The sequence below is a fragment of the Anarhichas minor genome, unplaced genomic scaffold (genome assembly GCF_050575085.1).
Source record: "Anarhichas minor isolate MPS153535 unplaced genomic scaffold, ASM5057508v1 ptg000025l, whole genome shotgun sequence".
Lineage (NCBI taxonomy): Eukaryota > Metazoa > Chordata > Actinopteri > Perciformes > Anarhichadidae > Anarhichas > Anarhichas minor.
This window is the reverse complement of record NW_027466471.1, coordinates 3150125-3217500: the sequence shown is the minus strand read 5'-3', so window position 1 is coordinate 3217500 and position 67376 is coordinate 3150125. Positions and strand designations below refer to the sequence as shown.

General features: G+C 40.4%; 11 non-coding genes across 11 annotated transcripts; all 11 read left to right on the top strand.

The window, feature by feature from the left end:
* The first annotated feature begins 25316 nt into the window (after window positions 1–25316).
* On the top strand, window positions 25317–25388 carry trnap-ugg (transfer RNA proline (anticodon UGG)). Its single transcript has one exon. It is a non-coding gene; the product is annotated as a tRNA-Pro (tRNA).
* A 566-nt stretch (window positions 25389–25954) lies between these two features.
* Window positions 25955–26026, top strand: trnap-agg (transfer RNA proline (anticodon AGG)). Its single transcript has one exon. It is a non-coding gene; the product is annotated as a tRNA-Pro (tRNA).
* Window positions 26027–29311: 3285 nt separating this feature from the next.
* trnap-ugg (transfer RNA proline (anticodon UGG)) lies at window positions 29312–29383 on the top strand. Its single transcript has one exon. It is a non-coding gene; the product is annotated as a tRNA-Pro (tRNA).
* A 576-nt stretch (window positions 29384–29959) lies between these two features.
* Window positions 29960–30031, top strand: trnap-agg (transfer RNA proline (anticodon AGG)). Its single transcript has one exon. It is a non-coding gene; the product is annotated as a tRNA-Pro (tRNA).
* Window positions 30032–30278: 247 nt separating this feature from the next.
* trnap-ugg (transfer RNA proline (anticodon UGG)) lies at window positions 30279–30350 on the top strand. Its single transcript has one exon. It is a non-coding gene; the product is annotated as a tRNA-Pro (tRNA).
* Window positions 30351–32865: 2515 nt separating this feature from the next.
* trnap-ugg (transfer RNA proline (anticodon UGG)) lies at window positions 32866–32937 on the top strand. Its single transcript has one exon. It is a non-coding gene; the product is annotated as a tRNA-Pro (tRNA).
* Window positions 32938–33841: 904 nt separating this feature from the next.
* On the top strand, window positions 33842–33913 carry trnap-agg (transfer RNA proline (anticodon AGG)). Its single transcript has one exon. It is a non-coding gene; the product is annotated as a tRNA-Pro (tRNA).
* An 894-nt stretch (window positions 33914–34807) lies between these two features.
* trnap-agg (transfer RNA proline (anticodon AGG)) lies at window positions 34808–34879 on the top strand. Its single transcript has one exon. It is a non-coding gene; the product is annotated as a tRNA-Pro (tRNA).
* A 3478-nt stretch (window positions 34880–38357) lies between these two features.
* On the top strand, window positions 38358–38429 carry trnap-ugg (transfer RNA proline (anticodon UGG)). Its single transcript has one exon. It is a non-coding gene; the product is annotated as a tRNA-Pro (tRNA).
* Window positions 38430–39333: 904 nt separating this feature from the next.
* Window positions 39334–39405, top strand: trnap-agg (transfer RNA proline (anticodon AGG)). The gene has a single exon. It is a non-coding gene; the product is annotated as a tRNA-Pro (tRNA).
* An 894-nt stretch (window positions 39406–40299) lies between these two features.
* On the top strand, window positions 40300–40371 carry trnap-agg (transfer RNA proline (anticodon AGG)). Its single transcript has one exon. It is a non-coding gene; the product is annotated as a tRNA-Pro (tRNA).
* The last annotated feature ends 27005 nt before the right edge of the window (window positions 40372–67376 follow it).

Genomic DNA, 67376 nt, shown 5'->3' with positions numbered 1-67376 from the left:
GCAGCACACATTTTCCACATAAACGTCAGTCGATCGTGTTCATTTGATTGGGGGGAGTCAAAATTGTGATGACAATTAATTGTGTAGATCTAATAGTTCATAGTTCACAATTTTTTATTAAGTTCCAGTCCATAGTCTTGTGTATTTTGTATTAAGAATCTGGCGTGTACACGTGATGGAAGCGCACAGAACAGCAGAAAAGCGTCCTTTGAGTGGGAGCTTTTCTGCTCCTTGTGCACAAATGCGGTCCAGCACAAGCTTCTCAAAGTTCACTCGTCATGTTGACTCTGGAGACTCTGGATCTACTGACAGTGGCTGATGGCTCTCATTTTATATTGGTACTGATTGTACTTGGTTGGTAGTCTGTTTCACCTTTTAGCAGCAGATAACATTAGCTTGTTTGTATGCGTGCCATGCTCTCCTGGATTTTTACACTGCTGTCACATAACATTCATCCTTCAGTTGGCTGCGCTTGGTATTAAGCCTGTTAGCAGGTTTTCTGCTGGAAAAGTTGTTCCACCCGGCAGTCCATGTGTCTTTTTTTTGTACACACGCCACACTGCTACGTTCACAGCTATAAGTTACTGCTACTTCTAACTTCATACTCATTGTAAGTCACACACACGCTCTCTCTCTCTCTCAACTACACACCGGCACTCGCTAATGTTTCCCCAACACTGCCTGTATGACATTTCAAACAACTCGTCACCTAATCTGTCTCGGTAAGGGCAGCTCTTGATCGGTGAACTTGGAACTTAGAGCGAGATAGCTTTTGAAATATCGCCCGCGATGATAAAAAAAACACTGATTGCCAGATACAAGCAAATACGCCCCATGTTCCCAAGGGCTCGGCGCAGAGTCTAACACTGCCACAAATTAAACGGAGTAACCACATCACAGGTCCCGAACTTGTGGTATTCATGCTTGGCACAAGTTTTTTTAACCTCTTATCACTCCTGTAAAATTTGCCTAAAACGCCTGTCCAAGGCGTACCCAAAGTAAACTGACAGCTTTTATTGAACCATTGGGAGTACATGTATGGTTTTAGTCTCCATTGAAAGGTAACACTCTGAAGTTTCTCCGCAACCAGTCAGAATCACTGTAAGTGCTCACTAGCATTGAGCTAATGAAGCTACAACACACTGAAACAAGATTTTTATTTCCGCCTGGATTTTCTTTGGCCAACAAATGCCTGCAGTTAACTATGGCTGGGACTTATTAGCTGGAAAACACAATGGTACCATAGCATGAAGGCATAGTACCTGGTCAAAGTTCAAATTTGATAACAATACGACAGAAAATGAATATTTTACACATAGTTTACTAAGGGTAAAAGCACTTTTGGATACTCGTAGTCACCAGGCAAAATGCCTAGCCTACGATAAACTACGTGTTCGTTTTTCGAACGGCAGCTTATTCATGTCGATATATGGTTATCTACAACGTATTTAACCTTTGTCAACTTTCACAGATTCTTGAAAATAGTCAGTAACCTGACTTTGGTATTCAAGATCGGTAACAAGTACCTCACTGACGGTGCGACATTTGAGTTCGCAAACATTTACCCAGCTTACTTTGCGTGAATCTGCATATCGTTCTCTTCGTAATTTCATTGGCTATAACGAAGCTGAGTTTGAACAAGACCTGTTGCAATTGGCTTGAGCTTTACCCAAAGAAGAGAGGCGGGCATTGTCTTTCAAAGCGGACTCTCGTTGGCTGTTCCAGAATGTGATCAGGCTATGGAAGCTCCTATTGGGTCAAATGAGGTGTCAATCTAACCGGCGGAATGCAGCCTCCATTTTGAGACACAGAGACCGGCAATGTTTACATGTTAACGGGCGATATGATTAAAAATACATAGAAAATATCAATATCTGCTGGATAATTTGAAATGATGCAACAGCCCTCCGTGGGTATTGATGGACGTACTAATGTGTTTTGGACTAAATCTTTTACTGGATTGGATCGTGTGGACCCTTAGCGATCTAGCAAGACCGTTTTTGGTGGAGTATCATGCATGAGGGACACGCTATGAATCATAATCGGTGAGTCACGGCGATATTTGATCGGCTATTTTTGGAGTGTTTGGTTGACAGAGACGTTAATTGTACCTGCAGTTGTGATTGTATCTTCAAATGGTTTGCATAAATCGAATTACAAGAACCGTAGCTTTCTAATGAGATATGGCATCAGTACCGGTCTTGACAGATCAGTTGTGTACATGACACAACTGGACAGGTTTTAAACAAGATTGTTTTATTGTGTGCATCCACAAAGTTCCAATGCAAAAATATAGATTTCCGCCTTTTAATTTAATTTCATAAAAACCCCTTCATAGTGTAATGTCTCCTCATTTTCACACCACCCATAGATCCTTCTTGATTTCAGAAAGATCCCTAACAAAAGGAATCGTCCTCTCTGCAGTGAGAAATTAGCGCATCTTTGGAGGCGGCACCGCCGCCAGATGTGCGGCGCGGCGATGCCGGTAACAGATGTAAGAGGGACGCGACAATCCAAGCTGCTAACACACTGGCAAAGCAGCCTCACTCTGGGAGCTACGGCGGAGCTGGCTGGTAATCTACTTCAAAAGGGACTTACACCGGGAAGAGAGCCACGCAGAGTTAAAAGCATGAACAAATCCCCCCCCCCCCCCCCCCCCCCCGTCCAAAGTGTGCACCTCTGTTCCTTCCCCGTGACTGACAGTTGTTGCGGTGAAATACTGGGCTCCAGGCACTGCCAGGAGGAATAAAACCTCCACTGATTCTGATCCAATTTGTGGGAGCCGGGGTTACAGACTTCATTGAAAAAGACAAGAGTTTTCGGAATTGACATCCAGCAAGGTGCTCTCGAGCTGTGCAGGCTGGCAGTGTTGCATTTGGGGGATCGATGGTGCTTCCTGGAAAAAACACTTGTCAGTCGACAGCTCTCGACGCCATGCAGGCTGATGGTGGACCCTGTGCCCGAAGATGAAACCCAGCACTCTAATTCAGCAATCCACTGTAAAGCCACTCCCCCCCCAATGGCTCTGCTTTCACATGTCAGCGGCCGTTACATGCGCCTGTGGTAATTGGGATGGAGAGAGAGAGAGAGAGCTCTGGATGGGTGGTGGTTTGTGTTAGACTGCTGGTTGAAAATAATTTGCTGTTTCCACTGCGAACAAGAATAGAGTGATGTAACTTCCTCATTCCATCATATGACTTCCTCCCTGACTGTAATTATTGCAAAAATGATGCAACTCACAAATAATAGTAGCTTCTTTATGCAGCGAACAGGAGCCTTTGGACATATATTTATGTTGTATGGTGGTGTATAACGGGAACACATGCTTTTCTAAACTTTCTGCTTGTTACAAATGTGCTCCGGGAGACGTGTTCATCAAGGTTTCTCTTACCGGTTGAGCAGCTGTTCACTGAATCCATCTTACGCTGCTGTTTTGCTGTACAAAAATTGGCTTATATAGTTAGTTTTACTGCAGCAGCCCCACAAGCTAACACTAACCCACGGCCAACAAGCGGCCTTTTGCTGAGTAATCACAGTCGTGTCCTTCCAGTGCATCTAAAAGTGCAGTTCAAACATATTGAAAAACCACAAAAATCATCAGGTTTGATAAAAACATTATGCAAATCCTTTTTTTTTTTCTTCAATCCTGTCTTGTCGTGACTTACTGAAGACACCCCTCTCCAGAGGCTGTGCTAAGAAAAAAACAATTATTTGTGAGAGATTAGTATCCAGTTCAGGAACATATGGACCAATATCAGAGGCAAATGTCATTCAGAACTAGAAAATGCATTTCCTGCTGAAAATGCGTTGGAATGCTGAAAGCTGAAATGAATCTCAAAAACATTGCTGAAAATAGATATCCAATTTAAAAAAAATTGCAAAAAGCTTAATAATTCAAAAAGTTGAAAGATTACAAATATGAAGTCATATGTAGCTGAAAGTATGAGAATAAGGCTTTGAAAGTTGAAGAAGTTTAACAGGATTTGAAGATTTTCTCCATAGAGATCCCATTCAAATGAAAATTGCAAATAGCTTAATATTTCAAAAAGTTAAAAGATTACAAATATGAAAAGTCAAAGCACCCCTCTCCTGAAAGAGCTGAACATTTTGATATTCGAACGGTTTCTGTGGCTTAAAAAATGTCAGCAGTAGTGATATTTGTAGTAGAAGTTGTAGTTGTAGTAGAAGTATCATTAGTAGTAGAAGTATTAGTATTTAGAAGAAGTAGTAGAAGTAGTAGTAGTAATAGCTGTAGTAGTGGTCGTAGTATATAATATAACAGTAGTAGTAGTAGTAATAGTAATGTCAGTATTTGAAAAAGTCTAATTTTGAGCTTAATGTTTACATACAGTTAATCCATGGGGCTTTTATTTTGAAAGGGTGGGGCTGGGTGGGGGGTAGAGGAGACATAATCATAATGTTTGACACACAAACAGAGGTTATTAAATGCCAGGCTTCATCACAAGCATTTCAGTTAGAATTCACTCTTTGGGGGTTGTATTTTGAAATGGGGTGTGTGTGTGTGTGTGTGTGGGGGGGGGGGGGGGGGTCCTCTAAAAGTCTCCAAGACCTGAATAACTGTATGAGAGAGAGACACACAGAGAGAGAGACAGACAGAGAGAGCCTGCGTGCGTGTAACTGGTTGCCATGGTGAGGACGCACCTGTTGGAGAGTCTGTGTTTATCAACATCACTAATGAACTTAATCAGAAACACCTGTGTCCTAGCAGCCTTTTCATGGAGATTAAACAGGGAAACACCTCTCAAACAAATCCGCAAAACTCCCATAACCGTAGCTCCTATTGCTCCGATATTAATAAATGAGAGGAAGGATGAGTTGAAGAACATATCCTGTAAAAATGATGTCTGTAGTGTAAAAAATGTGGCTGAACTGGCGATCTAGAAATGGGGGTACCGTGTTCTGTGGAAGATGTTTTTGAAGCAAAATTTAACATTGGTCTCTATGGAGCAGAAAGTTGGGTTTCCACTCAATTACAGGCTTCTGTGCCAAATGTGTAAATCTGTGGGATTCCACAGTCATTTGTCTACGACAAGGACAATATTAGCTACGTTTAAATCCAGAAATTATGCATGAAGAGTGAAGATTGTGGACACAGTGGCAAAACACAAATCAAATCATTTTTTCACAAGAATCTCAAGCTGCTCTTCACTCTAGCGGTGACATCACGCACTCTAAACTGCGCAATACACACCCATTATAAAGTCAGGAAAGGAGTGAGAAAATCATAAAAGTTAAAATGGGACAGTTCAAAAAGTATAAAAGATATCAAAAAGCTGAATAATGCGGCAATAGATCAGGATTTTCTCAACATTTTAAAGTTGAAATGGTGTCTGTAGCTGAAAGTATGAGGAAGTAGAAGGATTTGAAAGTTGAAGATGATTTGAACATTTTCTCCATAGGAACCCATTCAAAAAAAAAATTGCAAAAAGCTTAATAATTCATGAAGTTTAAAGGTTAGAAATATGAAAAGTCATAGCACACGTGTCCTTAATGAGCTGAACATTTTGATATTTGAACGGTTTCTGTAGCTTAAAAAATGTGGAAGGAGATTAGCAAAAAACGTACGGAAGAAATACAAGAAGTTGAAGAAGTTGAACTAGAAAATGCATTTCCTGCTGAAAATGCGTTGGAATGCTGAAAGCTGAAATGAATCTCAAAAACATTGCTGAAAATAGATATCCAATTTAAAAAAAATTGCAAAAAGCTTAATAATTCAAAAAGTTGAAAGATTACAAATATGAAGTCATATGTAGCTGAAAGTATGAGAAGAAGGCTTTGAAAGTTGAAGAAGTTTAACAAGATTTGAAGATTTTCTCCATAGTCAAAAGAAAATTGCAAATAGCTTAATATTTCAAAGAATTTAATGATTACAAATATGAAAAGTCAAAGCACCCCTCTCCTGAAAGAGCTGAACATTTTGAAAGGGAAAAGTCCTGTAGTGATATTTGTAGTAGTAGAAGTTGTAGTAGAAATATTAGTAGTAGCAGAAGTATTAGTAATTAGAAGAAGTAGTAGAAGTAGTAGTATCAGTAGTCGTAGTAATAGCTGTAGTATTGGTCGTAGTATTTAATATAACAGTAGTAGTAGTAGAAGTAGTTATAGTAGTAATAGTAATGGCAGTAGAAGAAGTAGCAGTAGTAGTAGTACTAGTAGCAGTTGTACTAATAGCTGTAGTAGTAATACTACTTGTAGTAGCATGAATAGCAGTAGTAGTAGTAGCAGTTGTAGTATAAGTAATAGCAGTGGTGGTAGTAATAATATTGATGGTAGCAGTAATAGTAGTAGTAGTAATACTATATTAGCAGCAGCAGTAGTAGTTGTCGCAGTATTAGTCAGAGCATTAAGTTTTTCAACAAAAAAGCCTAATTTTGAGCTTAATGTTTAAATACAGTTAATCCATGAGGCTTTTATTTTGAAAGGGTGGGACTGGGTGGGGGAGAGAGGGGGAGAGGAGACATAATCTTAATGTTTGACACACATAAACAGAGTTTATTAAATGACAGGCTTCATCACAAGCATTTCAGTTAGAATTCACTCTTTGGGGCTTTTATTTTGAAATGGGGTGTGGGCGGGGGGGGGGGAGAGGAGACATAATCATAATGTTAGATAAACAAACAGGTTATTAAATGACAGGCTTCATCACAAGCATTTAAGTTAGAATTCATTTTGTGGGGCCTTTACTTTAAAATGGGGTGTGTGTGGGGGGGGGGGGGGAGTCCTCTTAAAATCTCTAAGACCTGAATGACTGTATGAGAGAGAGACACAGACAGAGAGAGAGAGAGAGAGAGAGTGTGAGTGAGAGAGAGAGAGAGAGAGACTCTGATCTCTCTGGCAATCTTTCTCATTTGGAGATTGTCCTATGTTTTATCATTTACAGCTTACATGACTATTGTCCTGCTCTGCCATGTCTTTCCTCGTCTCTCCCTCTTGTGTCGCGGTGTGTGTAAATGTCACTCGAATCAGGAAACTTATCAGAATACCCATATTTGATTGGCTGAACTGCATCACGTATATCTCTAAATCATGTGTGTGCGGCTTTTATTTTAAAATGGGGGGGTCCTCTAAAAGTCTCTAAGACCTGAATGACTGTATGAGAGACACACGCAGAGAGAGAGAGAGAGAGAGAGAGAGAGAGACACAGAGAGAGATAGAGGAGCACGTGTGTGTCTGTGAGTCTGTGTTTATCAACATCACTAATGAGCTTAATCAGAAACACCTGTGTCCTTGCAGCCTTTTCATGGAGATTAAACAGGGAAACACCTCTCAAACAAATCCTCAAAACTCCCATAACCGTAGCTCCTATTGCTCCGATATTAATAAATGAGAGGAAGGATGAGTTGAAGAACAGATCCTGTAAAAATTGTGTCTGTAGTGTAAAAAATGTGGCTGAACTGGCGATTTAGAAATGGGGGTACCGTGTTCTGTGGAAGATGTTTTTGAAGCAAAATTTAACATTGGTCTCTATGGAGCAGATAGTTGGTTTTCCTCTCAATTACAGGCTTCTGTGTCAAATGTGTACATCTGTGGGATTCCACAGTCATTTGTCTACGACAAGGACAAGATTAGCTACTTCTACATCCAGAAATTATGCATGAAGAGTGAAGATTGTGGACACAGTGGCAAAAGACAAATGTTTTTTTCACAAGAATCTCATGCTGCTCTTCACTCTAGCGGTGACATCACGCACTCTAAGCTGCGCAATACACACCCATTATAAAAGCAGAAAAGGAGTGAAAAAATCATAAAAGTTAAAATGGGACAGTTCAAAACGTATAAAAGATATCAAAAAGCTGAATAATGCGGCAATAGATCAGGGTTTTCTCAACATTTTAAAGTTAAAATGGTGTCTGTAGCTGAAAGTATGAGGAAGTAGAAGGATTTGAAAGTTGAAGAGGATTTGAACATTTTCTCCATTGAAACCCATTCAAAAAAAAAATTGCAAAAAGCTTAATAATTCATAAAGTTTAAAGGTTAGAAATATGAAAAGTCATAGCACCCCTCTGCTGAAAGAGCTGAACATTTTGATAGTTGAACGGTTTCTGTAGCTTAAAATATGAAGGAGCAGAAGAGTTTCAAAAAGTGTACGGAAGAAATATAACTAGAAAATGCATTTCCTGCTGAAAATGCGTTGGAATGCTGAAAGCTGAAATGAATCTCAAAAACATTGCTGAAAATAGCTATCCAATTTTTAAAAAATTGCAAAAAGCTTAATGATTCAAAAAGTTGAAAGATTACAAATATGAAGTCGTATGTAGCTGAAAGTATGAGAAGAAGAAGGCTTTGAAAGTTGAAGAAGTTTAACAGGATTTGAAGATTTTCTCCATAGAGATCCCATTCAAAAGAAAATTGCAAATAGCTTAATAATTCAAAGAATTTAAAGATTACAAATATGAAAAGTCATATCACCCCTCTCCTGAAAGAGCTGAACATTTTGATATTCGAATGGTTTCTGTGGCTTAAAAAATGTCAGCAGTAGTGATATTTGTAGTAGTAGTAGTAGAAGTTGTAGTTGTAGTAGAAGTATTATTAGCAGTAGAAGTATTAGTAGCATTTGAATAAGTACTAGTTGTAGCAGTAGTGATATTTGTAGTAGCAGTAGTAGTAGAAGTTGTAGTCGAAGTATTAGTAATTAGAAGAAGTAGTAGTATCAGTAGTCGTAGTATTTAATATAACAGTAGTAGTAGTAGAAGAAGTAGTAGCAGTAGTAGTAGTACTAGTAGCAGTCGTACTAATAGCTGTAGTAGTATTAGTACTGGTAGTAGCAGGAATAGCAGTAGTAGCAGTTGTGGTATATGTAATAATAGTAGTGGTAGTGGTAGTAATATCAGTAGTGGTAGTAATAATATTGATGTATCAGTAATAGCAGTAGTAGTAGTAGCAGTAATGGTAGCAACAGCAAAAGTTGCAGTAGAAGTAGTAGCAGTAGTAGTAGTAGTGATACTAGAAATATTAGTAGCAGTAGTAGTAGTTGTCGCAGTATTAGTAAGAGCATTCATTATTTCAACAAAAAAGCCTAATTTTGAGCTTAACGTTTAAATACAGTTAATCCATGAGGCTTTTATTTTGAAAGGGTGGGACTGGGTGGGGGGAGAGAGGGGGAGAGGAGACATAATCTTAATGTTTGACACACATAAACAGAGTTTATTAAATGACAGGCTTCATCACAAGCATTTCAGTTAGAATTCATTCTGTGGGGCTTTTATTTTGAAATGGGGTGTGGGGGGGGGGGAGATAAGGGGAGAGGAGATGGACTCATAATGTTAGATAAACATAAACAGGTTATTAAATGTCAGGCTTCATCATAAGCATTTCAGTTAGAATTCATTCTGTGGGGCTTTTATTTTAAAATGGGGTGTGTGTGTGTGGGGGGGGATCCTCTAAAGATCTCTAAGAACCTGAATGACTGTATGAGAGAGAGACACAGAGAGAGAGAGAGAGAGAGAGACACAGAGAGAGAGAGATAGAGAGGAGTGCGTGTGTCTGTGAGTCTGTGTGTTTATCAACATCACTAATGAGCTTAATCAGAAACACCTGTGTCCTTGCAGCCTTTTCATGGAGATTAAACAGGGAAACACCTCTCAAACAAATCCTCAAAACTCCCATAACCGTAGCTCCTATTGCTCCGATATTAATAAATGAGAGGAAGGATGAGTTGAAGAACAGATCCTGTAAAAATTGTGTCTGTAGTGTAAAAAATGTGGCTGAACTGGCGATCTAGAAATGGGGGTACCGTGTTCTGTGGAAGATGTTTTTGAAGCAAAATTTAACATTGGTCTCTATGGAGCAGAAAGTTGGTTTTCCTCTCAATTACAGGCTTCTGTGTCAAATGTGTAAATCTGTGGGATTCCACAGTCATTTGTCTACGACAAGGACAAGATTAGCTACTTCTACATCCAGAAATGATGCATGAAGAGTGAAGATTGTGGACACAGTGGCAAAAGACAAATGTTTTTTTCACAAGAATCTCAAGCTGCTCTTCACTCTAGCGGTGACATCACGCACTCTAAGCTGCGCAATACACACCCATTATAAAAGCAGAAAAGGAGTGAAAAAATCATAAAAGTTAAACTGCTGCAGTTCAAAAAGTATAAAAGATATCAAAAAGCTGAATAAGGTGGCAATAGATCAGGGTTTTCTCAACATTTTAAAGTTTAAATGGTGTCTGTAGCTGAAAGTATGAGGAAGTAGAAGGATTTGAAAGTTGAAGAGGATTTGAACATTTTCTCCATAGAAACCCATTCAAAAAAAAAAATGCAAAAAGCTTAATAATTCATAAAGTTTAAAGGTTATGAATATGAAAAGTCATAGCACACATGAGCTGAAAGAGCTGAACATTTTGATATTTGAACGGTTTCTGTAGCTTAAAAAATGTGGAAGGAGATAGATAGCAAAATACGTACGGAAGAAATAGTTGAACTAGAAAATGCATTTCCTGCTGAAAATGCGTTGGAATGCTGAAAGCTGAAATGAATCTCAAAAACATTGCTGAAAATAGATATCCAATTTTAAAAAAAATTGCAAAAAGCTTAATAATTCAAAAAGTTGAAAGATTACAAACATGAAGTCATATGTAGCTGAAAGTATGAGAAGAAGAAGGCTTTGAAAGTTGAAGAAGTTTAACAGGATTTGAAGATTTTCTCCAGAGATCCCATTCAAAAGAAAATTGCAAATAGCTTAATAATTCAAAAAGTTGAAAGATTACAAATATGAAGTCATATGTAGCTGAAAGTATGAGAAGAAGGCTTTGAAAGTTGAAGTTTAACAGGATTTGAAGATTTTCTCCATAGAGATCCCATTCAAAAGAAAATTGCAAATAGCTTAATAATTCAAAGAATTTAAAGATTACAAATATGAAAAGTAATATCACCCCTCTCCTGAAAGAGCTGAACATTTTGATATTCGAATGGTTTCTGTGGCTTAAAAAATGTCAGCAGTAGTGATATTTGTAGTAGTAGTAGTAGAAGTTGTAGTTGTAGTAGAAGTATCATTAGTAGTAGAAGTATTAGTATTTAGAAGAAGTAGTAGAAGTAGTCGTAGTAATAGCTGTAGTAGTGGTCATAGTATATAATATAACAGTAGTAGTAGTAGTAATAGTAATGGCAGTATTTGAAAAAGTCAAATTTTGAGCTTAATGTTTACATACAGTTAATCCATGGGGCTTTTATTTTGAAAGGGTGGGGCTGGGTGGGGAAGGGGAGAGGAGATGGACTCATATTGTTAGATTAACACAAACAGGTTATTAAATGACAGGCTTCATCACAAGCATTTCAGTTAGAATTCACTCTGTGGGGCTTTTATTTTGAAATGGGGTGTGGGGGGGGGGGAGAAGAGATGGACTCATAATGTTAGATAAACACAAACAGGTTATTAAATGTCAGGCTTCATCATAAGCATTTCAGTTAGAATTGATTCTGTGGGGCTTTTATTTTAAAATGGGGTGTGTGTGTGTGGGGGGGGGGATCCTCTAAAGATCTCTAAGAACCTGAATGACTGTATGAGAGAGACACAGAGAGAGAGAGAGACACACACACAGAGAGAGAGAGAGAGAGAGAGAGAGAGAGAGAGAGAGAGAGAGAGAGAGAGAGAGAGAGAGAGAGAGAGAGAGAGAGAGAGAGAGAGAGGAGTGCGTGTGTGTCCGTGAGTCTGTGTTTATCAACATCACTAATGAGCTTAATCAGAAACACCTGTGTCCTTGCAGCCTTTTCATGGAGATTAAACAGGGAAACACCTCTCAAACAAATCCTCAAAACTCCCATAACCGTAGCTCCTATTGCTCCGATATTAATAAATGAGAGGAAGGATGAGTTGAAGAACAGATCCTGTAAAAATTGTGTCTGTAGTGTAAAAAATGTGGCTGAACTGGCGATTTAGAAATGGGGTCCCGTGTTCTGTGGAAGATGTTTTTGAAGCAAAATTTAACATTGGTCTCTATGGAGCAGAAAGTTGGTTTTCCTCTCAATTACAGGCTTCTGTGTCAAATGTGTAAATCTGTGGGATTCCACAGTCATTTGTCTACGACAAGGACAAGATTAGCTACTTCTACATCCAGAAATTATGCATGAAGAGTGAAGATTGTGGACACAGTGGCAAAAGACAAATCTTTTTTTCACAAGAATCTCAAGCTGCTCTTCACTCTAGCGGTGACATCACGCACTCTAAGCTGCGCAATACACACCCATTATAAAAGCAGAAAAGGGCTGAAAAAATCATAAAAGTTAAACTGCTGCAGTTCAAAAAGTATAAAAGATATCAAAAAGCTGAATAATGCGTCAATAGATCAGGATCTTCTCAACATTTTAAAGTTTAAATGGTGTCTGTAGCTGAAAGTATGAGGAAGTAGAAGGATTTGAAAGTTGAAGAGGATTTGAACATTTTCTCCATAGAAACCCATTCAAAAAAAAAATTACAAAAAGCTTAATAATTCATAAAGTTTAAAGGTTAGAAATATGAAAAGTCATAGCACCCCTCTGCTGAAAGAGCTGAACATTTTGATAGTTGAACGGTTTCTGTAGCTTAAAATATGAAGGAGCAGAAGAGTTTCAAAAAGCGTACGGAAGAAATATAATTATAAAAAAAATAAAATAAAGAAGAACTAGAAAATGCATTTCCTGCTGAAAATGCGTTGGAATGCTGAAAGCTGAAATGAATCTCAAAAACATTGCTGAAAATAGATATCCAATTTAAAAAAAATTGCAAAAAGCTCAATAATTCAAAAAGTTGAAAGATTACAAATATGAAGTCATATGTAGCTGAAAGTATGAGAAGAAGAAGGCTTTGAAAGTTGAAGAAGTTTAACAGGATTTGAAGATTTTCTCCATAGAGATCCCATTCAAAAGAAAATTGCAAATAGCTTAATATTTCAAAAAGTTAAAAGATTACAAATATGAAAAGTCATATCACCCCTCTCCTGAAAGAGCTGAACATTTTGATATTCGAACGGTTTCTGTGGCTTAAAAAATGTCAGCAGTAGTGATATTTGTAGTAGTAGTACTAGAAGTTGTAGTTGTAGTAGAAGTATTATTAGTAGTAGAAGTATTAGTAGCATTATAATAAGTAGTAGCAGTAGTGATATTTGTAATAGTAGTAGTAGAAGTTGTAGTTGTAGTAGAAGTATCATTAGTAGTAGAAGTATTAGTATTTAGAAGAAGTAGTAGAAGTAGTCGTAGTAATAGCTGTAGTAGTGGTCATAGTATATAATATAACAGTAGTAGTAGTAGTAATAGTAATGGCAGTATTTGAAAAAGTCAAATTTTGAGCTTAATGTTTACATACAGTTAATCCATGGGGCTTTTATTTTGAAAGGGTGGGGCTGGGTGGGGAAGGGGAGAGGAGATGGACTCATATTGTTAGATTAACACAAACAGGTTATTAAATGACAGGCTTCATCACAAGCATTTCAGTTAGAATTCACTCTGTGGGGCTTTTATTTTGAAATGGGGTGTGGGGGGGGGGGAGAAGAGATGGACTCATAATGTTAGATAAACACAAACAGGTTATTAAATGTCAGGCTTCATCATAAGCATTTCAGTTAGAATTGATTCTGTGGGGCTTTTATTTTAAAATGGGGTGTGTGTGTGTGGGGGGGGGGATCCTCTAAAGATCTCTAAGAACCTGAATGACTGTATGAGAGAGACACAGAGAGAGAGAGAGACACACACAGAGAGAGAGAGAGAGAGAGAGAGAGAGAGAGAGAGAGAGAGAGAGAGAGAGAGAGAGAGAGAGAGAGAGAGAGAGAGAGAGAGAGGAGTGCGTGTGTGTCCGTGAGTCTGTGTTTATCAACATCACTAATGAGCTTAATCAGAAACACCTGTGTCCTTGCAGCCTTTTCATGGAGATTAAACAGGGAAACACCTCTCAAACAAATCCTCAAAACTCCCATAACCGTAGCTCCTATTGCTCCGATATTAATAAATGAGAGGAAGGATGAGTTGAAGAACAGATCCTGTAAAAATTGTGTCTGTAGTGTAAAAAATGTGGCTGAACTGGCGATTTAGAAATGGGGTCCCGTGTTCTGTGGAAGATGTTTTTGAAGCAAAATTTAACATTGGTCTCTATGGAGCAGAAAGTTGGTTTTCCTCTCAATTACAGGCTTCTGTGTCAAATGTGTAAATCTGTGGGATTCCACAGTCATTTGTCTACGACAAGGACAAGATTAGCTACTTCTACATCCAGAAATTATGCATGAAGAGTGAAGATTGTGGACACAGTGGCAAAAGACAAATCTTTTTTTCACAAGAATCTCAAGCTGCTCTTCACTCTAGCGGTGACATCACGCACTCTAAGCTGCGCAATACACACCCATTATAAAAGCAGAAAAGGGCTGAAAAAATCATAAAAGTTAAACTGCTGCAGTTCAAAAAGTATAAAAGATATCAAAAAGCTGAATAATGCGTCAATAGATCAGGATCTTCTCAACATTTTAAAGTTTAAATGGTGTCTGTAGCTGAAAGTATGAGGAAGTAGAAGGATTTGAAAGTTGAAGAGGATTTGAACATTTTCTCCATAGAAACCCATTCAAAAAAAAAATTACAAAAAGCTTAATAATTCATAAAGTTTAAAGGTTAGAAATATGAAAAGTCATAGCACCCCTCTGCTGAAAGAGCTGAACATTTTGATAGTTGAACGGTTTCTGTAGCTTAAAATATGAAGGAGCAGAAGAGTTTCAAAAAGTGTACGGAAGAAATATAATTATAAAAAAAATAAAATAAAGAAGAACTAGAAAATGCATTTCCTGCTGAAAATGCGTTGGAATGCTGAAAGCTGAAATGAATCTCAAAAACATTGCTGAAAATAGATATCCAATTTAAAAAAAATTGCAAAAAGCTCAATAATTCAAAAAGTTGAAAGATTACAAATATGAAGTCATATGTAGCTGAAAGTATGAGAAGAAGAAGGCTTTGAAAGTTGAAGAAGTTTAACAGGATTTGAAGATTTTCTCCATAGAGATCCCATTCAAAAGAAAATTGCAAATAGCTTAATATTTCAAAAAGTTAAAAGATTACAAATATGAAAAGTCATATCACCCCTCTCCTGAAAGAGCTGAACATTTTGATATTCGAACGGTTTCTTAAAAAATGTCAGCAGTAGTGATATTTGTAGTAGTAGTACTAGAAGTTGTAGTTGTAGTAGAAGTATTATTAGTAGTAGAAGTATTAGTAGCATTATAATAAGTAGTAGCAGTAGTGATATTTGTAATAGTAGTAGTAGAAGTTGTAGTTGTAGTAGAAGTATCATTAGTAGTAGAAGTATTAGTATTTAGAAGAAGTAGTATAAGTAATAGCTGTAGTAGTGGTCGTAGTATATAATATAACAGTAGTAGTAATAGTAATGGCAGTATTTGAAAAAGTCTAATTTTGAGCTTAATGTTTACATACAGTTAATCCATGGGGCTTTTATTTTGAAAGGGTGGGGCTGGGTGGGGAGAGGAGACATAATCATAATGTTTGACACATAAACAGAGGTTATTAAATGACAGGCTTCATCAAACATTTCAGTTATATTTCACTCTGTGGGGCTTTTATTTTGAAATGGGGTGTGTGTGTGGGGGGGGGGGGATCCTCTAAAGATCTCTAAGAACCTGAATGACTGTATGAGAGAGAGACATACAGAGAGAGAGAGAGAGAGAGAGAGAGGAGTGCGTGTGTCTGTGAGTCTGTGTGTTTATCAACATCACTAATGAGCTTAATCAGAAACACCTGTGTCCTTGCAGCCTTTTCATGGAGATTAAACAGGGAAACACCTCTCAAACAAATCCTCAAAACTCCCATAACCGTAGCTCCTATTGCTCCGATATTAATAAATGAGAGGAAGGATGAGTTGAAGAACAGATCCTGTAAAAATTGTGTCTGTAGTGTAAAAAATGTGGCTGAACTGGCGATTTAGAAATGGGGTACCGTGTTCTGTGGAAGATGTTTTTGAAGCAAAATTTAACATTGGTCTCTATGGAGCAGAAAGTTGGTTTTCCTCTCAATTACTGGCTTCTGTGTCAAATGTGTAAATCTGTGGGATTCCACAGTAATTTGTCTACGACAAGGACAAGATTAGCTACTTCTACATCCAGAAATTATGCATGAAGAGTGAAGATTGTGGACACAGTGGCAAAAGACAAATCTTTTTTTCACAAGAATCTCAAGCTGCTCTTCACTCTAGCGGTGACATCACGCACTCTAAGCTGCGCAATACACACCCATTATAAAAGCAGAAAAGGGCTGAAAAAATCATAAAAGTTAAACTGCTGCAGTTCAAAAAGTATAAAAGATATCAAAAAGCTGAATAATGCAGCAATAGATCAGGGTTTTCTCAACATTTTAAAGTTGAAATGGTGTCTGTAGCTGAAAGTATGAGGAAGTAGAAGGATTTGAAAGTTGAAGAGGATTTGAACATTTCCTCCATAGAAACCCATTCAAAAAAAAAATTGCAAAAAGCTTAATAATTCATAAAGTTTAAAGGTTAGAAATATGAAAAGTCATAGCACCCCTCTGCTGAAAGAGCTGAACATTTTGATAGTTGAACGGTTTCTGTAGCTTCAAATATGAAGGAGCAGAAGAGTTTCAAAAAGCGTACGGAAGAAATATAATTATAAAAATAAAAATTAAATAAAGAAGAATAAAGAAACAGGATAACAATAGTTGGAATGCTTAACAGCATTCCAACAACTAGAAAATGCATTTCCTGCTGAAAATGCGTTGGAATGCTGAAAGCTGAAATGAATCTCAAAAACATTGCTGAAAATAGATATCCAATTTAAAAAAAATTGCAAAAAGCTCAATAATTCAAAAAGTTGAAAGATTACAAATATGAAGTCATATGTAGCTGAAAGTATGAGAAGAAGAAGGCTTTGAAAGTTGAAGAAGTTTAACAGGATTTGAAGATTTTCTCCATAGAGATCCCATTCAAAAGAAAATTGCAAATAGCTTAATATTTCAAAAAGTTAAAAGATTACAAATATGAAAAGTCATATCACCCCTCTCCTGAAAGAGCTGAACATTTTGATATTCGAACGGTTTCTGTGGCTTAAAAAATGTCAGCAGTAGTGATATTTGTAGTAGTAGTACTAGAAGTTGTAGTTGTAGTAGAAGTATTATTAGTAGTAGAAGTATTAGTAGCATTATAATAAGTAGTAGCAGTAGTGATATTTGTAATAGTAGTAGTAGAAGTTGTAGTTGTAGTAGAAGTATCATTAGTAGTAGAAGTATTAGTATTTAGAAGAAGTAGTATAAGTAATAGCTGTAGTAGTGGTCGTAGTATATACTATAACAGTAGTAGTAGTAGTAATAGTAATGGCAGTATTTGAAAAAGTCTAATTTTGAGCTTAATGTTTACATACAGTTAATCCATGGGGCTTTTATTTTGAAAGGGTGGGGCTGGGTGGGGAGAGGAGACATAATCATAATGTTTGACACATAAACAGAGGTTATTAAATGACAGGCTTCATCAAACATTTCAGTTATATTTCACTCTGTGGGGCTTTTATTTTGAAATGGGGTGTGTGTGGGGGGGGGGGGGGGGATCCTCTAAAGATCTCTAAGAACCTGAATGACTGTATGAGAGAGAGACACAGAGAGAGAGAGACAGAGAGAGAGAGAGAGAGGAGTGCGTGTGTGTGTCTGTGAGTCTGTGTGTTTATCAACATCACTAATGAGCTTAATCAGAAACACCTGTGTCCTTGCAGCCTTTTCATGGCGATTAAACAGGGAAACACCTCTCAAACAAATCCTCAAAACTCCCATAACCGTAGCTCCTATTGCTCCGATATTAATAAATGAGAGGAAGGATGAGTTGAAGAACAGATCCTGTAAAAATTGTGTCTGTAGTGTAAAAAATGTGGCTGAACTGGCGATTTAGAAATGGGGGTCCCGTGTTCTGTGGAAGATGTTTTTGAAGCAAAATTTAACATTGGTCTCTATGGAGCAGAAAGTTGGTTTTCCTCTCAATTACAGGCTTCTGTGTCAAATGTGTAAATCTGTGGGATTCCACAGTCATTTGTCTACGACAAGGACAAGATTAGCTACTTCTACATCCAGAAATTATGCATGAAGAGTGAAGATTGTGGACACAGTGGCAAAAGACAAATCTTTTTTTCACAAGAATCTCAAGCTGCTCTTCACTCTAGCGGTGACATCACGCACTCTAAGCTGCGCAATACACACCCATTATAAAAGCAGAAAAGGGCTGAAAAAATCATAAAAGTTAAACTGCTGCAGTTCAAAAAGTATAAAAGATATCAAAAAGCTGAATAATGCGTCAATAGATCAGGATCTTCTCAACATTTTAAAGTTTAAATGGTGTCTGTAGCTGAAAGTATGAGGAAGTAGAAGGATTTGAAAGTTGAAGAGGATTTGAACATTTTCTCCATAGAAACCCATTCAAAAAAAAAATTACAAAAAGCTTAATAATTCATAAAGTTTAAAGGTTAGAAATATGAAAAGTCATAGCACCCCTCTGCTGAAAGAGCTGAACATTTTGATAGTTGAACGGTTTCTGTAGCTTAAAATATGAAGGAGCAGAAGAGTTTCAAAAAGCGTACGGAAGAAATATAATTATAAAAAAAATAAAATAAAGAAGAACTAGAAAATGCATTTCCTGCTGAAAATGCGTTGGAATGCTGAAAGCTGAAATGAATCTCAAAAACATTGCTGAAAATAGATATCCAATTTAAAAAAAATTGCAAAAAGCTCAATAATTCAAAAAGTTGAAAGATTACAAATATGAAGTCATATGTAGCTGAAAGTATGAGAAGAAGAAGGCTTTGAAAGTTGAAGAAGTTTAACAGGATTTGAAGATTTTCTCCATAGAGATCCCATTCAAAAGAAAATTGCAAATAGCTTAATATTTCAAAAAGTTAAAAGATTACAAATATGAAAAGTCATATCACCCCTCTCCTGAAAGAGCTGAACATTTTGATATTCGAACGGTTTCTGTGGCTTAAAAAATGTCAGCAGTAGTGATATTTGTAGTAGTAGTACTAGAAGTTGTAGTTGTAGTAGAAGTATTATTAGTAGTAGAAGTATTAGTAGCATTATAATAAGTAGTAGCAGTAGTGATATTTGTAATAGTAGTAGTAGAAGTTGTAGTTGTAGTAGAAGTATCATTAGTAGTAGAAGTATTAGTATTTAGAAGAAGTAGTAGAAGTAGTCGTAGTAATAGCTGTAGTAGTGGTCATAGTATATAATATAACAGTAGTAGTAGTAGTAATAGTAATGGCAGTATTTGAAAAAGTCAAATTTTGAGCTTAATGTTTACATACAGTTAATCCATGGGGCTTTTATTTTGAAAGGGTGGGGCTGGGTGGGGAAGGGGAGAGGAGATGGACTCATATTGTTAGATTAACACAAACAGGTTATTAAATGACAGGCTTCATCACAAGCATTTCAGTTAGAATTCACTCTGTGGGGCTTTTATTTTGAAATGGGGTGTGGGGGGGGGGGAGAAGAGATGGACTCATAATGTTAGATAAACACAAACAGGTTATTAAATGTCAGGCTTCATCATAAGCATTTCAGTTAGAATTGATTCTGTGGGGCTTTTATTTTAAAATGGGGTGTGTGTGTGTGGGGGGGGGGATCCTCTAAAGATCTCTAAGAACCTGAATGACTGTATGAGAGAGACACAGAGAGAGAGAGAGACACACACAGAGAGAGAGAGAGAGAGAGAGAGAGAGAGAGAGAGAGAGAGAGAGAGAGAGAGAGAGAGAGAGAGAGAGAGAGAGAGAGAGAGAGAGAGGAGTGCGTGTGTGTCCGTGAGTCTGTGTTTATCAACATCACTAATGAGCTTAATCAGAAACACCTGTGTCCTTGCAGCCTTTTCATGGAGATTAAACAGGGAAACACCTCTCAAACAAATCCTCAAAACTCCCATAACCGTAGCTCCTATTGCTCCGATATTAATAAATGAGAGGAAGGATGAGTTGAAGAACAGATCCTGTAAAAATTGTGTCTGTAGTGTAAAAAATGTGGCTGAACTGGCGATTTAGAAATGGGGTCCCGTGTTCTGTGGAAGATGTTTTTGAAGCAAAATTTAACATTGGTCTCTATGGAGCAGAAAGTTGGTTTTCCTCTCAATTACAGGCTTCTGTGTCAAATGTGTAAATCTGTGGGATTCCACAGTCATTTGTCTACGACAAGGACAAGATTAGCTACTTCTACATCCAGAAATTATGCATGAAGAGTGAAGATTGTGGACACAGTGGCAAAAGACAAATCTTTTTTTCACAAGAATCTCAAGCTGCTCTTCACTCTAGCGGTGACATCACGCACTCTAAGCTGCGCAATACACACCCATTATAAAAGCAGAAAAGGGCTGAAAAAATCATAAAAGTTAAACTGCTGCAGTTCAAAAAGTATAAAAGATATCAAAAAGCTGAATAATGCGTCAATAGATCAGGATCTTCTCAACATTTTAAAGTTTAAATGGTGTCTGTAGCTGAAAGTATGAGGAAGTAGAAGGATTTGAAAGTTGAAGAGGATTTGAACATTTTCTCCATAGAAACCCATTCAAAAAAAAAATTACAAAAAGCTTAATAATTCATAAAGTTTAAAGGTTAGAAATATGAAAAGTCATAGCACCCCTCTGCTGAAAGAGCTGAACATTTTGATAGTTGAACGGTTTCTGTAGCTTAAAATATGAAGGAGCAGAAGAGTTTCAAAAAGTGTACGGAAGAAATATAATTATAAAAAAAATAAAATAAAGAAGAACTAGAAAATGCATTTCCTGCTGAAAATGCGTTGGAATGCTGAAAGCTGAAATGAATCTCAAAAACATTGCTGAAAATAGATATCCAATTTAAAAAAAATTGCAAAAAGCTCAATAATTCAAAAAGTTGAAAGATTACAAATATGAAGTCATATGTAGCTGAAAGTATGAGAAGAAGAAGGCTTTGAAAGTTGAAGAAGTTTAACAGGATTTGAAGATTTTCTCCATAGAGATCCCATTCAAAAGAAAATTGCAAATAGCTTAATATTTCAAAAAGTTAAAAGATTACAAATATGAAAAGTCATATCACCCCTCTCCTGAAAGAGCTGAACATTTTGATATTCGAACGGTTTCTGTGGCTTAAAAAATGTCAGCAGTAGTGATATTTGTAGTAGTAGTACTAGAAGTTGTAGTTGTAGTAGAAGTATTATTAGTAGTAGAAGTATTAGTAGCATTATAATAAGTAGTAGCAGTAGTGATATTTGTAATAGTAGTAGTAGAAGTTGTAGTTGTAGTAGAAGTATCATTAGTAGTAGAAGTATTAGTATTTAGAAGAAGTAGTATAAGTAATAGCTGTAGTAGTGGTCGTAGTATATAATATAACAGTAGTAGTAATAGTAATGGCAGTATTTGAAAAAGTCTAATTTTGAGCTTAATGTTTACATACAGTTAATCCATGGGGCTTTTATTTTGAAAGGGTGGGGCTGGGTGGGGAGAGGAGACATAATCATAATGTTTGACACATAAACAGAGGTTATTAAATGACAGGCTTCATCAAACATTTCAGTTATATTTCACTCTGTGGGGCTTTTATTTTGAAATGGGGTGTGTGTGTGGGGGGGGGGGATCCTCTAAAGATCTCTAAGAACCTGAATGACTGTATGAGAGAGAGACATACAGAGAGAGAGAGAGAGAGAGAGAGAGGAGTGCGTGTGTCTGTGAGTCTGTGTGTTTATCAACATCACTAATGAGCTTAATCAGAAACACCTGTGTCCTTGCAGCCTTTTCATGGAGATTAAACAGGGAAACACCTCTCAAACAAATCCTCAAAACTCCCATAACCGTAGCTCCTATTGCTCCGATATTAATAAATGAGAGGAAGGATGAGTTGAAGAACAGATCCTGTAAAAATTGTGTCTGTAGTGTAAAAAATGTGGCTGAACTGGCGATTTAGAAATGGGGTACCGTGTTCTGTGGAAGATGTTTTTGAAGCAAAATTTAACATTGGTCTCTATGGAGCAGAAAGTTGGTTTTCCTCTCAATTACTGGCTTCTGTGTCAAATGTGTAAATCTGTGGGATTCCACAGTAATTTGTCTACGACAAGGACAAGATTAGCTACTTCTACATCCAGAAATTATGCATGAAGAGTGAAGATTGTGGACACAGTGGCAAAAGACAAATCTTTTTTTCACAAGAATCTCAAGCTGCTCTTCACTCTAGCGGTGACATCACGCACTCTAAGCTGCGCAATACACACCCATTATAAAAGCAGAAAAGGGCTGAAAAAATCATAAAAGTTAAACTGCTGCAGTTCAAAAAGTATAAAAGATATCAAAAAGCTGAATAATGCAGCAATAGATCAGGGTTTTCTCAACATTTTAAAGTTGAAATGGTGTCTGTAGCTGAAAGTATGAGGAAGTAGAAGGATTTGAAAGTTGAAGAGGATTTGAACATTTCCTCCATAGAAACCCATTCAAAAAAAAAATTGCAAAAAGCTTAATAATTCATAAAGTTTAAAGGTTAGAAATATGAAAAGTCATAGCACCCCTCTGCTGAAAGAGCTGAACATTTTGATAGTTGAACGGTTTCTGTAGCTTCAAATATGAAGGAGCAGAAGAGTTTCAAAAAGCGTACGGAAGAAATATAATTATAAAAATAAAAATTAAATAAAGAAGAATAAAGAAACAGGATAACAATAGTTGGAATGCTTAACAGCATTCCAACAACTAGAAAATGCATTTCCTGCTGAAAATGCGTTGGAATGCTGAAAGCTGAAATGAATCTCAAAAACATTGCTGAAAATAGATATCCAATTTAAAAAAAATTGCAAAAAGCTCAATAATTCAAAAAGTTGAAAGATTACAAATATGAAGTCATATGTAGCTGAAAGTATGAGAAGAAGAAGGCTTTGAAAGTTGAAGAAGTTTAACAGGATTTGAAGATTTTCTCCATAGAGATCCCATTCAAAAGAAAATTGCAAATAGCTTAATATTTCAAAAAGTTAAAAGATTACAAATATGAAAAGTCATATCACCCCTCTCCTGAAAGAGCTGAACATTTTGATATTCGAACGGTTTCTGTGGCTTAAAAAATGTCAGCAGTAGTGATATTTGTAGTAGTAGTACTAGAAGTTGTAGTTGTAGTAGAAGTATTATTAGTAGTAGAAGTATTAGTAGCATTATAATAAGTAGTAGCAGTAGTGATATTTGTAATAGTAGTAGTAGAAGTTGTAGTTGTAGTAGAAGTATCATTAGTAGTAGAAGTATTAGTATTTAGAAGAAGTAGTATAAGTAATAGCTGTAGTAGTGGTCGTAGTATATACTATAACAGTAGTAGTAGTAGTAATAGTAATGGCAGTATTTGAAAAAGTCTAATTTTGAGCTTAATGTTTACATACAGTTAATCCATGGGGCTTTTATTTTGAAAGGGTGGGGCTGGGTGGGGAGAGGAGACATAATCATAATGTTTGACACATAAACAGAGGTTATTAAATGACAGGCTTCATCAAACATTTCAGTTATATTTCACTCTGTGGGGCTTTTATTTTGAAATGGGGTGTGTGTGGGGGGGGGGGGGGGGATCCTCTAAAGATCTCTAAGAACCTGAATGACTGTATGAGAGAGAGACACAGAGAGAGAGAGACAGAGAGAGAGAGAGAGAGGAGTGCGTGTGTGTGTCTGTGAGTCTGTGTGTTTATCAACATCACTAATGAGCTTAATCAGAAACACCTGTGTCCTTGCAGCCTTTTCATGGCGATTAAACAGGGAAACACCTCTCAAACAAATCCTCAAAACTCCCATAACCGTAGCTCCTATTGCTCCGATATTAATAAATGAGAGGAAGGATGAGTTGAAGAACAGATCCTGTAAAAATTGTGTCTGTAGTGTAAAAAATGTGGCTGAACTGGCGATTTAGAAATGGGGTACCGTGTTCTGTGGAAGATGTTTTTGAAGCAAAATTTAACATTGGTCTCTATGGAGCAGAAAGTTGGTTTTCCTCTCAATTACAGGCTTCTGTGTCAAATGTGTAAATCTGTGGGATTCCACAGTCATTTGTCTACGACAAGGACAAGATTAGCTACTTCTACATCCAGAAATGATGCATGAAGAGTGAAGATTGTGGACACAGTGGCAAAAGACAAATGTTTTTTTCACAAGAATCTCAAGCTGCTCTTCACTCTAGCGGTGACATCACGCACTCTAAGCTGCGCAATACACACCCATTATAAAGTCAGAAAAGGAGTGAAAAAATCATAAAAGTTAAAATGGGACAGTTCAAAAAGTATAAAAGACATCAAAAAGCTGAATAATGCGGCAATAGATCAGGGTTTTCTCAACATTTTAAAGTTAAAATGGTGTCTGTAGCTGAAAGTATGAGGAAGTAGAAGGATTTGAAAGTTGAAGAGGATTTGAACATTTTCTCCATAGGAACCCATTCAAAAAAAAAATTGCAAAAAGCTTAATAATTCATGAAGTTTAAAGGTTAGAAATATGAAAAGTCATAGCACACGTGTCCTTAATGAGCTGAACATTTTGATATTTGAACGGTTTCTGTAGCTTAAAAAATGTGGAAGGAGATAAGTAGCAAAAAACGTACGGAAGAAATAGAAGTTGAGTGAAGTTGAATAAAGAGAAACAGGATAACAATAGTTGGAATGCTTAACAGCATTCCAACAATAAAGATTCGAAGAACAATAGTTGGAATGCTTAACAGCATTCCAACAATTAAGACAAAACTTGTAAGAAAGTATTTTCAAGATCCTGTTCTGTCAGAAGCAGGTGAGGGTTTAAGGGCCTGCAAGGGGGGATGCATTCATATTTAATGATTAATCTTCATGTGCACAAACTTTAAGATTTATTGCTCTGTATTTTTAACGGAAAACTTATATTGACCGTTAGCTAAACCCTGCCCCACTACTGCTGTTGCTGTGCCTCTCCGACTCTCTCAGTTTTGGCACAGCACCAGAGACGGATCACTGGATGGACCTGATGGGCACAGGCCCAAAGGCCAGAGTGATCAGGGGGCCACTGGGCCCACAAAAATGTCCACGCACAAAATGATCAGAAAGATACACAGCGACAAACATAAACAAAGCCCAAAGAGGGGCGCTGAATTGCTGACGAAAAAAAGAGTCTGTCTTTGGCTCGTGTTGACTGTTAAATTAAGCGAGCCAAAAACTTTGTCCCTTAAAACAATGTTTCTTCCACAATTTAGCCAATGTCGTGCATATACCAGCATTGTAGCGTTTGACAAAAATGTAGCTGGTTCATCTTCTTCGCAGAACACCCAGCATTCTTTTATTGCCAAAAGACAAAGACTTAATTCACATGCCAAACAAAGGTGAATTTCGTCAGGCAAACATCAAACGATGAGATGTTTTAATGGCTCGTTGGTCTAGGGGTATGATTCTCGCTTTGGGTGCGAGAGGTCCCGGGTCCAAATCCCGGACGAGCCCAGTATATGTCTTTGGCTAGTGTGGAATGTTAAATTAAGCGAGCCAAAAACTTTGTCCCTTAAAACAATGTTTCTTCCACAATTTAGCCAATGTCATGCCCTTACCGGTGTTGTAGCGTTTGGGCAAAAATGTAGCTTCTTAGCAGATTACCAACCATTTTCTCTGTGCCAAGACACGCCGACTTTATTCATTTGCCTGGCAATGGAGAATTTCGTCAGGCAGATATCAAATAATGAGTCATTTCATTGGCTCGTTGGTCTAGGGGTATGATTCTGGCTTTGAGTGCTAGAGGTCCTGGGTCCAAATCCCGGACGATCCCAGAATATGTCTTTGGCTAGTGTTGACTGTTAAATTAAGCGAGCCAAAAACTTTGTCCTTTAAAACAATGTTTCTTCCACAATTTAGCCAATGTCATGCCCGTACCAGTGTTGTAGCGTTTGGGCAAAAATGTAGCTTCTTAGCAGATTACCAACCATTTTTTCTGTGCCAAGACACGCCGACTTTATTCATTTGCCTGGCAATGGAGAATTTCATCAGGCAGATATCAAATAATGAGTCATTTCATTGGCTCGTTGATCTAGGGGTATGATTCTCGCTTAGGGTGCGAGAGGTCCCGGGTCCAAATCCCGGACGAGCCCGTAATCTATCTTTGGCTAATGTTGACTGTTTAATTAAGCGAGCCAAAAACTTTGTCCCTTAAAACAATGTTTCTTCCACAATTTAGCCACTGCCGTACATATACCAGCATTGTAGCGTTTTGGCAAAAATGTAGCTGGTTCATCTTCGCAGAACACCCAGCATTATTTTATTGCCAAAAGACAAAGACTTAAAACAATGTTTCTTCCACAATTAAGCCAATGTCATGACTGTACCAGTGTTGTAGCATTTGGTCAGAAATGTAGCTTCTTAGCAGATTAACAACCATTTTTTCTGTGCCAAGACACGCCGACTTTATTCATATGCCTGACAATGGAGAATTTCGTCAGGCAGATATCGAACAATGACTCATTTCATTGGGTCGTTGGTCTAGGGGTATGATTCTCGCTTAGGGTGCGAGAGGTCATGGGTCCAAATCCCAGACGAGACCAGAGTATGTCTTTGGCTAGTGTTGACTGTTAAATTAAGCGAGCCAAAAATTTTGTCCCTTAAAACAATGTTTCTTCCACAATTTAGCCAATGTCATGCCCGTACCAGTGTTGTAGCGTTTGGGCAAAAATGTAGCTTCTTAGCAGATTACCAACCATTTTGTCTGTGCCAAGACACGCCGACTTAATTCACATGCCTAACAAAGATGAATTTCGTCAGGCAAACATCAAACGATGAGATGTTTTAATGGCTCGTTGGTCTAGGGGTATGATTCTCGCTTTGGGTCCGAGAGGTCCCGGGTCCAAATCCCGGACGACCCCAGAATATGTCTTTGGCTAATGTTGACTGTTAAATTAAGCGAGCCAAAAACTTTGTCCCTTAAAACAATGTTTCTTCCACAATTTAGCCAATGTCATGCCCGTACCGGTGTTGTAGCGTTTGGGCAAAAATGTAGCTTCTTAGCAGATTACCAACCATTTTTACTGTGCCAAGACACGCCGACTTTATTCATATGCCTGACAATGGAGAATTTCGTCAAGCAAACATCAAACAATGAGATGTTTTATTGGCTCGTTGGTCTAGGGGTATGATTCTCGCTTAGGGTGCGAGAGGTCATGGGTCCAAATCCCGGACGAGACCAGAGTATGTCTTTGGCTAGTGTTGACTGTTTAATTAAGCGAGCCAAAAACTTTGTCCCTTAAAACAATGTTTCTTCCACAATTTAGCCAATGTCCTGCATATACCAGTGTTGTAGCATTTTGACAAAAATGTAGCTGGTTCATCTTCTTCGCAGAACACCCGGCATTCTTTTATTGCCAAAAGACAAAGACTTAATTCACATGCCTAACAAAGGTGAATTTCGTCAGGCAAACATCAAACGATGATATGTTTTAATGACTCGTTGGTCTAGGGGTATGATTCTCGCTTAGGGTGCGAGAGGTCCCGGGTCCAAATCCCGGACGAGCCCAGTATATGTCTTTGGCTAGTGTTGAGTGTTAAATTAAGCGAGCCAAAAACTTTGTCCCTTAAAACAATGTTTCTTCCACAATTTAGCCAATGTCATGCCCGTACCGGTGTTGTAGCGTTTGGGCAAAAATGTAGCTTCTTAGCAGATTACCAACCATTTTTACTGTGCCAAGACACGCCGACTTTATTCATATGCCTGACAATGGAGAATTTCGTCAAGCAAACATCAAACAATGAGATGTTTTATTGGCTCGTTGGTCTAGGGGTATGATTCTCGCTTTGGGTGTGAGAGGTCCCGGGTCCAGATCCCGGATGAGTCCAGAATATGTCTTTGGCTAGTGTTGACTGTTGAATTAAGCGAGCCAAAAACTTTGTCCCTTAAAACAATGTTTCTTCCACAATTCAGCCAATGTCCTGCATATACCAGCATTGTCGCGTTTTGACAAAAATGTAGCTGGTTCATCTTCTTCGCAGAACACCCAGCATTCTTTTATTGCCAAAAGACAAAGACTTAATTCACATGCCTAACAAAGGTGAATTTCGTCAGTCAAACATCAAACGATGATATGTTTTGATGGCTCGTTGGTCTAGGGGTATGATTCTCGCTTAGGGTGCGAGAGGTCCCGGGTCCAAATCCCGGAAGAGCCCAGAATATGTCTTTGGCTAGTGTTGACTGTTAAATTAAGCGAGCCAAACACTTTGTCCCTTAAAACAATGTTTCTTCCACAATTTAGCCAATGTCATGCCCGTACCAGTGTTGTAGCATTTGGTCAGAAATGTAGCTTCTTAGCAGATTACCAACCATTTTGTCTGTGCCAAGACACGCCGACTTTATTCATATGCCTGACAATGGAGAATTTCGTCAGGCAGATATCGAACAATGAGTCATTTCATTGGCTCGTTGGTCTAGGGGAAAGAATCTTACTTCGGGTGCGAGAGGTCCCGGGTCCAAATCCCGGACGAGCCCAGAATATGTCTTTGGCTAGTGTTGACTGTTGAATTAAGCGAGCCAAAAACTTTGTCCCTTAAAACAATGTTTCTTCCACAATTCAGCCAATGTCCTGCATATACCAGCATTGTCGCGTTTTGACAAAAATGTAGCTGGTTCATCTTCTTCGCAGAACACCCAGCATTCTTTTATTGCCAAAAGACAACGACTTAATTCAAATGCCTAACAATGGTGAATTTTGTCAGCCAAACATCAAACGATGAGACGTTTTAATGGCTCGTTGGTCTAGGGGTATGATTCTCGCTTTGGGTGTGAGAGGTCCCGGGTCCAAATCCCGGATGAGTCCAGAATATGTCTTTGGCTAGTGTTGACTGTTAAATTAAGCGAGCCAAAAACTTTGTCCCTTAAAACAATGTTTCTTCCACAATTTAGCCAAAGGTCCTGCATATACCAGCATTGTAGCGTTTTGACAAAAATGTAGCTGGTTCATCTACTTCGCAGAACACCCAGCATTCTTTTATTGCCAAAAGACAAAGACTTAATTCACATGCCTAACAAAGGTGAATTTCGTCAGGCAAACATCAAACGATGATATGTTTTGATGGCTCGTTGGTCTAGGGGTATGATTCTCACTTAGGGTGCGAGAGGTCCAGAGTCCAAATCCCGGACGAGCCCAGAATATGTCTTTGGCTAGTGTTGACTGTTAAATTAAGCGAGCCAAAAACTTTGTCCCTTAAAACAATGTTTCTTCCACAATTTAGCCAATGTCATGCCCGTACCAGTGTTGTAGCATTTAGTCAGAAATGTAGCTTCTTAGCAGATTACCAACCATTTTGTCTGTGCCAAGACACGCCGACTTTATTCATATGCCTGACAATGGAGAATTTCGTCAAGCAAACATCAAACAATGAGATGTTTTATTGGCTCATTGGTCTAGGGGTATGATTCTCGCTTTGGGTGTGAGAGGTCCCGGGTCCAAATCCCGGATGAGCCCAGAATATGTCTTTGGCTAGTGTTGACTGTTAAATTAAGCAAGCCAAAAACTTTGTCCCTTAAAACAATGTTTCTTCCACAATTTAGCCAATGTCATGCCCGTACCGGTGTTGTAGCGTTTGGGCAAAAATGTAGCTTCTTAGCAGATTACCAACCATTTTTACTGTGCCAAGACACGCCGACTTTATTCATATGCCTGACAATGGAGAATTTCGTCAAGCAAACATCAAACGATGAGATGTTTTATTGGCTCGTTGGTCTAGTGGAAAGAATCTTACTTCGGGTGCGAGAGGTCCCGGGTCCAAATCCCGGACGAGCCCAGAATATGTCTTTGGCTAGTGTTGACTGTTAAATTAAGCGAGCCAAAAACTTTGTCCCTTAAAACAATGTTTCTTCCACAATTTAGCCAAAGGTCCTGCATATACCAGCATTGTAGCGTTTTGACAAAAATGTAGCTGGTTCATCTACTTCGCAGAACACCCAGCATTCTTTTATTGCCAAAAGACAAAGACTTAATTCACATGCCTAACAAAGGTGAATTTCGTCAGGCAAACATCAAACGATGATATGTTTTGATGGCTCGTTGGTCTAGGGGTATGATTCTCGCTTAGGGTGCGAGAGGTCCCGGGTCCAAATCCCGGACGAGCCCAGAATATGTCTTTGGCTAGTGTTGACTGTTAAATTAAGCGAGCCAAAAACTTTGTCCCTTAAAACAATGTTTCTTCCACAATTTAGCCAATGTCATGCCCGTACCAGTGTTGTAGCATTTGGTCAGAAATGTAGCTTCTTAGCAGATTACCAACCATTTTGTCTGTGCCAAGACACGCCGACTTTATTCATATGCCTGACAATGGAGAATTTCATCAAGCAAACATCAAACAATGAGATGTTTTATTGGCTCATTGGTCTAGGGGTATGATTCTCGCTTTGGGTGTGAGAGGTCCCGGGTCCAAATCCCGGATGAGCCCAGAATATGTCTTTGGCTAGTGTTGACTGTTAAATTAAGCAAGCCAAAAACTTTGTCCCTTAAAACAATGTTTCTTCCACAATTTAGCCAATGTCATGCCCGTACCGGTGTTGTAGCGTTTGGGCAAAAATGTAGCTTCTTAGCAGATTACCAACCATTTTTACTGTGCCAAGACACGCCGACTTTATTCATATGCCTGACAATGGAGAATTTCGTCAAGCAAACATCAAACGATGAGATGCTTTATTGGCTCGTTGGTCTAGGGGAAAGAATCTTACTTCGGGTGCGAGAGGTCCCGGGTCCAAATCCCGGATGAGCCCAGAATATGTCTTTGGCTAGTGTTGACTGTTAAATTAAGCAAGCCAAAAACTTTGTCCCTTAAAACAATGTTTCTTCCACAATTTAGCCAAAGGTCCTGCATATACCAGCATTGTAGCGTTTTGACAAAAATGTAGCTGGTTCATCTACTTCGCAGAACACCCAGCATTCTTTTATTGCCAAAAGACAAAGACTTAATTCACATGCCTGACAATGGAGAATTTCGTCAAGCAAACATCAAACGATGAGATGTTTTATTGGCTCGTTGGTCTAGGGGAAAGAATCTTACTTCGGGTGCGAGAGGTCCCGGGTCCAAATCCCGGACGAGCCCAGAATATGTCTTTGGCTAGTGTTGACTGTTGAATTAAGCGAGCCAAAAACTTTGTCCCTTAAAACAATGTTTCTTCCACAATTCAGCCAATGTCCTGCATATACCAGCATTGTCGCGTTTTGACAAAAATGTAGCTGGTTCATCTACTTCGCAGAACACCCAGCATTCTTTTATTGCCAAAAGACAAAGACTTAATTCACATGCCTAACAAAGGTGAATTTCGTCAGGCAAACATCAAACGATGATATGTTTTGATGGCTCGTTGGTCTAGGGCAGGGGTCGGGAACCTATGGCTCGCGAGCCAGGTGTGACTCTTTTGATGATTGCATCTGGCTCGCAGATTTCGGCTTTTCAGATAAAACATAAAATATTATCACTTGTTTTAATCCATCCATCGATTTTCCACTGCTCATGTCCTGTTCAGGGCTGCAGTTGGCTGCAGGAGCAATTGTCCATTATTTTTATTGGATGATAATAGCTGACGTTGGCCGTTGCTGGGTAAACAGGTAAACGCCCCCTTTTGACTCAGTGTTCTCGGTTGTTAGCTCAAAGCTAACCCTTCGACGAAGAAGATGGCGAAAAGAAAAAAGGATGAGGAGTATCGTACATTTCAGGACGAATGGACTGAAGAATTTGCCTTTGTGGAGAGAGCAGGTTCTGCGGTGTGCTTAATTTGCAATGACAAAATTGCATCGATGAAACGGTCGAATGTAAAGCGGCAGAAGTCGCAGAAGTCGCATTAATTGTGAGTATTACAACAACATTATTAAAAACAATAAATTCAGAGGCTTATTATACTCACATTTAGTTGAATTCAGTCTTAAAATATATTATATGGCTCTCACTGAAATAAATTTCCAAATATTTTGCTTTCATGGCTCTCTGAGTCAAAAAGGTTCCCGACCCCTGGTCTAGGGGTATGATTCTCGCTTAGGGTGCGAGAGGTCCCGGGTCCAAATCCCGGACGAGCCCAGAATATGTCTTTGGCTAGTGTTGACTGTTAAATTAAGCGAGCCAAAAACTTTGTCCCTTAAAACAATGTTTCTTCCACAATTTAGCCAATGTCATGCCCGTACCAGTGTTGTAGCATTTGGTCAGAAATGTAGCTTCTTAGCAGATTACCAACCATTTTGTCTGTGCCAAGACACGCCGACTTTATTCATATGCCTGACAATGGAGAATTTCGTCAAGCAAACATCAAACAATGAGATGTTTTATTGGCTCGTTGGTCTAGGGGTATGATTCTCGCTTTGGGTGTGAGAGGTCCCGGGTCCAAATCCCGGACGACCCCAGAATATGTCTTTGGCTAGTGTTGACTGTTAAATTAAGCGAGCCAAAAACTTTGTCCCTTAAAACAATGTTTCTTCCACAATTTAGCCAAAGGTCCTGCATATACCAGCATTGTAGCGTTTTGACAAAAATGTAGCTGGTTCATCTACTTCGCAGAACACCCAGCATTCTTTTATTGCCAAAAGACAAAGACTTAATTCACATGCCTGACAATGGAGAATTTCGTCAAGCAAACATCAAACGATGAGATGTTTTATTGGCTCGTTGGTCTAGGGGAAAGAATCTTGCTTCGGGTGCGAGAGGTCCCGGGTCCAAATCCCGGACGAGCCCAGAATATGTCTTTGGCTAGTGTTGACTGTTGAATTAAGCGAGCCAAAAACTTTGTCCCTTAAAACAATGTTTCTTCCACAATTTAGCCAATGTCATGCCCGTACCAGTGTTGTAGCATTTAGTCAGAAATGTAGCTTCTTAGCAGATTACCAACCATTTTGTCTGTGCCAAGACACGCCGACTTTATTCATATGCCTGACAATGGAGAATTTCGTCAAGCAAACATCAAACAATGAGATGTTTTATTGGCTCATTGGTCTAGGGGTATGATTCTCGCTTTGGGTGTGAGAGGTCCCGGGTCCAAATCCCGGATGAGCCCAGAATATGTCTTTGGCTAGTGTTGACTGTTAAATTAAGCAAGCCAAAAACTTTGTCCCTAAAAACAATGTTTCTTCCACAATTTAGCCAATGTCATGCCCGTACCGGTGTTGTAGCGTTTGGGCAAAAATGTAGCTTCTTAGCAGATTACCAACCATTTTTACTGTGCCAAGACACGCCGACTTTATTCATATGCCTGACAATGGAGAATTTCGTCAAGCAAACATCAAACGATGAGATGTTTTATTGGCTCGTTGGTCTAGGGGAAAGAATCTTACTTCGGGTGCGAGAGGTCCCGGGTCCAAATCCCGGACGAGCCCAGAATATGTCTTTGGCTAGTGTTGACTGTTGAATTAAGCGAGCCAAAAACTTTGTCCCTTAAAACAATGTTTCTTCCACAATTCAGCCAATGTCCTGCATATACCAGCATTGTCGCGTTTTGACAAAAATGTAGCTGGTTCATCTTCTTCGCAGAACACCCAGCATTCTTTTATTGCCAAAAGACAACGACTTAATTCGAATGCCTAACAATGGTGAATTTTGTCAGCCAAACATCAAACGATGAGACGTTTTAATGGCTCATTGGTCTAGGGGTATGATTCTCGCTTTGGGTGTGAGAGGTCCCGGGTCCAAATCCCGGATGAGTCCAGAATATGTCTTTGGCTAGTGTTGACTGTTAAATTAAGCGAGCCAAAAACTTTGTCCCTTAAAACAATGTTTCTTCCACAATTTAGCCAAAGGTCCTGCATATACCAGCATTGTAGCGTTTTGACAAAAATGTAGCTGGTTCATCTACTTCGCAGAACACCCAGCATTCTTTTATTGCCAAAAGACAAAGACTTAATTCACATGCCTAACAAAGGTGAATTTCGTCAGGCAAACATCAAACGATGATATGTTTTGATGGCTCGTTGGTCTAGGGGTATGATTCTCGCTTAGGGTGCGAGAGGTCCCGGGTCCAAATCCCGGATGAGCCCAGAATATGTCTTTGGCTAGTGTTGACTGTTAAATTAAGCGAGCCAAAAACTTTGTCCCTTAAAACAATGTTTCTTCCACAATTTAGCCAATGTCATGCCCGTACCAGTGTTGTAGCATTTGGTCAGAAATGTAGCTTCTTAGCAGATTACCAACCATTTTGTCTGTGCCAAGACACGCCGACTTTATTCATATGCCTGACAATGGAGAATTTCGTCAAGCAAACATCAAACAATGAGATGTTTTATTGGCTCATTGGTCTAGGGGTATGATTCTCGCTTTGGGTGTGAGAGGTCCTGGGTCCAAATCCCGGATGAGCCCAGAATATGTCTTTGGCTAGTGTTGACTGTTAAATTAAGCAAGCCAAAAACTTTGTCCCTTAAAACAATGTTTCTTCCACAATTTAGCCAATGTCATGCCCGTACCGGTGTTGTAGCGTTTGGGCAAAAATGTAGCTTCTTAGCAGATTACCAACCATTTTTACTGTGCCAAGACACGCCGACTTTATTCATATGCCTGACAATGGAGAATTTCGTCAAGCAAACATCAAACAATGAGATGTTTTATTGGCTCGTTGGTCTAGGGGAAAGAATCTTACTTCGGGTGCGAGAGGTCCCGGGTCCAAATCCCGGACGAGCCCAGAATATGTCTTTGGCTAGTGTTGACTGTTGAATTAAGCGAGCCAAAAACTTTGTCCCTTAAAACAATGTTTCTTCCACAATTCAGCCAATGTCCTGCATATACCAGCATTGTCGCGTTTTGACAAAAATGTAGCTGGTTCATCTTCTTCGCAGAACACCCAGCATTCTTTTATTGCCAAAAGACAAAGACTTAATTCACATGCCTAACAAAGGTGAATTTCGTCAGGCAAACATCAAACGATGATATGTTTTGATGGCTCGTTGGTCTAGGGGTATGATTCTCGCTTAGGGTGCGAGAGGTCCCGGGTCCAAATCCCGGATGAGCCCAGAATATGTCTTTGGCTAGTGTTGACTGTTAAATTAAGCGAGCCAAAAACTTTGTCCCTTAAAACAATGTTTCTTCCACAATTTAGCCAATGTCATGCCCGTACCAGTGTTGTAGCATTTGGTCAGAAATGTAGCTTCTTAGCAGATTACCAACCATTTTGTCTGTGCCAAGACACGCCGACTTTATTCATATGCCTGACAATGGAGAATTTCGTCAAGCAAACATCAAACAATGAGATGTTTTATTGGCTCATTGGTCTAGGGGTATGATTCTCGCTTTGGGTGTGAGAGGTCACGGGTCCAAATCCCGGATGAGCCCAGAATATGTCTTTGGCTAGTGTTGACTGTTAAATTAAGCAAGCCAAAAACTTTGTCCCTTAAAACAATGTTTCTTCCACAATTTAGCCAATGTCATGCCCGTACCGGTGTTGTAGCGTTTGGGCAAAAATGTAGCTTCTTAGCAGATTACCAACCATTTTTACTGTGCCAAGACACGCCGACTTTATTCATATGCCTGACAATGGAGAATTTCGTCAGGCAGATATCAAATAATGAGTCATTTCATTGGCTCGTTGGTCTAGGGGTATGATTCTTGCTTAGGGTGCGAGAGGTCCCGGGTCTAAATCCCGGACGAACCCAGAATATGTCTTTGGCTAGTGTTGACTGTTAAATTAAGCGAGCCAAAAACTTTGTCCCTTAAAACAATGTTTCTTCCACAATTTAGCCACTGCCGTGCATATACCAGCATTGTAGCGTTTTGTCAAAAATGTAGCTGGTTCATCTTCGCAGAACACCCAGCATTCTTTTATTGCCAAAAGACAAAGACTTAATTCACATGCCAAACAAAGGTGAATTTCGTCAGGCAAACATCAAACGATGAGATGTTTTAATGACTCGTTGGTCTAGGGGTATGATTCTCGCTTTGGGTCCGAGAGGTCCCGGGTCCAAATCCCGGATGAGCCCAGAATATGTCTTTGGCTAGTGTTGACTGTTAAATTAAGCAAGCCAAAAACTTTGTCCCTTAAAACAATGTTTCTTCCACAATTTAGCCAATGTCATGCCCGTACCGGTGTTGTAGCGTTTGGGCAAAAATGTAGCTTCTTAGCAGATTACCAACCATTTTTACTGTGCCAAGACACGCCGACTTTATTCATATGCCTGACAATGGAGAATTTCGTCAAGCAAACATCAAACGATGAGATGCTTTATTGGCTCGTTGGTCTAGGGGAAAGAATCTTACTTCGGGTGCGAGAGGTCCCGGGTCCAAATCCCGGATGAGCCCAGAATATGTCTTTGGCTAGTGTTGACTGTTAAATTAAGCAAGCCAAAAACTTTGTCCCTTAAAACAATGTTTCTTCCACAATTTAGCCAAAGGTCCTGCATATACCAGCATTGTAGCGTTTTGACAAAAATGTAGCTGGTTCATCTACTTCGCAGAACACCCAGCATTCTTTTATTGCCAAAAGACAAAGACTTAATTCACATGCCTGACAATGGAGAATTTCGTCAAGCAAACATCAAACGATGAGATGTTTTATTGGCTCGTTGGTCTAGGGGAAAGAATCTTACTTCGGGTGCGAGAGGTCCCGGGTCCAAATCCCGGACGAGCCCAGAATATGTCTTTGGCTAGTGTTGACTGTTGAATTAAGCGAGCCAAAAACTTTGTCCCTTAAAACAATGTTTCTTCCACAATTCAGCCAATGTCCTGCATATACCAGCATTGTCGCGTTTTGACAAAAATGTAGCTGGTTCATCTACTTCGCAGAACACCCAGCATTCTTTTATTGCCAAAAGACAAAGACTTAATTCACATGCCTAACAAAGGTGAATTTCGTCAGGCAAACATCAAACGATGATATGTTTTGATGGCTCGTTGGTCTAGGGCAGGGGTCGGGAACCTATGGCTCGCGAGCCAGGTGTGACTCTTTTGATGATTGCATCTGGCTCGCAGATTTCGGCTTTTCAGATAAAACATAAAATATTATCACTTGTTTTAATCCATCCATCGATTTTCCACTGCTCATGTCCTGTTCAGGGCTGCAGTTGGCTGCAGGAGCAATTGTCCATTATTTTTATTGGATGATAATAGCTGACGTTGGCCGTTGCTGGGTAAACAGGTAAACGCCCCCTTTTGACTCAGTGTTCTCGGTTGTTAGCTCAAAGCTAACCCTTCGACGAAGAAGATGGCGAAAAGAAAAAAGGATGAGGAGTATCGTACATTTCAGGACGAATGGACTGAAGAATTTGCCTTTGTGGAGAGAGCAGGTTCTGCGGTGTGCTTAATTTGCAATGACAAAATTGCATCGATGAAACGGTCGAATGTAAAGCGGCAGAAGTCGCAGAAGTCGCATTAATTGTGAGTATTACAACAACATTATTAAAAACAATAAATTCAGAGGCTTATTATACTCACATTTAGTTGAATTCAGTCTTAAAATATATTATATGGCTCTCACTGAAATAAATTTCCAAATATTTTGCTTTCATGGCTCTCTGAGTCAAAAAGGTTCCCGACCCCTGGTCTAGGGGTATGATTCTCGCTTAGGGTGCGAGAGGTCCCGGGTCCAAATCCCGGACGAGCCCAGAATATGTCTTTGGCTAGTGTTGACTGTTAAATTAAGCGAGCCAAAAACTTTGTCCCTTAAAACAATGTTTCTTCCACAATTTAGCCAATGTCATGCCCGTACCAGTGTTGTAGCATTTGGTCAGAAATGTAGCTTCTTAGCAGATTACCAACCATTTTGTCTGTGCCAAGACACGCCGACTTTATTCATATGCCTGACAATGGAGAATTTCGTCAAGCAAACATCAAACAATGAGATGTTTTATTGGCTCGTTGGTCTAGGGGTATGATTCTCGCTTTGGGTGTGAGAGGTCCCGGGTCCAAATCCCGGACGACCCCAGAATATGTCTTTGGCTAGTGTTGACTGTTAAATTAAGCGAGCCAAAAACTTTGTCCCTTAAAACAATGTTTCTTCCACAATTTAGCCAAAGGTCCTGCATATACCAGCATTGTAGCGTTTTGACAAAAATGTAGCTGGTTCATCTACTTCGCAGAACACCCAGCATTCTTTTATTGCCAAAAGACAAAGACTTAATTCACATGCCTGACAATGGAGAATTTCGTCAAGCAAACATCAAACGATGAGATGTTTTATTGGCTCGTTGGTCTAGGGGAAAGAATCTTGCTTCGGGTGCGAGAGGTCCCGGGTCCAAATCCCGGACGAGCCCAGAATATGTCTTTGGCTAGTGTTGACTGTTGAATTAAGCGAGCCAAAAACTTTGTCCCTTAAAACAATGTTTCTTCCACAATTTAGCCAATGTCATGCCCGTACCAGTGTTGTAGCATTTAGTCAGAAATGTAGCTTCTTAGCAGATTACCAACCATTTTGTCTGTGCCAAGACACGCCGACTTTATTCATATGCCTGACAATGGAGAATTTCGTCAAGCAAACATCAAACAATGAGATGTTTTATTGGCTCATTGGTCTAGGGGTATGATTCTCGCTTTGGGTGTGAGAGGTCCCGGGTCCAAATCCCGGATGAGCCCAGAATATGTCTTTGGCTAGTGTTGACTGTTAAATTAAGCAAGCCAAAAACTTTGTCCCTAAAAACAATGTTTCTTCCACAATTTAGCCAATGTCATGCCCGTACCGGTGTTGTAGCGTTTGGGCAAAAATGTAGCTTCTTAGCAGATTACCAACCATTTTTACTGTGCCAAGACACGCCGACTTTATTCATATGCCTGACAATGGAGAATTTCGTCAAGCAAACATCAAACGATGAGATGTTTTATTGGCTCGTTGGTCTAGGGGAAAGAATCTTACTTCGGGTGCGAGAGGTCCCGGGTCCAAATCCCGGACGAGCCCAGAATATGTCTTTGGCTAGTGTTGACTGTTGAATTAAGCGAGCCAAAAACTTTGTCCCTTAAAACAATGTTTCTTCCACAATTCAGCCAATGTCCTGCATATACCAGCATTGTCGCGTTTTGACAAAAATGTAGCTGGTTCATCTTCTTCGCAGAACACCCAGCATTCTTTTATTGCCAAAAGACAACGACTTAATTCGAATGCCTAACAATGGTGAATTTTGTCAGCCAAACATCAAACGATGAGACGTTTTAATGGCTCATTGGTCTAGGGGTATGATTCTCGCTTTGGGTGTGAGAGGTCCCGGGTCCAAATCCCGGATGAGTCCAGAATATGTCTTTGGCTAGTGTTGACTGTTAAATTAAGCGAGCCAAAAACTTTGTCCCTTAAAACAATGTTTCTTCCACAATTTAGCCAAAGGTCCTGCATATACCAGCATTGTAGCGTTTTGACAAAAATGTAGCTGGTTCATCTACTTCGCAGAACACCCAGCATTCTTTTATTGCCAAAAGACAAAGACTTAATTCACATGCCTAACAAAGGTGAATTTCGTCAGGCAAACATCAAACGATGATATGTTTTGATGGCTCGTTGGTCTAGGGGTATGATTCTCGCTTAGGGTGCGAGAGGTCCCGGGTCCAAATCCCGGATGAGCCCAGAATATGTCTTTGGCTAGTGTTGACTGTTAAATTAAGCGAGCCAAAAACTTTGTCCCTTAAAACAATGTTTCTTCCACAATTTAGCCAATGTCATGCCCGTACCAGTGTTGTAGCATTTGGTCAGAAATGTAGCTTCTTAGCAGATTACCAACCATTTTGTCTGTGCCAAGACACGCCGACTTTATTCATATGCCTGACAATGGAGAATTTCGTCAAGCAAACATCAAACAATGAGATGTTTTATTGGCTCATTGGTCTAGGGGTATGATTCTCGCTTTGGGTGTGAGAGGTCCTGGGTCCAAATCCCGGATGAGCCCAGAATATGTCTTTGGCTAGTGTTGACTGTTAAATTAAGCAAGCCAAAAACTTTGTCCCTTAAAACAATGTTTCTTCCACAATTTAGCCAATGTCATGCCCGTACCGGTGTTGTAGCGTTTGGGCAAAAATGTAGCTTCTTAGCAGATTACCAACCATTTTTACTGTGCCAAGACACGCCGACTTTATTCATATGCCTGACAATGGAGAATTTCGTCAAGCAAACATCAAACAATGAGATGTTTTATTGGCTCGTTGGTCTAGGGGAAAGAATCTTACTTCGGGTGCGAGAGGTCCCGGGTCCAAATCCCGGACGAGCCCAGAATATGTCTTTGGCTAGTGTTGACTGTTGAATTAAGCGAGCCAAAAACTTTGTCCCTTAAAACAATGTTTCTTCCACAATTCAGCCAATGTCCTGCATATACCAGCATTGTCGCGTTTTGACAAAAATGTAGCTGGTTCATCTTCTTCGCAGAACACCCAGCATTCTTTTATTGCCAAAAGACAAAGACTTAATTCACATGCCTAACAAAGGTGAATTTCGTCAGGCAAACATCAAACGATGATATGTTTTGATGGCTCGTTGGTCTAGGGGTATGATTCTCGCTTAGGGTGCGAGAGGTCCCGGGTCCAAATCCCGGATGAGCCCAGAATATGTCTTTGGCTAGTGTTGACTGTTAAATTAAGCGAGCCAAAAACTTTGTCCCTTAAAACAATGTTTCTTCCACAATTTAGCCAATGTCATGCCCGTACCAGTGTTGTAGCATTTGGTCAGAAATGTAGCTTCTTAGCAGATTACCAACCATTTTGTCTGTGCCAAGACACGCCGACTTTATTCATATGCCTGACAATGGAGAATTTCGTCAAGCAAACATCAAACAATGAGATGTTTTATTGGCTCATTGGTCTAGGGGTATGATTCTCGCTTTGGGTGTGAGAGGTCACGGGTCCAAATCCCGGATGAGCCCAGAATATGTCTTTGGCTAGTGTTGACTGTTAAATTAAGCAAGCCAAAAACTTTGTCCCTTAAAACAATGTTTCTTCCACAATTTAGCCAATGTCATGCCCGTACCGGTGTTGTAGCGTTTGGGCAAAAATGTAGCTTCTTAGCAGATTACCAACCATTTTTACTGTGCCAAGACACGCCGACTTTATTCATATGCCTGACAATGGAGAATTTCGTCAGGCAGATATCAAATAATGAGTCATTTCATTGGCTCGTTGGTCTAGGGGTATGATTCTTGCTTAGGGTGCGAGAGGTCCCGGGTCTAAATCCCGGACGAACCCAGAATATGTCTTTGGCTAGTGTTGACTGTTAAATTAAGCGAGCCAAAAACTTTGTCCCTTAAAACAATGTTTCTTCCACAATTTAGCCACTGCCGTGCATATACCAGCATTGTAGCGTTTTGTCAAAAATGTAGCTGGTTCATCTTCGCAGAACACCCAGCATTCTTTTATTGCCAAAAGACAAAGACTTAATTCACATGCCAAACAAAGGTGAATTTCGTCAGGCAAACATCAAACGATGAGATGTTTTAATGACTCGTTGGTCTAGGGGTATGATTCTCGCTTTGGGTCCGAGAGGTCCCGGGTCCAAATCCCGGACGACCCCAGAATATGTCTTTGGCTAATGTTGACTGTTAAATTAAGCGAGCCAAAAACTTTGTCCCTTAAAACAATGTTTCTTCCACAATTTAGCCAATGTCATGCCCGTACCGGTGTTGTAGCATTTGGGCAAAAATGTAGCTTCTTAGCAGATTACCAACCATTTTGTCTGTGCCAAGACACGCCGACTTTATTCATTTGCCTGGCAATGGAGAATTTCGTCAGGCAGATATCAAATAATGAGTCATTTCATTGGCTCGTTGGTCTAGGGGTATGATTCTCGCTTAGGTTGCGAGAGGTCCAGGGTCCAAATCCCGGACGAACCCAGAATATGTCTTTGGCTAGTGTTGACTGTTAAATTAAGCGAGCCAAAAACTTTGTCCCTTAAAACAATGTTTCTTCCACAATTTAGCCACTGCCGTACATATACCAGTATTGTAGCGTTTTGGCAAAAATGTAGCTGGTTCATCTTCGCAGAACACCCAGCATTATTTTATTGCCAAAAGACAAAGACTTAATTCACATGCCTAACAAAGGTGAATTTTGTCAGGCAAACATCAAACGATTAGATATTTTAATAGCTCGTTGGTCTGTAAAAATATTGTACATGCAGTCACTGTATATAAATGTAAAAATATATTTCAGCACATTTCTGTTATTACAACTTAAATCCTTTTAATTTAGATTGAAGAAACCCACATTACTCTATCAAACTTTTAAAGAAAATAGCAAAGACAAATATCAAACACAAGTTATTACAATAACTTTGTTCAATGCTTAAAATCCTTTCAAGGGTGCGTTTGCACAATCCCACGTGAAGTATTTCATCTGTTGTAAAGTCACATTTAAAGTAGTCTTCAATGTACTCACAATCCATTTCCATGTCAAATGTAGGGTAACCAGCCAAAGAGCTGCTTCTATGACTGCTGTTTAAGTCTCTCATAATTTTGACTTTCTATCTCATAATTTTGACTTTCTATCATAACTTCGACTTTCTATCTCACAATTATGACTTTCTATCTCATAACTTGACTTTCTATATCATAATTTTGACTTTCTATCTCATAATTTTGACTTTCTATCTCATAATTTTGACTTTCTATCTCATAATTTTGACTTTCTATCATAACTTCGACTTTCTATCTCACAATTATGACTTTCTATCTCAAAACTTGACTTTCTATCTCATAATTTTGACTTTCTATCTCATAATTTTGACTTTCTATATCATCATTTTGACTTTCTATCTCATACTTTTGACTTTCTATCTCATAATTTTGACTTTCTATCTAGGACCAGGTTTTCGGCTTTTTTTAATTAACTTTTCTTCTGGAATAGAAAGGACATTTGAGAAAATCGACATACTTATAGATGCAGTAAGGTTATTTCTGGGTGTTCTGGGGGTTTCTGAGAAGTCGTGCAACAGCAGCTTAGACAAGCCTATGCTCTCTAAAAAACCTAGAAAATAGAGAGGTTATAGTGGGGTGGGGAATATATACAGTACATGGAGATAGTCATTTAAAACCAGTATCGCTAGTTAGTGGTAATGTGACATTTTAGATGCCAACCACCATTAAAAAACAATAAAGAATTTTCGCATTTTGCTCCACCAGGAAGTGGTGGTCTGAACTTTGGACAGATCCAGGCTAGCTGTTAACCCCTGATCCCAGTCTAAGCCAAGCTAAGCTAATGGCCAGTTGGCTTCAGCACACTTAAAATCACAACATGAATGGGTATTATAGGTATAGGTTAAATTACTACAGTTTATCAACTGGTAAAAGAGGCATTATTATATGTGTAATGATGCCTCTCACATTTAATTTCACTTTATATATCCCTTTTGTTTGAATGTACCAGTGCTTGTACTAGTCAGCCATAACTATTCCATAAACCACTAATTACATTTTGCTTATTTCATCAGCGCAGAGGAGAGGGCCAGACTACCGACACTCGGGGTCAGCTGTGGATCAGATGATGATAACGTCAACCAAAGATAAAGAACTGCAGAACCGAGCATGAATAGTTTCCATATAGTGTTTGTGAGTAAAATCGCTGCAGTAAAACCAACTTCATTGTCTCATTTATGGTTTATTCCATAGGGACAGATACAGCACAGACAAACTGACAACAGCTGTCCAATGCGAGTCACTGGAGTCACCATGGTGACTGTCACACTGCCTTCTCCAGTCACCTCACCTGGCAAAGTCTCCATATCCTCTTTATCTGTCCTAATCATAATGCCATGAGAAAACATCAATAAATAAATATTGTACACCTATCAATCCTCCTTTTAAAAAAAAAATGATATCCAGGGTGGTGGATACCACTAATCATTTTTGGAAGAAATCAGTATGATTGCTGTTAACATATAAATACTGCGCTGACATTCATATAATGTGTAATGCTGCACTATAGATGCACTGGCACTGTTAGGACTGCATAAATGGAAGAATTAGGACGGAACGAGTGTTCTTCCTCTCGGTAGTTGCCGTGATTCACCGTAAAGACCCACTGATCAGCAGCTCATTTCTGTGCAATCAACATTCATACAGTGCTTTGCATTGACCATTTATGGTTGAATGTGGCAGTGTGGAGGGCGGGATGTGAGGCTGAACTGGCTGCGCACATTTACAGGTTGGTTTGGGATTTATAAAAGGAAATTTCGAGCTGGGAGGCGTGTGCAGGGTTTCATTAATCCGCCGAAACTTGACGAGGTGTTACACGCTCGCCTCATAACGCTTTTGGTGTGTATTCGGCCATTTAAAACAACTTGCGCTTCGGTGCGTTCAGGCCTTTCCTCTCACATTGCACACACACACTAAATTGTCAATACTGGAACCGTTTATGTAGCATGTACTTGTCAAACATGACATGAGTTGTTTTTTCTTGAACATCAAGAACCTGCATCACCTACCTTCACATCTCCCATGTGGGATGTCGTCTCCCACTTGGGAAAAATTAACATTACACCCTATGAATTGTTAAAGAAAGTGTGTGCTGTGGTGTTAACACGCTCCGTTTCCCCGGCCCAGTCAGACGCTGGGGGGGGGGTTGAAACACTTCCCGCCTGTTGAGAGTCAAGTGAGGAGTGAGGGGGAGACAGACGGGAGGTGTGTTTGATCCCCGCCAGTGTCTCAACCTTCCAGCGCTCAAACCTGATTGATGAAAGCTGTCATGTGCTAAACAGATCTATTTTTCTCCCTCTGCTTCGTATGCTGACGCTAGACTGTAAACAAACCCGCTGTTGAGTTACCGCGTACCTGCTGCCCTCGGTTGCTACTTCGTGTCAGCTTTGATGTGCTGGAGGAAACGTGTTTTCCTTTTTCCATTTTTTTTGTCGTTGATAATGCACGTAACCATCAGTACTCCTTTAGCAGGAAGTGGGTGGCTAACGGCTATTGTGTGTGCTGATGTACAAGTAGGAAGGCCCTGGCTGCTCCTCTATGAATGGCCTTTAATAGTCCTGCTTCTCTTCGTCCCACTTGTGTCAAATTAGTGTGCAGGAGCTCTATTAAACGGATGCCACAAAATGAGGGTTTGATAAAGCCCCTGCCAGTGTCTTAACAGGGCATGTTTTATGGACGTATGCGCTACAGCAGCTGAATTCCAGCGTGCTTCTTCACCGACTCTCTCTGGTTTATTCATGACAGCCTGATGTTTGGTTGTTTTGCTTGCTGTGTAGCGTTTTATTAGGGTGTGAATCTCTCCAGGGTTGAATGGCAGCATGGAACCTGTTACCTTGCAGATTTGCAGATACTACACGGGAGATTTTTGCATACAAAGCAAACGATCAGCTTATAAAATACCTAGTGGCTGTGGTAAACCCTCTGAACCCCAAGCAGTTTCGGGGCATTTATTTTGCTCCTGTCACATTTTACTCTATGGCCTTGCTTTTCACTGCAATATAGAAGTCCTGCATCTCCATGGAAACAACACAATCGTGGCTAGTAGCAGATAGAACTCAAACATGTCTTTTGTGCAGTATAACACAGTTACCATGCCATAAATCATAAAAAGCAGGTTCAATTTCTTTGATAATTTATCTTACAAAAATTTGAACACTTGAATATATATATATATATATATATATATATATATATATATATAGTTTCCACAAGTGTTAGTAATGTTGGAAAAAAAAAACTTGAGGCTCCACGTGCTTTATATATTGAACTATTTACATTTTTACAGCCTCATCTTACAGCCTCTCCTCACCTTAAAAACCTCTTAAGCCCTAGCCCTATTTTTAGGCCTCTGCTCAAAAATTGCATACCCATACTCAAGAGAGTCCACAGCTCTAACTACAAGGTCTATTTTAATAATTTTGATGGTTTAATACAGGTAACACTTGTGAGATGTGTTGAATTGTGTTAATATTGTGTATATGTTACTGGTTAATAACAGATACACTTATGGCACAGCTCAAATTGAAAAAGTTTCAGGTTCGCCTTTTAAAAATAATGCAGATCTTGGCCTAAAAATACGCCACAGACATAGCACAACACGTTTTACATGTCCCCACAACATATTTTACTTCGATTGAGTGAAGCAGGCCAGCATAAATGGTCTGAGTCAAGCAAAATTCTGATTTTCGGAACCAGCAGTTGCATTGCTGTATTCTAATTTGACATACTATATAACTAAATATTAACTATATATTCACTTGTCTTATCACTAAGAGTATTCAATAATCCTAATAAAGCAGTTTGACATAATTTGGATTAAGTTTGAGCAGTGTCATATCTGTCAATCATAAAAATAAATGCCTGACTATGTGTGTGTATGTGAGCCTGGTAAGGCCTGTGATTGGCCGATTTATTCATGTGACACCTTGTTGGGTGCGGGATAGTCCAACGGGAGCCATGCGGGGGTGTTTGGAATGATCCGTGCCTGTTTACTGACTAAAAGTCTGGAAATGCTGGCCGAACCCCCCTGTCTACATGCATTGGTCCACCTTGCTGAATCACCTGCCATTTTCTCATTCATTCTCGGAGACCAGCGATTTCACTCACAGATGCGAAGGGGCACAAGCAGGAAGCAGCTGCTCAAAAATTCAATGGAATAAATCTGTTTTTTTGTCACGAAAACCATCAAAACGTAAGTTTTTCATGTATAATTGTGTTTTGCAGTGTGTAAAATGGCTCCCATGGTTGTTTCGCCCAGAATCTCTTTGTTACACAGGTATTTTTTATTTCTTTTTTTATTCGTTTCGCAAAAGTGAATTGTACACAGAGTACACATGTGTGTACCCCCTCTACGTCCCCTTTAAAGGGGACCCTCGGCATTAAAAGGTTTTAATGCACTGTGTGCATGTATTCAGCAGCCTGCAGTTCAGTCGAAGTTTCACAGAATTTTGGTCATGTGACTTGGTCTCAGCTAAATCAATCAAGGCTTCTTAGTTGCGCTGAGAAGCTCAGCATTTATGGTTTTTGTTAAAGCAATGTATTTGGGGCGAAATTTTAAATGAATGAATACATTTAAATGCTTTTTAATCCTGCCGGCAGCTTTTGGGGTTCAGAGGGATGACAGGAGCAAAGGAGGAAGTCAGGACCAAGACCAGGCAGGAACATGCAAAACGCAGGCACACCCTCAAATTTCTTGAGATCAAGACCTTTCTCGAGTACTACAACACTGATTGCAACTGTAATGTTTATCACAAAGTGGGTCGTGTCTTAAGGTAACGTTTCAGAAAAATTGTCATTGTTACTTCTTTTATTATCTTCCATAGAAAGTAAAACGCCACAAATCTTACATTCTTTCTTACTGACAACAAATGAAAAGATATCCTAAAATAAAAAAACTAATAATAATTCATCAACAAAGCCCGGGACCCCCAGTGACAGACATGTACACATCCCTGCTCAACTCTTCACTTTAAATATACACTTGACACCTAAATAACAGACTTATTTTAACATACTCTGAATTTGTTTGTTTGTTTATCATTTTCTATTGTAAATTGTAATTTTTTTTATTTTTAAATGATGTCTATTGCTCAAGTGTTTATTGTCACGCACCAACCACCAAGCCAAATTCCTTGTATGTGCAAACGTACTTGGCAATAAACCCTTTCTGAATAAAAATGCAACATTGCCTATTTATGAACTGACGTAGCCTATTTTACTTTGTTACGAACGTATCTAACTATTTCAAATGTTAATCACATTTTTAAAATAATTTGTTGCTTTTTTGATTAGCCAGCCTGACTTTTGCACCAGAGACTTCCGGCTAACTTCCTGTTTAGCTCTATGCTAACTCGAATGGGGATAAAATAGGTCGATTGCGCGACTTTCCAAATGTTATCTGTTCAACCCCCCTTCCCCTCCCACGACCTGCTTCAGCAAAACGGACAGGGCCATAGATTTATTCTATTATATCCATTGCTGCCGTTATTATTATTAGTCATCATGTTTCCATTATTCTGCTATTATTGGGGCTACTACTGCTATTACTTCTGTCATTTTTGGATCACCTATGTTGTAATTTTCTTATGTTCATTCTGTACGCATGACATCTATTGCACATCTGTTTATCCTGATGGAGGGATCCTTCCTCTGTTGTTTTTCCGGTAGCGATGTGAGGATTCTGGGACAGAGGATGGTGTATGTTGTACAGACTGTAAAGCCCTCTGAGGCAAATTTGTGATTTGGGGCTATACAGGTATATGAATTGAATTGAGATTTATCATTACACAGCACATGGAGAGAGCTGCACACCGCATCGTGTCCGGTGCAACCACAAGAGTGGTCTAGAGTGGCCCTCCATCAGCTGTGATGAGGCTACTACGTTGCACAAGCCAGACAAAAGGATCGACGTCTTACAACGTACAACATACAAAACAGCCCCTCAGCCTGAGCTCTCTCTGCTACTGGGGATGGAGAGGGGGGATGCATTTTGGAAACAAAAGGGGGTGACATCCTCCCTCGCCTCCCCTCAAATCGCCTACTGAATGCACCTCTGGTTATAAAGTAAATGCCCTTGAGGAATGAAGATGAGTTAATCTATAAGATAGTCCTTAATGAAAACCTAACGCACACACGCAGAATCTTAAAAAACACAGTAACTATGTTGTGAGTAGTTAGGATGTAATATAATTTATAAGGTCTATGCAGACTTTTGTTTCTGAAACCCAATAATGACCTCGATTCACAGGCAGAAATCTTGCGTCGTAGCCATGATTAATTTTTGTGCAGCACTAAATTTCCGGGCGCTAGATTTCCTGCTGGCAAATAATAAAACACTTCTCACCCCATATATTATGACTTCAGCTTCCCTCGCTCTGTGAGACACATCATCGTTTCAGCAGAGGAGACGGGACGGAATGTGTCTTTTGACTCTTTATCTTTTAGTTCATTGTGTTTTGTGTATTTAGCATCCGAAATGTGTCGTTGCTCACTTTTAAATCCATCACTCATCAGGGAATTATCTGTTGCTCTCATATGGGCCAAGCATTACGAATCGTGTTTCTATAGGAAGAAAACGTTCAGCTGCACATACATGTGGGGGGATTTAATATTTGAAAATCCACGATGTGTATCTGTAGAAAGCGATCCTCATGTTTGTGTTGGGATTACCATTTGAACCTCCAGATGTCATTTTAATGAAGTAAACATTCAACTTTGTAAATAACGATATTGGCATTTCTTATCAGCCCTCAAATCTATCCTGCCTCTGTTGAAATTAGATTTAATTAGCTGCTTAAAATAACCTGGACTTTAATTAACCAGACCTGCTTAATCGAAACTGTACACAAACATCTTAATTAAAATCGTTTTATCTGGCGCTAAGATGACCGCTAATGCCTCACCTCCCTAATCACACGGCTGGCTGAGAGGCAATATTGCAGTGAAGGCGGAATCAAAGTGAAGCACAGATGAAGAAAAGAGGGCAAGTATGGAGGGAAGAGGGACCTGGTTGACTCGTACTGAGGACGGTGCTGCTGATGGATGCATAGCAGGCAGTACGGGATGGATTAGTGTCCTACAAGGTACCGTCATTCACATTGGGATGATGACTTCGCTATGATTGGATTGAGTCCTAAAACCCGGAAATAAGTTGGCATTTTTGCACTTTTGAAAGTCAAGTTTAGATGCCAGAAAAAAAGGTTTGTTAGTTTAAGACAAGCGTAACAGATTTTTGCTTTACGACATAAAATGAGTCAGAAATACACCACTCATTAACTTTAAACTTGTCTGGAAAAAAAGGTGGTTGCGAACAAGTGGCTAAATGGAGTATGCAAAATACAGGGAGGGGGGGGCGTCTCATAAGAAGATAATCATAAGACAATCATTTTTCACTTGCAGCATTACTAAAATGTATTTTAAAAGCTTTCTAATGCCCGGCAGATTTTCATTATTCAAACTGCAAAACATGTATTCACAAATATGAATAGTGAGTGCGAGAATCTATTTTCCTCCTCAAATAATACAGCCAGCCAGAGCAGCAATTGGTTGCACAAAGCCAGTCTGTCTTCACGTGGACTCAACTGGACCCCCTTTGGACAAATTTGACTCAATGCTTTAAGCGGGAACCTGAATTAAGGGAGGACATTGTCTCTCCTCTTCTTGGATACCAGGACGGTCGAGGGGTGCGGGTTAGAGCGTGTGCACGTGAGTCGGGTTAAAACCTCTTAATCTCGCCGCCCCCAAATTTGGGGGCTCTCTCAGAACCCCTCCAACTCAAATGCGGAAAATAGCATGATTATTAGCCAGTAGCATGTACGTGGCTACTTTTTTTTTTGGATGAAACAGCAACGTATGGGCAACAACATCATATAAGTCACTTCTTACACACTCCAAACACAACTATAGGCTACTCACATAAGCATAAAAAATCGTGGCATAAAAGCACCAAATCCTGGCCAGAAATCGGCGTTATGAGTACCGCAAATCAATGTTTGTACCCTAATGCTAGCGGCTACCAAGTCATGCAATGCATTTATTAGCATTAGCACACGTGGCCAAACACGTAACTAACTTCTGTTTTCCGATCCGTGTGAACACTGGACAGTTGTGAGTGGTCAAACGTACCTTCGTGCTGCCCTCCGCCGAAAAAAATCGTAGGTATGCGCCCAAGTTTTATGAAAAATATGGATAATAATGTCGCAGAATTCCCGTTTCAAAGCTGTAGTCATTGTTGCCAACTGCATACTGTTGACTTCCGACTTGTTTCCAGAATAAGAGCGGTCAAGCAGGCTTGGGCGAGTGGTCAGAATGCCTGCGACCGGAAATTTACGCCGGGGTACACGCGTCACTTCTGGCAACTTTATTGCTTGAAACTTTTGCCGATCACCACCAAATTCGACAGAGGCCTTCCTGAGACTCTGACGCGTCGAAGGAGGGGTTATTTTTTTTAAATCGACCGAGGATAGGCTGAGATCCAGCCACATACACACACATGAACTGAGAAAATCCTACAGATGACAGCCAAAACTGGCTCTGATGATGTTATGAATATGAATATGATTCCTATTATCTGTATTTGGATGTATTGAATCATATGAGTGATAAAGAAAGTGAAATATATAGTTATATAGTGTATAAAAGTACAATGTAAGAGCTGCAACAGCTGGTTCGAAAATGATGACCTCGCTTGACCGCTTTATACTAAAGCCTCTTATTCTTCACTTTATTCCACTTTATTCCACTTTAACCTTTATTTAATAACTACTGATCAGTTATACTATGACTTGGGAAAGTTTTAGGGAGCTAGCTGCATTATTTCAATAACCTTTTATCAATGAAAGTGCATTTTTTCCAGGCGAATCTGAATATTTTCAATTTGAGCTGTGTAATGTCTTATTTTACTATATTAACCAGCAACATATACACAATATTACCTATCTAAACTATCTCACAGGTGTTGTGATCTGATTATATCAACAAAAATTATTAAAATCGACCTTGTAGTTACAGAACTATGGTCAGTTTTGTAGGGCTATGCCATTTTCGCTCAGACACCTCAAAATCGGCTCCGAGATTAAGTTAACCTCTTAAAGACAGAGAGAGGAGTGTGTGCTGTGTGTATTCTGCTGCAGCGCATAGTTGTTGTGTAGTTGTGTGAGAGGCCATATTGTTAACGATATTAACCTCAGTGTCAATTGCCACCTGGCATTTCGCACACTTGTAAAATGAGACTGCTAAAAGCCATCCCGGCAAACACTATTCCGCCTTTAGATTAGAGGTGGTGATGATGACGTCATGGGGTTTAGAGCCTAACGTTAGCTTCTTACTTCTGGCTATTTGCATTTCAAAAATCATAAAAGTGGTGTTCATTTGTGAAGATTACCTCGCTGAACAAAACGTGCATTGTAAATGTTTGTTTGCCACACAGAGCTTATTTTCTGCAATAATCCAATGGAAAATTGCCATTAGCCTTTTCTCGAGGGTATCAGTGCGATGCTAACTTCCGGGGTTGGCCTACAAAAACATGTCCACCCTGCAGCGCTACGTCGCTCATAGCTTCAGGCTGGCTCACTTGCTGCACTGTGATCCGATTTATAGCCGCGGGTGTTCCCCCTATATATAACTGTGTCCAAGTTCAGTTTGGTTTATGCTCGGGCAACAAAGTCATGGCCGTAAATCCCGCTGAAGTAAATAATATGTAAATCCCTACGACAGGAAGATACAGGGTCGTTATTCCAAAATAAGAGCTGCAGCGTTTCACAAAACCATAGCTCGATTACATCGAAGACAATTTATAACATTTGAACACATAGCTGCATGGTGTTAAAAAATATATTGGACTTGGTAAACAAAGCACTTTCAGAGTCTGCACGGTTTGCAAATGGTCCAGGGCCTTCTTAAGAAAAAAAAAAACATCTCACAGCTAAGCCTTAAGACCTGTGGGAAACAGGGCCCAGGCAGGTGCAAAAGACCTGTCAATGCATGTAAATAAACTTCTGCTTACATGCTAATGTTTAACAGGCTGGCAGGTTTGTGGTGCTGTATGTGAAGAGGAAGAGAGAGGTGAAAAGATGTTTTCATAATGGCTTTCAGGGTGTTCCTGCAGACACTGAAATCCTGCGCTCGTAGTTTTCTCCGTATTCATGTAAAAATGGTCGAATCCAATCACGCTTTTGAAAAAGAGCAGTGACCTCGGTGCTGATTCTAGAGGTTATTCATTTGAAACTTGAGAGCTCTCTGGTCAGTTTTGGAGCGAGTCTAGGGGCAGTGGAGTTGGAGTGCAACTGTGAAATCCATCTTCCCTTATGTGGGTGTCTGTGAACCAAATAAATTAAACATAATGGAAAATCTATCAATATGCCATTTTCATGGATCAGCACCGTCTCCCAGAAATACCAAATAATTACAGCTTACTTTCAACAACTGCTGTTTATATATATATATATATATGTATATTTCTTTTCCTCTGTGTGTGTGTGTATGTGTGTGATCTTTGTATCTTTAAAAGGTGCATTGCCCGCAAGACGTTCCATATGTTAGCCACCAAACGGCTACTGGACCTGGTGATCGGTTCACCGCCGTCGAGCCTTAAGGTGCATGCTTTCGGGGCGAGGTGGTTTGGAAACACACCGACAGAAGCCGAGTTTGGTTTGAGAGGTTGAAGTAAGAACCTTATGACGCAAGACTTCTAAGAGGCATGAGAGTGGAGCTGGCAGTGTTGCCAGGAAGAGAAAGGTGCTGAGCGGTAGAGTGGCTGTTTAGGAGACAAGTTATCGTTAAGACCAACTCCATCAGGCGTTCCTTTTCTGTGTCTCGTGAATAAGGATGCTATTCAACCAATAATTATTGGGATATTTTACATAAATCTTAGATTCAGTGTATCATGTGGTGTTAAGATTTGTCACTAATTCTTTATACAACCGTAGAATAGAACATTGGTATATTTTTCTATAGAAGGCCATTGCACATGAATCATGCCTCCTTATGTATGTTTCTCAGCTGATTTCTAAAGCGATAAAGAGCTCAAACCTTAGATCACCTGGACAAATTATGGGCATCATCCCTCGAACACGCAGCGTTTTTAGTGCTTTAAAGTGCTGTTTTGAACCCACATCTCTGTGTGAGCTACAGAGACAGCAGATGATTGCATAAGCATGCACAATTTTAAAAAGAGGATGGGTGACTATTTACACTGAAAGTTCTTGCCTTGTTATTGAAAGACAATGCTTATCCATTGGTTGATTCAATCAGCTGTTTGCTTCAAGACTTCTTCTTGTCTCTCTTATGTGGAATCTTGATGGTGTCTTTAACTTCTTGTGGTTTTAAAGTTTGTTGTTTGTGCTTTTATGTGAATGTCTTGTATTTGTTTATGTGCACCCTCTATGCTGCAGTCTTGGCTAGGACTCCCTTGTAAAAGAGATTTTGAATCTCAATGGGACTCTCCAGGAGTATTAAAAAAAAACGATTGATTCTCCACACTACATGTCAAACGTGTTACATTAGCATGGAAGATTCTACCTTCAACATAGTGTACTCAACATAGTGTCAGCCAATCCGAAAGGCCTAAGACAAAATGAAAATTTGGATATTCGCCAATTTTTATGAATTCAAACTCTTCACACCATGGCCAATACTCATATTCCTGTTCAATGCATTCCGCAAAAAATGTAAGTTTCGCATTGTCACATTATCATCTATTCATAAGTGCTTTTTACTATAATCAACCCTTATTCGACTCTGCTCTGGAGATGGGCTTGTTATCCCAAAAGTAGAAAAGTTAAAAATGTGGTCTTATTTCCCTCGAAGCCTGTAATTGGTGTGAATGCTGGGCTTCATTGCACTGATTTCCATCATTCATGACTGGACGGAATCATATGTGCTGTATGTGTTCATTATTAAATAATAGATGGCCTAATGGTCAGTTTATTATGGCCAGGTTATAACACCTCCAGGGCTCTGTTAGGTTTCTAAAGGAAAGACACTGAGCTCATATTCCTCCATTTCTGGTGACACCATAAGACTGCAGGATTCCTCTCTTACGACACGCAGTCCTTGGCTCTGAATTTTTTTTAATGAATTTAAAAAAAGATGGATGCCATCATTTCCAAAATTCACAAAATGTTTTTATGTCACTAAATATTCTGATTAAATCCATATTTGTTAGAGTCTTCATCAACATTTTCAAAGTACTGTTTGCTTTCCAGCTTGCTTGCTGACACGCAGCAGAGTTCAACCTCTACACTTGTCTTTATGTTTGTTGTCTTCATAATCTTTTGTTTGTCAAAGAGGACACTAATTTGCAAGATCAATACATTGACGTCCGGGAACATCTATTGATCGCGTGAGCAATGGTCTTTTTTTTTTGTTTGTTGATTCAGCATTCAGAAATCTGTAGGATTCAAAACAGCTACAGAAAAAAAAAAACACAGCGAAACACATATTCATAGAGATAAATAGGCTAAAATGTTTAAATTGCCGTGTGATTCATTTGCATGAATTGTTCACGTTTGGTCTGAAAAGACCTTGAGTCAGTATGGAACTTCCCTTTAGTCTTCTCAGCTGGTGTCTGTCCACCGTGCCTATAACGTTGCACATCGTCCTCGCTCTACAGCTCCCTCAGTGCCTGTGCACTTATCTGGATCATTTGATATCACATCTCCAAAAGACCTGGTTGATTAGAGGTTTGATTATCATCATGCCGGAGTGGCCCCCTTGGAGCTCACTGATAGCTGTCTGATCCCCGAGTGCTATCTGCTCACAACATGGTTCAGATGCGTTGTGCCTGCATGCTTCAGCGATTGCAGGCTTGACCCAACGAGAGCGTTCTCTGAGGCTGTGTGAGGCTATCGGCAGCACCAATTACTTAAAACACAACACCAAGGCTGCAATGCCAGAATCGATAAGACGAAGACGAGATCAAAACCCTCTTCTTTTGCCCCTTATCAGACGGCTACTGGGTGCTGGAGTGATTTGTAGCGTGTGTGTAAGGCTGACCCTCATATGGCGTAAAGTTATTTTCATGCACCCTGTGAAGTTATAAGATTAGAGCATAGCATTACAATCCACATTTTCTTAAGTGCTATAAGAAAAAAAATCCCATCCAAAGCAGAATTTTATAACGCAGCCTGATGAAAACTGTGTTTGAACAGTAGGAGAAAAAACTTCACACGTACAGACCGCATCAAGGCAGCACAGTTAACATATTCAGGTAGCGATTGTACCGTGTTTCTTGAGCGCTGCCGCCTCATCATCCGAGCCCCTGATCCCTGTGTTGTTGTTTAGTTTTGGGAGGAGGGAAAGACCAATGCTGCTGTAATTATTCTGCTGTTTGAGGAATATTTGCCCTGACATTTTGTATTCCCTTTGCAAGCCAGGGAGATTGGAACAAAAGCAGGCATTATGGCTCGCCGTGTGGCAGGCCTATTGCTTTGGATGGATGTCTTGTTTTTTATTTTTACAGAGCTGGATTGTACGTTGTGATCATTGCCGAGTTGCATTTGCCATAGTGTTGTGTTCATGTCCATATTTATGTCCCTTTTTTTTCAGCTGTGTGCAATCATGCAGAAAAAGCTCTGGAAGTGTCGGAATTCTTCTTTCAGTAGCTGCACAGCTAAATGTGTGTACAGCGTCTATATGAATTCAGCTAGTTTAAGTAGCAGACTGACTAATAAACACAGCAGAGAGTCCCTGCATGATGCACAGGTGACATGGTCCTTACATCCATAAAGGGGAGGTCTTCAGTGTTACAGTCAAATCAAAGGGCCTTGGGCTGGATTCAGATAGAATCTTATCTTACCAGTATGAGTCCTCCTAAATGGAGTAAAAATATCCTCTCCTTGAGTGTTTTATTTACACTAAGCTGCAGAGAGCAAATTTTACTGAGGAACTGAGAAAACTCCCAAAGGTGCGTTCACACCAAACGCGGCGTGAATTATTCACGCGAGTAGATTACATACAAAGTCTATGCACAGACGCGATGAGACTGGAGTGACACAAATTGCCAAAACGCCCCAAATGCCTGAGTTGAAATGTTTCAACTTCGGCGAAAAATGGCGTGACGCTGTGGTGCGATAGCCTATCAGCATTGAGATGTTTCTCCTGTCATTCCTGACATCCTGCCATTGTTGAATCAGGAAACAAATACTGTAGCCTACTGTGTTCACCCAGAGCTCTATGATACCTCATATCAGTAGAGACCGGACCAAACTATGTGTATAAATGTGTGTGTGTGTGTGTGTGTGTGTGTGTGTGTAAACCTTGCGGAGAGAACTAACTAAACATGAATTCAGACTTTTTACAAATCGGCGTCATTAGGTAGTTATTTCGGAGTCCCTTTTTATCGGTTTATTGCCGTTAAATCACAGCCAAATCTGTTTATTTGGGGTTCATACAGCTGTTGTAAACCAGCCGACGTGTGGCTGGCTAGACACAGTGAATACAGCTCGATAAAATCCACGGAGCTCCTTCGGACTATGACTATTAACCCAGACAAGACGCCGTTTAGTTTCCCGGGATATCTGTGACTTCCACAACACATACTAAGCAGAAATATAGGATATTTTTCCATGGTTGATGACGGACATTTGAACGGCTTCCAGGGCGATAAGCCACGCCCCCTCTCCTGCGCAATTCACGCGAATTAACACAAATAGTCCCCGGCGAGACCGGTTTGGTGTGAACACGGCATAAGACAAGGTAAGATGTTGTTCAGCTCAAATTATTGATACATTTATTTAGCTGAATTTCAGGAGCAGGACCACGCCTCAGCCACTCGCCCACTTCCGGCCACACTCCTACAAATACCTACCCTCAGCTAATAAGCCTCAGCTGGCTCGTGCTTTCTGCACTCGCAACCGGAACGCCACGCAGAGAAAACAAAAAACCTTACCTCGCCTAAAACATGGACCTGCCGTCCATCAGGCCATCCGACGACGACGACGACCAGTTCGCCTCCCCAGAGGCCACCCGTACAGCCCAGGGAAGCACTCGACCTGCCACCCACGAGACGCCGCCAACCGCCATCGAGAGAGTCCAGGCAGCCAAACCCGCCGATCTCCACCTCGCCGACCAGCTGCATCCACCCGCCAGAATCCGACAATAGGAAGATTCAGACCCACGGTCATCCTCCTATAACTCACATCTCGGTGGCAGAGGGAGACCCCTCACCTCCAGACGTAGACAACGGAAACGTAAATCCAGCTCTCTCCTTCTTTGCTCGCTCCAGACCCAGCTCGGGAACGAGCCTCCGACGACTCCGGCTACCCGGCACGCCGCGCTCAAAGACGCCGCCACCCCTCCGCGCTACAGCCAGGTCCCCCATCGAAAACGCACCAGCCGAGACCTCCAACTGGACCATATTCCGCCTGCTAAGAGCATGGAAGCAACAAAGCAAACCGTGCCAACTCCTCACAACTTTCCTAAAGTCACGTCAGGCTAAAAAACACAAACGTACCTACATCCAAAACACACCGGCGTAACGCCAACGACCGTGCCACCAAGCATCCCGAAGCTCCACCCTCCAACCCACAAAGTTCCGGGTTGCCAGGGTGCAGCGCATCACCTCTCATCCCCCTCCACTACCTCAGGCAAACTCTACTTTCCATAGCGGCAACGAGATACCGACTCTCTCTTCCTCCCTTTAAATTTCTACAGTATTCCATCCCACCTCCTGGCCGGATTCACCCGTCCGTCTCTTCGCGTTCCCTTACCTTTTTTTTTTTTCAGGGCCCTGTCCCAGTTTCCCCGACACCACCCTTCTTCTGCCTATACCCAGGCACCGGGTTGCCAGGTCTTCTTTCCTCTCTAAGCTGTCCCCCTCTCTAAGCACGCAACGCAGCAACGGCACGCAGCAAGCAACAACGCATCGCAACAACGCATCACAACAATGGAACGCAACAACGTAGCAATGGAACAACGCAGCCACGCAGCAAGCAACGAATCGCAGCAAGCAACGAATCGCAGCAAGCAACGAATCGCAGCAAGCAACGAATCGCAGCAAGCAATGACTCATCGCAGCAAGCAACAACGCATCGCGACAACGGAACGCAGCCACGGAAAGCAACAACGCAGCCACGGAACGCAGCAACGCACCAACGCAGCCACGCCACAGCCACGGATCGCAGCAAGCAGCAACGGATCGCAGCAAGCAATAACGGAACGCAGCAATGCAACGCAGCCACGGAATGACGCAGCCACGGAACAGCGCAACAACGTATCGCAGCAGCGACGCAAAGCAACGATGCAGCAAGCAACAACGCAGCCACGTAACAGCGTAACGTAACACAGCAACAACGTATCACAGCAACAACGTATCACAACAACGCAGCGCAAATGCAGCCACGCAACAACGGAACGTAATGCAACAATGGAACGGAACGCAGCAACAGAACGCAGCAACGCATCGCAGCAAGCAACAACGGAACGCAGCGAAGCAACAACGGAATGCAACGCAACAACGGAACGCAACAACGGTACGCAGCAACGCAACAACGGAACGTAAAGCAACAATGGAACGCAGGACGCCAGCGCCCTCCCGGCCGGCTACTTCCAGCAGCCACAGCATGTCTCCTTAGCCGAGGCACCTGGCACCGAGATGCCAGTGCCCCCCGCTGCCTACTTTCAGAAAACACAGCAAGTTGCCGTAACCGGGACACCTGGCACCGGGATGCCAGTGCCCCCACCCCGTCCACTTCCAGCGATGGACCCATCGATCATCGGTCAACACAACGATGCCGCTCCCTCTGCCGTCTTTGGGGGGTTTCCACGACAGAAGACGTTTTGCCGTAGACCAGCCTCGGATCTTGCAAGCAGATGCCAAGTCATTTCCCCTCATGCTACGAAATGTGACCAATAGTAGCCGCAGCCATTACGTGGGGCCACGGATGGCCCAGCAAGTCCATCTCTTAAACTCCTGACAACCTAGCAGTCGCTTACCCAATCATCAAATGACACTGCGACACCCGTCCGTCAAGGGCGCATTCTCGATGCAGCTCATGTCTGGGCCACCGCAACGCCATGGCTTTCTCGGTTCTCATTCCAAAAGTTCAGAAGATCCGCCCTCCTGCAGACACCCATCCAACATCGGTTCGGCCATATCCAACGCCGTCTTTAAACCCATAAATCCTTACTTGATTTTCGACCAGCAGAACTCCACTGTCGATAACCCGTCTTCCCACGCCTACCAACTTTACACTCGCCAGCTCAAACGACCAGCGCACGGGCAGGCAACCTGCTCCTCAGGGGGACTTATTTTGGGGATCTGCAAGGCCCGGGAGCCGCAGTGGATCCTCAGCTAAGCCTCCCCCAAACCGCTACGGGCTAAATCTCCATCAACACTCCAAATAATCTACGAAGGTTTGCCCTCGGCTGAGGCGGGGTCCTAAGCTAGTGAATCAGTTTTTTGGCATGTCCACATTGTATCCAGATTTATTTTAGAAAGTCTGGATAGCCAAAAAAAAACACACACAAATCGGATTTGAATCACATCCGGAGGTGATTTGAAATGCGACTCCAATCTGATTTCCACAGATACGTCTCAGTATGGGCGCTCAACCTCAACTTAACCGCTACTAGCATAAGTCTATGGAGGAAAACATGGAGAACAGTCCGTAGACAGACGCTAAAATACACTGTCTGCTGGCGCTTTCATTTTCACTCTGCTTTTACTCTCTGCGTCTTCCCCCTCTAACATCGCAGTGTTTACCAGCATCCTCCATCACTGAGTTTCTCTGGTGTGACGGAGGAGTTCTGCACCGCGACTTGACAGTGCGATTGATTGATTCGAGGGTGAACTCATCGGTCCCACATCCCTCACCAAAACCAGTCACAACTTCTGCCTCACCATCGACAACTCCACTCTGTCTCCCTCCCCACACATCCGCAACCTCGGAGTCATGTTCGACAGCAACCTCTCCTTTGAACACCACGTCAAACAAATCACCAGAACTGCCTTTTTCCACTTAAAAAAACATAGCCCGTCTCCGCCCATCACTCTCCTCATCTGCTGCTGAAACTCTGATCCACGCCTTCATCACCTCAAGAATTGACTACTGCAACAGCATTCTCCACGGCACATCATCCAAAATCCTAAATAAACTCCAGTACATCCAAAACTCTGCTGCTCGCCTGCTCACCCACACCCGCTCCCGTGACCACATCACCCCTGTTCTCCAGAACCTCCACTGGCTCCCCATCCCACAACGGATCCAATACAAAATCCTTCTCCTTACTCATAAAGCCCTCTACAATCAGGCCCCCTCCTACCTCACCGACCTGCTTCACCACCACACTCCATCCCGTCGGCTCGGCTCCTCTGATGCCAACCTCCTGTCTCTTCCACTCAGGACCAAGCACCAGACATGGGGTGACAGAGCCTTCTCCATATCTGCCCCCTCCCTCTGGAACTCTCTCCCCAAACACATCCGAGACTGCGCTGACCTTTGCACATTCAAATCTCAAATCAAAACCCACCTGTTCAAAACTGCTTTTAAAGTGTGACCACTATTGTGTATTTTATGTTTTTAGTGTATTGCTTTTATACGTATATGATGATTTTAATGTAAAGTGTCTTTGAGTTTTATGAAAAGCGCTATATAAATAAAATGTATTATTATTATTATTATTATTATTATTATTAACTCCTACGTTAACACAGCAAACCCATGCTGATAGGTTGGTGACACACAAATCCGATCTGATCACTTGCAAATAACAGTGCGGACAGTCCGTCTTAAAGATCTGATCAACTCAGATTTTGCGAACTTAGCCTAAGAGATGGGCCCCATTGCTACGGATGACAATGCTTTTCATCAATGGACTGACTCACCTTAAGTGTTTTTCCAATGTTTGGAAAAATTTCCAATTTTTCTTTTTTTAAATGCTTATTTTCATTTGTGCATTAAAAAACGTTTGAAACAGAAATATATTAGGGAAAAGAAAGGTAAAACATACAGGATCAAATTATTCTTCATTTTCATGAATTCACACGGAAGTATTCACAAATATATTTTGTGATCTATATATATACATACGACTGCAAAAAAGTTTTTTCAATGCACACAAAAATAGCTATCGGTATATAAAAATTGAAACTAAATCAACACATAAGAAAAATGCACCATGAGATGTCACGCCTTTGAAGATTACTACTTTAAACATGTCCACCACTCTTCTTATTCTAGCAGAACTGTGTTGGCTCGCTGCGCACTTTGTTGCCTGTTCTGGTTTGTACATATGAAAAAAACAAGCATCTTGGAAAAGGAAATACTAGCAGAGAATTGTGTTGTGTTTCAAGAAAAGAGCCTTGAAGAGAGTGGGATGTCTGTCGCATAATTAATTCATTGGAGTGGAGGAACCAAACAGTCTGTGAGGATAATGTGACAAGCTGAGACAAGGACAGAGTCGACCTGTGTCGTGTCCTGGGCTCTGTTGTTGTGGCCTGTAATTATACAGAATAGGACATACACAAGCGATTTAACCCTAACTTGAGAGGAGCCAAAGCTAAATAATCAAGTAATTGCTCCATTTGAATGCTATTTAGTTGTGGTTTGTCATTCTCAAATGGCTCAAGGTAAAAGAAAATTAAATTAAAAAAAACATTTAATCTGTTATTTTGGAAATAAACAGCTCTGTGAAAAGTTCACTCACATTGTAGACTAAGTCCTCACGGTCGGAACAAACTCAATACTGATGCACCTCTAATCCCACCGAGGTGAGCCTCTCCGGTTCAAAACCGCAAACTGACCTGATTTTGAAGGATTTCGGGTGAGCCAATCAAGTGCATGTCCAGCTGTGATGGATTTTCCAGAGTCGATCAGAAGTAGCCTGGAGGAAAAGGTGTAAGTTCTTTAAAGTCCTTAAATTTAACCTTGTGTCAAATATTTATAGAGTATACTCATGCCAGTTGTAAAGAAACCATCATATTTACAGCTTGGTGCCGAGTGCAATCTCTCAGCATTAGATTCAAATTTAGAAATATGGAAAGCTCAAATATAAACCTCTGATTTATCAATCCTAAAACCTAAAGTTTGAGTCAGTGTGCTGCAGCAGTTTTGCTTTTTTTGGTACATTTTGGGACTGACCAAACATTAGATGGATTTACTGTATCTGTGCTAGCTTAAGTGCAATACCGCTAACGGCTGCTGGATGATGTCTTAAACTGTTAAAACATGTAAAAACTCTTGTGAGACTCGCTGCCCGACGACCTATCCTCCCCTTAAAGGAGCATAACACGAGACTGGGAGCATTTTGATTCCTGTCAACATGGTGGCTAAACCAACGGAGTTAGCCAGTGGGGGCACGCTCACATGCAACGTATCCTCACACAAAATGTTACTCATTGTTTTCTATGTTTCTCTACAAAAGCAAGCGACACGCATACAGTCTTTTCAAAATAAACTTCTGTCTTCACAGGAAACAACTTAGTTGGGTTTAAGCAACAAAACTACTTGTTAAAGTTTAGGAATAGGTCGTGAAATACTCAGTTAGGTTAAGGCAACCAAACTACTCAGTTAAGAAAAGATTGTCTTTTGGTTTAAAATGATTATGGAAATGCTGTTACTGAAGTACGGAAGTTACGTGACAAATACAGTAAATCAACGTTGACTTGTCATGTAACATGGGTAACGAACTCGCTGTTTGTTGGACCCTTCCTCCTACCCTCCTGACCCTGTGTGGGCTTCTGTGGTCTATGTACTTCCTCGAGTATGTGGATACCATATGAATCTATAAATTACAGTGCATTATTTTTCTCACGTATAGCTCTATGATATACGGTATATTGCTACTTCAACTATTCGAGATCAATGGGTCTTGACAGGACAGTTTAAACTTACTGCACTGGATTCCATTCACTTGTTAATTTTGTGTCCGCTAATGTGTGGCTTGGTAAAAGAGGAGCCGTGACACATGGGAGGAAATTTTCTTGTCAACAGCTATGTATCACCAGTTATATTCCCATGTCTTCCTGTACAAAACGGTATCAGTCTTGCCACCACTAAAGACTGCCTTAGCCATGACTTCATGGTGAATATGCATGTTTTTATTCAACTATTTGTTTTCCGCACACCCCAAAATTAGAGCACAAAATCCAATGAAAAGACAAAAACCAACATGAATTGATTCTACTAACGCGTATGGTCAGTGTATGTTAACCCTGATATGTTTCATTCCTCTGTGCCATAGCAGATGAGGGCTTATCCTACAAAATATCACTGAAAGAGAAACAAAAGGACCACAAAGAGATCTCAAATGATAAAAAAAACAGTCGCAAAACAACGAGAGACACAAACACGTAAACTGTCCATAAAGACACACAAAACCACAGGAAACAGCAAAGAGACGCAAAACGACTGGAAAGAGTCAGAAAATGATTAAAAACTCCAGAATGATCACAGGTAAAACAGCTGCAAAGGAACCTAAAAAGACAAAAAAAAACTGTAAAGAAACAGCAAATGACCGCAAAGAGAAGTAAAATTACACAATTATCACAGACTTAAAATGTCACAAAGGGAATGGACCCAAAATGACACGAAAAGACACCATAAACGATCGCAAAGAGGTGTAAAATGATACAAAATGACAGAGAAGCAAAATGTTACAAAACAGATGGATTGTTACATGCATAGTGTCTTTTAAAAATTAACGTATTTACAGGAAGTTAGGTTGAGGCAACAAAACCACTTAACTAGATCTAGGAAAAGAACACGGTTGGCGAACGAGACTGCCGAGTGACAAACGACTCAAGTGACAAATAACTGATGTGACTAAATGTCAACGCTCACTTTAACACTTTAAGCTTTGCTCGGGACACAAACAGCAGTCTCCTTTATGAAAGTCCTGTGTTTGTTAGACCCATCCACCTCTGCTCTCATCTGGCTCTTTATACTACGTAGTTTCTTTTGAACGTTTAATAATGAGGCAGGTGGGTATGCACTGGAGTTGGTTGAAAGCCCAATGCATCCGTCAGACGGTATTTCACAAGTTAGGAATGAGAGCGGGGAAAAGGACTGCAAAGAGATTGAAGGTGATCAGAAAGAGACTTACAGTGACACAATATGACCAAAGACCCAAAACGTTCCAAAACAACCAGAGACAAAAAAAACTCCATAAAGAGACAAATGACGACGCCAAACGACGCATGAATGAATGGGCTTGGGGCTGACTACCCAAGAGAGTGTAAAGGAGTAGAAAAGTACTGACAGACATGTCATGTTTGTGAACATGTTTTATTAGTTCCAAAAGTTTGGTTATTACTACAAAATTCCAGCAGACTATCAACATCATCAGCAGTGATCCAGGACACACATGAAATGCACACGGACAGGCCGTCCTTACACCAGACACACAGTACTCTATTCTCAGGATGCTCTCTTTACTAATATTCAAACTACGCAGAGTTGCAGCTCAGTCTGGTGGCTGCAGTGTTCCATCATTGTGCACTCCATGGGGGACGAAATGAATAATTAATTAGTTCTTTACACTGATCAAAATATACCCGATCAGAGAGACCACGTTAAATCAATTAAGAGGAGTTTTAATAAAAGCAGCGGAGGAAATGAATCGTTCTTAATTCATACACAAGACTGCTTGATTGAAATTAGGAATTAGAAATGGTGTTATTGTTATATCGGCTTTGCATTACTATGATTATCTTAGTTAATTTAAAATGAATGGAATATTAGATTCGATTTATTTAAAGATTGCATTTACCTGCAGGCGAAACCTAATGATATTTCTAACTAGATGCAGAGACTTCTGCTTTGACTGAAAGTTCTCTGAGTGTGGGAACAACATCTGCAACACCCGAACTTATTGAAGGTTAAAAAACTGCCTTCATTCTTCAATCCCATTTTTGGCTATCAAGCCTGCGAGGTCCCCGTTGCGAAGGGGAGCGCTTGCACGTCTCTGCAGCGTCCACTAACAGACAGACGAGGGGAGGTAAAATCACCTTCAAGCCGCTCTGAAGTCTCCCCTCGTCCCTGCAGCCGTGAATCACTCCTCATATATATCCACCACCTGACATGCAGGAAAATCTCTCCCCTACCCAAAGCGAGCCGACTCCCCTCCCTCCCCCTGCTCATGTTTCACAGCAAATGCCCCGCGGTTGTGATGCATGGGGGTGGGGGGTGTTGAAGCGAAGCCGTTCAAGTGTGTATGATATGCAACATCAAACCGGCCTCACAAAGACGGCAAAGTTGCGCTGTGATCCTCTGTCGGGCTTTCCTCTGGTATGGTTAAGTGATCACAGGGGTGAGGGCTTTAGGAGCCGCGCTACATGACGCGATGTGTTCGTCTCACATGTTGGGAGCCGTGTAGCCGCTAGAAACGGGAATCAGACAGACGGAATGTTTGTTGACAGCAGGATGAAATCAAGCCTCCATCTTGAGAGGGAAAAGTCCACCCACATGCTGTTATTCTGTTCTGGTAGGGATGCACCAATAAGACTTGCGAAACCAAGTAGAAGTATTTACATTTGTGTAGTTGAACATACAACATGAGTACTTAATTGTACTATAACAGTGCTAACAATGACTTTGTAAACATGTTTTACTTTCTGACCGTTATCATGCATAATGAAGGAAGCCTCAGCAACATCACGACAAGTATGATATGAAATAGGTCTCATATCTCAAATTACTTTGCAGCCATAATATTTGACAGATATGTTCATATTGTCACAGTGTGTTTCCCGAGACGTTTTCCCTGCGTGTAGGGAACATTAAAACAACATTCTCAGCATCATTATTGCATGTCCCTGTGCAGTGTGTACAAGACGCTGCACTGTTATAGCCTGTACAATTTAATTGATTTTTTTCATCATTTTTGTGTGTGGGTGTGTGTATATATATATACATATATATATATAATAACCCTGGTATGCTACCTAAGTTACCTGCCTATACAGATATAAATAGATACAGATGTGTGCTATTTCCTGCAATTTTGTTTCAACACAATGTTGTAAAACAGTAAAGTCACGCTTTCCTAGGTGTAGTCCTGTTCCCTTCTCAAAGTCAGCATAGGAAGCTTCCTAAATTAGCCTCAAGTGTTTCCAGTCCTAGGTTAACTCAGCACAAGGACTGTACATGCTGTGCGATTTCTCTTTCCTTCAACCCACCACACCAACGTTTGACTATTCTTTCCCTCCGTTTCCCAGAGGTCCCTCCTAAAACCCACAGAGACCTCATCTAGACTTGTTGCGTCCAGTCACAGTTACTTTAGAGTGATCCCGCTCCCCCTAAGCCCTCGGCCACATGCGCTGAGCCTGGATTTCTGCGACTCCTAGCGAGTGAAACTCAGCGAGGGCGAGCCGCCGCTCATCCATCTGAAATGGAGTCGACCAAAGTGCAGGCTTAAAAATGCAGGGGCTATCTCAGAGGGCACTGCGAGTCAAGTCACCAGCCAGAGAGAACAAGAAGGAGAGGACGAGGGAAAATATCTCATAGAGCGTTATAATCTGAAGGAGTGGATGTCCTAAATGTATTTTAAATTATGTTCAAAGAAATTTAAAATGAACTCCAGAGGAACAAGTACATATTGTTTGTTGGGGAATTTTAAACTGAGTTAATATGCATTGAGCATCAGGGTTTTGGTTTAGTTTGTTTCCTGTTTTATTTAGAATGTCCGTTACTCTTGTGTCCCATGTTCACTTCACTCCTTGATATGTTTCATGAATGACATGCAGTATATCAGGCTGTGGATGCAAACACAAAGCTTGATTGTGGGATCAATCAGTACAGTAGTCTTATGAGCTGAATATACATTAAAGCTGCCCCAACAAAATATATCAACAACAATGAAGAATTTTTTTCTGAGGGGAGATGGGTCATGGTCGTGTCCATAACGCAACAAATGTTGAGGATGACCCATTTTCACTCCTGCCATCCACAAAGAGAACATTGTCTGATCATACCATGTTTAAGGTACATATCATACATAGGCAGGAATTTGGTGTAAACAGCTTTAATAATGTGGAAACCTTTTTTTTGTTTCTGTGCTGGACAAGAGTTCAGGAATGACGGTTTCGCTGACAAATCTGCTACATTAGAATCTAAAGACCATAATAATCTGGGCTGCTCTAATTGCAAATCAACAATGGCAACTAAATGTGCTCATCAATACTCTGAATTGAATATCAGATCAACAG